The sequence below is a fragment of the Podarcis gaigeae genome (genome assembly GCF_964106915.1).
Source record: "Podarcis gaigeae genome assembly, chromosome: 16".
In the NCBI taxonomy this organism is placed as follows: domain Eukaryota; kingdom Metazoa; phylum Chordata; class Lepidosauria; order Squamata; family Lacertidae; genus Podarcis; species Podarcis gaigeae.
In genome coordinates, this window is record NC_139693.1 from 1,343,081 (window position 1) to 1,415,169 (window position 72,089).

Genomic DNA, 72,089 nt, shown 5'->3' on the forward strand with positions numbered 1-72,089 from the left:
GGAGAAGATGTGAAATCCACATCTGCTGTTAAGATCCAGATCTTTGACTTCACTGGAACATCTTCAAATTGCAAGAGTTGGAACAGAATTCTTAAATTCATCATTGCCTGAAAACCACCATGAAAGATCACTGTATTGACTGTACTTTCCATGGCAACATTTATAACCCCAAATGCCTTCTTCATCATTTCAGAGAGTTGATTAGAAAAACCTATATCTGGTAGGATTTTGATGAACTCGAAGCAAATGCCATTCTGAGTAAGGATGGGGAGCATATTCTGTACAAATACCTTGGAACTGTCCACATTGTGGTAAATCATCCCAACCCATGTCCACCTGAAATGCAACAGTAACTGAATCATTCCAACATATTGATGAGCCTCATTTGGGAACACCCAGTGGTAGAAATTGTTTTCAGTTCTGTTATTCATCTCTGGAGCGGATGCGTAGGTGAACTAAATAAAAGAAAGCAAAACAGGAGTAGGTAGGAGATGCTGGATTTAACCTGTGACCTTCGATTTGCAAGGCAGATGCTCTATGACTGAACTATGAACCTTTAATGCACGTAGCGTGTCAGAGCCTGATGGTTATTCTAAAGCATAAAATTGCATACCATACAGAGTATTCACGAATTAGAAGGATTCCTAAGCCACCACAAGCACCTGGACCTGTAAGTAGAAAAGTCTATCAATTGACAGGAAGGCTAGAAACAATGCATGTTTTTTCAAGTGAGCAGGGTTTGAAAGGGCATGAAATATGAACCCAAAACTTCTACTTTGGAATAAAAGTTGAGGAATGAAGCCAAAACTGGAGAGAAAATCAGGACTGAAGAATAAACCACGAGGCAGGATCAAAGAGCATCCAAAAAGCTCTAATACAGAGGTCAGCAAACTTTTTCAGCAGGGGGCTGGTCCACTGTCCCTCAGACCTTGTGGGGGGCCAGACTATATTTTGAAGAAAAATAATAATGAACGAATTCCTATCCCCCAGAAATAACCCAGAGATGCTTTTTAAATAAAAGCACACATTCTACTCATGTAAAAACATGCTGATTCCCGGACAGTCCATGGACCAGATTTAGAAGGCGATTGGGCCGGATCCAGCCCCCGGGCCTTAGGTTGCCTGCCCCTGCTCTAATAGCCACAAACTGGTTTTCTAGCCTGTCTGTTTGAGAAGATTCAGTTGAGGTTCTGAGAGAACTGGCTGATAAAGCAGATGTTGCAAACTTCAGCTCTTCAACTTCCTTGCAGGGGAACTGCCCACAAGCATCTATCTGTTTGGGTTTTAGCAGTTAGATTTTCTTCTCTCAATCCCACACCAAAGCTAGTGTCCAGACTTTTCTTTTGCAAATAAGCAACTAAGGTTCTTTGCAGTTACACTTTCCCCAAAGGAAAACAATTTAAAGCAATGGACCTAGATTTGTCATGTGAACTGTTTACAATGGGTCTACTTTGACTAAACTGTAATGGTGTACAACCTTATTTTGCTGCTGGCTGAGGAAGCTCAATCTATTGTATTGTCCCATTTTTTAAATTGCTGGCAGATTTTGAAGTCCAGCAAAATGTAGGCTGTTCACCATGGCATTCAGGGATGGTTTTGTCATTTCATATCAGAAACTATAAATAGGAGAAAGAAATCATATCCAAACATTAAGCAGCATTCATTGTGTTACCTTTAATTTCAGTCAGATTACTTTCTGCTTCCGAACGCAAAACCTTCATCTTAAAAATAATTCCTATGAACAAAATTTACCTGCGGAATCTTGTAGGTGCCCAGTATGGCTGCAATGTGCCCAACTATGTTGGAACTGGGTCCCCCAATGACTGCTACCAGATGGTTCTGAACATCACATTTGTAATTAGGGATGAATTGATTGTGTGTGGAGAGAACTTTCAACGTTGCCTGGCATGTGAACCGTGGATGGAAGTAATTGTTATATACGTCAAAACCAAGAGTGATGTTGGGTAGGATTTTGGAGTTGTCGTTGATCTCCTTCACTGCAAATACCAGGGCCAAGATGTGCTGGTAATTCTGCGCCAGTAATCTGCAACAAGAGTAACATGTGGCATCAAGAGTGTAGCAACTGCAAGAGATATTTGCTACATTTCTGTTCAATATGTTGTGATGGAAAGCTCAGCTGGACCAGAGTCTGGTGATTCCAAAAGGGGACTGGAGCCTCTTCTTGATTGGCTGCAGATTACCGCTAGCTGGAGTCAGCAATTGGGAGAGTTGAGAGTTGTGCTCTTGGTGTTAAGCCTCTGAGCTTAGATCAAATGACAGTGAGGGGTGTATTTTAAGTGTTTCAGGCAAGAGAAAGCTTGGAAGCTGAATTGGGGACAGGAGAAGTAGTTGTGTGAAGATACATTCTACTTGGATCTCATTTCAGTCAGAAGGGGGGTGATCTTCTGAAAAGAGAAGAATTCAATAAAGCGAGATGAGCGTCGCAACCCCAGAGTTGTCTGCGACTGGACCTAATGGTCAGGGGTCCCTTTACCTTTACCTATGCAATATAATTTAGTTATTCATACTTTTTATTTATTTTTAAAATTGCTGAAGTTTTGTATATTATTTATGATTGTTTTATGTTAATTTATGTTAACTGCATAGAGCTTTATTTCATTAAGCAATTTATTTTCCTGACATATAAAAATATATCAATAAATAACCCAACCCTACTAAAGCAAACATCAGTCTGCACCACCTGGAAATATTAGTCAGGCAGAAGTATGGCATGGTGAACATTCTCAGCTGCTTACATGAACTCCCCAATCAGCTCCTGATATGGATGCCCTTGGAATTTGATCGGGTCATACAAGATGTAGGTCTGAGAAATTATACCAGCAACCATCAGCTCTCCTGACCGATAATATCTGTGAAGAATAGGAACAGGCTTACTCACTGTACATTTAGCAGCAGGAATCCTGCTCACTGTTGTAGGCAGGAGCAGTAATCCCAACACTATAAATAACGACATACTGTACAGCAGCATTATTTCTTGAAATCTTCACCTGTTCCACATTATCCACCAAATGTCCTTGAATACAAAACAGGTTAACTTGAATGATCAAACATTCAGTGTGATTTTTCATGGTTAGAAACTGAGATGAAGTGACAGTCATCAGATTTATATTGTGCTGTGTCTAGAATCAAGTCTCAAGTCTGAATAGATCTGGATGTGCTAATGACATCCTTCTGTCTTGTTCACCATTCTACCAGGACCCCTCTGGGACACGAGTAAGAAGTCAAATCAATTATGGTTAATTTGGAATAATTACAGAGAAGATAACTGCAGGTGCAGAGTCAGGCACTGGAGGAAACGTAGCAGGAAACAATATGTTGACAACATGTCTGTAGAAAGTGCCACCGATTCACTGCAGTGGAATAGCAAGAGACACAAAAGTTTGTAGTGGGCCATAAACAATGCTGGGGGGGGGGAGGGAGAGATGCAAGATAAAATACCAGAAAAGATGTGGCAGGTTGAAATAGCCTGGTGTTGAAATTGTGTAGTATTTTGCACAAGGTACAAACTGCTGGGGCTGTGCACAGGATTCAGCCGCAGCCTGAACCACAAACCAAACCATGCCAATTTGGGTGGAATCTGGCTTTGACTAAGTCAGTTGGAGACAACCCCAGATCAACACTGTTTGGTGAACAACCACCTCCTGGAGTGATCTGGAACTGTCAGAGGTGGGGCATCAGGCAGGAAGCAGAGGCAGGCAGTACCAGGATGTTCCCTCTTAGGAAAGACCCAGGGGAAACACGTCCCAGCAGGAATCTTCTCACAAACAGAAGAGCGGCCGATTCAATTATGCCAGGAGCTCCTTTGCAAGTAGCCTCCACCCAGTGAAGATTCTTACAAAGCAGCACCCTGCAGGATTGGATTTGCTTAGAAGTTCTTTTCAGCTCCTTCACAAGCCTTCAGTATTACTTATTTTGGGCCCTATTGATGCCAGACTTCCATCATCAGTAGGACCAGGACCATGAATGATGCTAGAATGACTGGAGCGTTCTTCAGCTCTGAAGTCCATTGCATCCTTTGACCCCAAGACACCTTCCCAGAAGCCATGGAATTGCATTCTAAGTTGCAATATATTGATATCACAATAGAGAAAATCTTGAATAGAAATAAAATCAGATAAATACATAAATGAACCATTGAAATATTCACAGCAATTCTATTCAGTCAAAACCCATAATGTTTTTTCATGCATGACCCCATAAAATAAGCACAGGGATGGCCTAAGGTCTTTTGCTTTGAAAAATGGAAAACTGCTATATCTTCCTTTTGGCTAAACAGCACATCAACAACACATTAAATGAGCAAGAATGTTCTGAGTTGCTATTTTTCTCACTTCACTTTTTAATATCGGTGGTTGGTTGAATTCACACTAGAGTACTCAATATGAATTTCATATCACCAGATTAGAAAACTGATCTATCAAAAATGTAAGGAGTTATCTGTTTCCAGAAAATGTGCATAGTAGAGGTAAGCAGATATAGGTATTTGGTGCTCTCTGTGGGTTTCTGATGTGCTTCTATGGCAAGTCTGATATTGTAATAATTAATGACATGATGTCAGGGAATGGTCTGAAGACGAGGACTGGGGAATGCATTCTATGGCACACCAGCTTCTCTCCGATGGAGAGTTGGAGGGGGAAGAGTCACTCCCCCTGTCCACAGAGTGTTCAGAAGCAGAGAGAGAGACAGAAGCTGAACAGCTTAGGAAGGAGTTACCCAGTTATGAGATAATGACAAGAGAGCCAGAAGGGAGGGGGCAGCTAGTTGATGTCAGGAGACCTGGCTGCCCTCTTGATAACACAGCACACAAATTGTAATTAGCTCAAAGATTTATTGCAATACAAACAATTAGCCTCGGACGTCTAACCAAGTGTCCGTGGCTTACGAGTCAGTTGACCTTTCTAAGGAGTGCTTCCTGGTTCTGCAGAATATCCTGAACCTATGACCCTTACATTTCGTGTTTTGTTTCAAATGCTTGTTAATTCTTATCTGTGAAGTTACTGAAGGGAGAGGAGGACTCTCCACCTGGCACACTGCTTTTGTATCTAACCCCCCCCCCCCATATACAATAGGGATGTATCAGCCATCTTGAGTAAGCCCAATAACTGCAACATTATTATTAGTAGAATTAGTATTAGTATTATTATAAAGTAAGTCTCACGTAGGAGAACAAACTAAAGCAGTCCAGTGAGCATGCATGCAGACTTACTGATTGACTGATTTGTTAACTTCCCCTTACTGCAAGGTATTTTATTAATAAGTAAAACAAAACAATGGCAACCAAAAAGCAATAAAAATGTACAGAAACAATTACAATTTCCTGTGTTGTTGGTTTTAAAAAAATAGTTCCATGCACAAAAACAATTAAAGCAGTTAAATAAAATTTACAGGTACAGATACAGACTGGAATAATATAGTGGTACCTCAGGTTACATACACTTCAGGTTACAGACTCCGCTAACCCAGAAATATTACCTCAGGTTAAGAACTTTGCTTCAGGATGAGAACAGAAATAGTGCTCCGGTGGTGCAGCAGGAGGCCCCATTAGCTAAAGTGGTGCTTCAGGTTAAGAACAGTTTCAGGTTAAGAATGGACCTCCAGAATGAATTAAGTACTTAACCCGAGGTACCACTGTAAGGATATCCACTTAAAAAGCTGGCTGGAAGAGGAAGCTCTGTAGTTAAGGACCCAAAAGACAGTAGATATGGTGCCTGTCTAATATTTAATGGTAGCAAACTCCAAAGGGCAGGTACCACCATGCTATGGGAACTGGTTATAAGAAATTATTTTCAAGAGGTCCTCTCCTGCTACACCGTCCTGTATGGATGTTTTGACCACACCCTGTACCCACCTGTCCATACACCTGGAGCTTTAATAAGCTGTAATAAGCCAACAGTTCACAGTGGGCTTTCCATTTCCTGGACTCAAGGTTACCAAGACTAGGAGCAGATGTTGACAATACAAAAAAGCTCAACTGGACAGTTGGATGCAATAGAGGAACAAAAATGGCCCTTACTGACAGTTGAGGGGGTCATGAAAAACTGGGTATGGAGTGGGGGGTTCTGAATAGCAGCAGAACCCATTGCAAGTTTCCCTTGCTGTTATAACAGCTTGATAAGCCACGCTTCTCCCAGGAACATGCATATTTAAGAGGTGTCCTGGTTTCCAGCATCATTTACAACAAACTATAGTGTGGGGAGAAGCTTCCTTCTGTTACCTTTGTCTAAAGCACCGGTGTGCAGTCCCTAGACTAGTGCATGGGTAGGCAAACTAAGACCCAGGGGCCGGATCCAGCCCAATCACCTTCTCAATCCAGCCTGCGGACAGTCCAGAGATCAGCATGTTTTTACATGAGTAGAATGTGTCCTTTTATTTAAAATACATCTCTGGGTTGTTTGTGGGGCATAGGAATTCGTTCATATTTTTCTTCTTCAAAATATAGTCTGGCCCCCCACAAGGTCTGAGGGACTGTGGACCAGCCCCCTGCTGAAAAAAGTTTGCTGAACCCTGGGTCACTGGTGAAACTAGCCTAGTCTCCTAAATCAGGCATGTCCAATGTGTCAATCACAATCGACCGGTCGATCATAGGATTGATTTTGGTCAATCAAGAGAGAGAGACAGAAGCCCAGTGTGCTCCGACTGGCTCCTGAGAGAGAGAAAGGACTGGTTTATGGAGAGGGAGAGACAGTTTATTAGTTTATAACAGGCTTCCTCAACCTCAGCCCTCCAGATGTTTTTTGTCCTACAACTCCCATGATCCCTAAATAGCAGGACCAGTGGTCAGGGAAGATGGGAATTGTAGTCTCAAAATATCTGGAGGGCCGAGGTTGAGGAAGCCTGGTTTATAAACTAATATAAAAATATAGTTTGACTTTTCTCACTTTTTTAGTTACTTGTCCATCTAGTAAGTATTTGGATCTGCCATGATGATATCCAAACATAACTACTGTACCTGTGAAATTAAGATTTATTGTTTGTTTGTTTGTTTGTTTGTTTGTTTGTTTCATAAACTTAAATCAGACTTCCTCAAACTCGGGCCTCCAGATGTTTTTGGTCTACAACTCCCATGATCCCTAGCTAACAGGACCAGTGGTTGAATTGACTCCCAGTTCATTGTTCATTTATGGACCAATATTGCACACTTGATTCGTGATTTTGCATTGGTACAAATTGGGTTGCCAATCTCAAAACATGAAAGGACTCAGTGAAGGAGGTCACCCCAGAAAAGAAAAGAAATAGAAATATTTATCCTGTCTTTCATATAAAGCCATCAGTGTCCTCTGAGTAGTTGCAAATATGCACCTAATCAGCGATATCGCCCTCAGGATTTGGCCCTCAGCTTCTTTACTTTTATTATAAAACTGACCTGCAAAGCCTTCCTAATAAAATCCTAGAAGCCTCCGTTGCTTATATGTTAATCTGAAACAATGATTTGTTTTGGACTGCACAGTGGGAACTTAGGAGCAAGCATAGAGTGAGGAATCATTTAGGTTACACATCACAGAGATAGCTGTAATTCACTTTAAAGTTAGTGGAGAAGAGGAGGCAAATTGTACCATTGCCATTTCTAGTACAAACAATAAATTGTGGCAGACTAATTCCATCAGCAAAGTCACTATAGGTCATCCTCAACTCACTGCTCAGCTGCTGTCCCACTAGGGCTGAGTGACATTTCCACAACTATTTTTGCATCAGCCGGCCTGCTATGGATGATGCCACCCACCACACAAATATTTTGTTATACTGATTATCTCCTCTGCAATTATCCAAATTACTATGTTTGATTCAGCTGGCCAAAGCTCTGTGGTTTTCCAGAAGACAACAGGCAACCCCCCTTGAAAAAAGAACTCATATTGATATGATTTTATAACCACACTGTGCCATTGCCAGATACAGTTAGGGACTTGAGACATGTGAAATTGAAGGCAGATAGTTCCACATTTGAGTTGTGTAGGTCAGGTTCCCAACTGGCATACAAGACATGCTTTGTTCACCTGCTAAATATTAAATATAAGCTGGACATAGGTCAAACGATATATCCTTTCAGAGCAGGCAGCCATCTAAGTCATCTTGTTCAAGCTAGGCTTGCAAGGTTAACCATGCTGTAGAGCGTGTGGAGGAAATTACATTTGGCACTCTATCAGGAAGATGAGCATTGTGGTGTTACTGTTGCTGTTGCTACCTCGTGTGACCTGCAAAGTATTAGATTGTCAATGCAAAGGAAATAATCCTGGGCACATTTCACAGGAATGGTATCAACCAAGCAAAATAATCATTGGCGGAATAATGTCTCATCTCATCTTCCTTTTATCTGAACTTTCTTTCCAGGTGCACCCTTCAGACGAAGAGATTAATGCCCATCTGTAAGAAATCATTTTTCCCATGCACCCTTGAAGAGAGGTTGGCTTTTATTTTGGCTTTTATTTACGTTTTTATGTCTATGAATGATTAATTAGGTAGATTTCTGACTCATCTTTTACTCTAAAGATCCAAGGCAGGTTGCATTTTTTTTAAAAAAATAAAATATATTAAACAGATTAAAATAAATTACAGTCACAAGAATCTCTGTTTCAGTTGTCAAAGGCCAGGGTAAATAGGTGTGTCTTAAAATTTTGATTCAAATAAAATAGAAAGGTATTAATAAATGCATTTGCTGTTGGTACCTGACATTTTTTTTCATTCAAAATTTATATACTGTTTGATTTTAATAAAATACAGAAAATGAACATTAAAATCGTATTTAAAATCACTTAAAACAGATATTTAAAAACATTCAAAGCTAAGTAAAGTAAGCAATAAGATAAAACAGTTTTTAAGAAATGTATCTTTTGGATTAGGCTTTCCAAAACAACCAACCAACAAACCAACCAAAAATGTTCTAAGAATGCAATGCAACGAATAAAGTGAAGGTGCCCTTTATCAGATTTGAAGCAAGAACTGTCAATGAACAAACACCACCTTCTCACTTTCTTCCAAACTTCACAGGATATTTTCAGGGGAAAGGGAGTAGATGTTGGAGATTGCAAAACTGTGTGCTTATAGATTTCATGTATTTTGCTACTGTCTCCAAATTAAGTTTCTTTCAAATCAATGAAGTACCTTTGAGTCGTTAAATTTCTAAAAGACAATTTCACTCTTCTCCGGTTATGTCATATAAGCTAAATCATATATGGGATGGCTATGATACCTATTAATTTATTTGCTTCCAGATTTGTTTCATTCATTTTAAAATTACAGCTTCTTCAGGAAGATCTGTTGAAATAAAGTAAAAACAGAGGGGAAACATTTCAGCAGATTTGTGTTTCTTGTGCTTATTTTTTAAAAGTTGCCCATGCATTTTGCAACTACATGCACACAACTTTTCAGAATGAAATTTCATCATGAAGCTTGAGGTTTTCTACAGTTGTAAGAATGGACTTGTATATCATTGATTCCCCCCCCCCCCTGCATTTTTCTGCTGGACCAGCTCTGATGAAGAGTGTTGGTTTCCTTTCTTCTTCAAACTTTTCAATAACAAAAATCTATGATGAAAATGAAAATACTCTCTGGGTTGAGAATGTTGAATTGTAGGGGGGCGTTGCCTCAACGATTTCTGGTATGTGTCACACACACCCTCCAACAAAAATGGTTCCATTTGGGCAATCTGGCTCCTGGACCAAAGCAATTTGCCAGCTCTCATGAACAGGTACACCCCCACCCCACCCCACTTTGTATTGATGGCAAGAGAATGTATCATTTGTGAAACTATATTTGATGGATCTCACCTTCATGTTATAGTATCTGCAGCTCAGCACCGGCGAGTTAGAGTTGAACACTACATGGATAACATGTTGATTTCTCCCTTTAATGATGAGCATGTATATCTCTATTTTGTAGGATGGTCCCAAAGTTTTATCAGCACATCCTGGCCTTGGCATTCGCCATAAAAGAGATCAACGAGTTTCCCAATATCTTGCACAACACCACTATTGGGTTGCACATTGATGATAGCTATTACAATGCAAGGATGACCTACCGTACCACTCTGGAGCTGCTCTTCAAATCACCCCATTTTCTCCCAAATTACAAATGTGGCAGCAGAACACACCTAATGGGGGTCATTGGTGGACTTCGGTCTGATACCTCCTCACAGATGGCAGATGTCTTGGGACGTTACAAGATTCCGCAGGTATGGAGTTCATGGGGAAGTATTTCCAAAATGATGAATACTGGGAGACCAGTGTGGTGTAGTGGTTAAGAGCGATAGTCTCGTAATCTGGTGAACCGGGTTCGCGTCTCCGCTCCTCCACATGCAGCTGCTGGGTGACCTTGGGCCAGTCACACTTCTTTGAAGTCTCTCAGCCCCACTCACCTCACAGAGTGTTTGTTGTGGGGGAGGAAGGGAAAGGAGAATGTGAGCCGCTTTGAGACTCCTTAAAGGGAGTGAAAGGCGGGATATCAGATCCAAACTCCTCCTCCTATTATTATTATTATTATTATTATTATTATTATTATTAGATTTATATTCAATTTTTTCCACAGTCCATGCAATGGTTTATAATAAAACTAGTAAATAAAGGGGCAGATGGGGATTGTCAACCTGGGAAGGTAGCCCATATTCAAAACAAATAAACAAACAAAAACACCTTGCTCTGCTTTCCTTTGGACCACAACAGCATGGCCAAGAGGGGGGGGGGCTTGTCATCTAGGCAGCCCACGACCTCCATATACACTGCCCAGGCTTGCACCCTGGGGAGGTCACTTTGGTGTTGCTAACACAGTGGTTTGGCTTCAACCCATTGTCTCTCAAGGAAGATGGACGCCAACAAGTAAACCAGAATCTATCAGGAGCACAATCCGTAAACAACAATCACTAATAACAAATGCCCTCAGAAAATGTGTGTTGTGAGTAAGAGGATGGATTGAGGTCAATAAATACATGAAATCATGGAAGATGGGGAAGGTGGTAGGGTAGTTAAACTGATCATGGAGCTGGAGGACAGTCTTATTAGATAAGCCTGGCTGCCTCACCTTGGACATAATATGGCAAGAAGTCTGATTCTGAATGCCCAGGTGGTATTCCACCCCACCCCCCCAAAAAAAACTCTCTAGCTCTCTTGGCTGCTTGACTAATGATTAGCTAGCCACTCTCCTTCATGCTTTCATAATTTCCTGAGTAGATTATTGCAATACAATCTGTATGGGACTGCTATTGAACAAATATACAGAACCCACAGGCTGGACACCAGTCTGATGTTTGTTTAGAGGTGCACACTACGTAGAACGGAACATTTGTTTCTGGGTGCAATTCCAACTACTGACTCTGGCCTTGGAAATAATAAAAAATATGCATCTAGAATTTACTGCAAGAATAAAACCAGGAAATGATAAGTGTTGGATAGCAGTGATTCCTTACAGAGTCTTCAGATAAATACCTGTCCGTTACTTTTTTATATTTTAGTTTTCTTATGGCTCATTTCATCCAGCAGTGAATGATCACATTGGGTTCCCCTCCTTTTACCGCATGGTTCCCAACGAATCTCTTCAGTACCAAGGGATTGTCCAGTTACTTCTGCATTTCAAATGGAAATGGATTGGTTTGATGAGTTTTGATGATGATGGGGGACAGCATTTCCTGCAGACTATAGAAGCCATGCTTTCCGAGAATGGCATCTGTTCAGCCTTCACAAACAAAGTTCCAGCTAATATCCGTATATTGGAAATGGGCGATATGAACAAATACATATTGGAAAGTATTCCTATTTTTAGGGACAGTAAAGCCAATGCAATTGTTATATATGGGAAAACGTCAAACCTCAGGTGGTTGGCTGCCATTATCTTTGGGATCAAAGAGTCTCTTGCTGGTAATCTTTACTACAATGCAAAGGCACCTTTTGGGAAAGTATGGATTACGACAGCCCAGATTGATTTGGCACTCTTTCTATTCCAAAGAAACTGGGATATCCAGGTGTTCCACGGAGCCATCTCCTTCACAATTCCTTCAAAAGACATTCCAGGTTTCCAAACATTTGTTCAGAGTATGAGTCCTACCCAATCAAAAGGGGATGGCTTTATCAAAGATTTCTGGGAGCAAGCATTTGACTGCTTTGTTACAAATTCTGGTGGCTCTACAGATATTGATGGAGCATGTACTGGTGAGGAGAGGCTGGAGGACCTTCCTGCGCAATTTTTTCAGTTGAAGATGACAGGCCATAGCTATAGCATCTATAATGCTGTTTATGCTGTGGTCCATGCCTTACGTGTCAAATACTCAGCTAGCTCCAACCACAGAAAAATTGAAAGGAGAGGCAAGCAGCATTCTTGGCAAGTGGAGCCCTGGCAGGTAAATGCCTCCACACTCACAAACATCTATGACTTGGGTTAGAGCATTATAGTGGCACATAGAATAGTATGCATGGATTTTGTTTTTAGCTCTCTTCAAAAAATAGGTCCAAGCAGCTAGTCAGACTCATCACATCAATTTCCTTTCTGTAGTTTCCATATATTGTTTAGACCAGTGGTGTCCAAACTTTTTTCAAAGATGGTCAGATTTGATGAAGTGAAGGGCTGTGGGGGCCAACCAAAGGGCCAACCAAAGATGTTGGCCTTTGGGGGGGGGGTTGGAGTTGTCAAGCTTCTTTTAGGATTGAAATTGTTAAGGGTTTTTTTTTAGGATTTTACCCCAGGAAATAAACTGCCACAGGGGTCAGATTAAACTGGCTGGTGGGCCGGATTAGGCCCCCAAAATGGACTTTGGACATGCTTGGTTTAGACAAACCTGCTCAGGTGCTTAGAAAGTTAAGGTAATTTGAATCTGTTTCAGTATTTTAACTTTAGTGTGTTTTAAAGTTGGGCAGTAATTTTTCCTTGATTTCCTTGTCTCATCTTTTTGTAAACTGCTTTGTGTATGCCCACTTTTGCCACCTAGCTCTCCTGCCACTGGCAACATATCCCCAGGAAGGTGTTCCCACACAGCTCTCAGAGCAGGGAAAATCCAACTATTGTGTATTACTTTGTTCTTACCTAAGGAAATTGAATTCGCCCCAGTTAATTTACTAGGATATATTTCTGAGCAGATATGCTTAGCATGAGCTGGAAATGGTTTGTGTATATCCTGCTGAGAATATTCTGTCTCTTATGGGGCTCTCTGTTCTATTTCTCTCCTCATGTAGCTCCATTCATTGCTTAGGAACAACCCACTCAACAACACTGCTGGAGACGAAATTATGTTCAATGAACATGGGGAATTTGTAGCTGGATTTGATGTTACAAACATAGTCACCTTCCCAAACAATTCCTATGTCAGAATCAAAGTGGGAAGGCTGGATCCTCAGGCTGCTCCGAACAAAGCACTCACCATCAACGAGGAAAAACTTGAGTGGCACAGAGACTTGTCTCAGGTGCAGAGCATTGGCAGAGCATCTCGTATGATATCATTGACATCCATCCATGGGCTGGCATCTGTTTAAAATAAATGGCTACAAATTTTGTTTCATACAATCAATGACATTCATTGGCTTGGCATAATATTAGCACATTACTCCAATTAATAAATCACAACGTATCTTCAATAAGGGTGGTAATTTGTTGGTTTGTTTTTGAACTTAGAGTAATTTTGCATGCTGTCCATCACCTTACTGGGTTTTTTTTAATAGAAAAAGGCACCCTACAATTACACACACACACACACACACACACACACACACACACACACACAAATATATAATGATATAATGAGCAATATCATTACTAGAGAAATGCCGCCCTAAGGAATAAATTCATTGTGAAAACTTTTTAATTATTTATTAAAATGCTTGTACAGTGGTACCTCGGGTTACAGACGCTTCAGGTTACAGACTCCGCTAACCCAGAAATAGTACCTCGGGTTAAGAACTTTGCTTCAGGATGAGAACAGAAACCGTGCTCCGGCGGCACGGCGGCAGCAGGAGGCCCCATTAGCTAAAGTGGTACCTCAGGTTAAGAACAGTTTCAGGTTAAGAACAGCCCTCCAGAACGAATTAAGTTCTTAACCTAAGGTACCACTGTATACCTCAATTTCATTGAAAAGAACTGAAGTTTATATATACAGAATTATATATACAGAATTAAAACCATCATGCCATCACCACCATCAGATCAGAAACCATTACAGAAAGCGTCCGAATAAATGTTTTCAGTATGCATTTAAAGGTCAATATAGAAGCTGCATTCTGAATCTCCATTGGAAGAGTGTTCTACAAGGCTGGGCCAATGGCACTCAATTTCTTGTCAGTGTCAACTGAATCAATGTGGGGGACAACCAGTGACACTGTCAGGAATGCACCAGCTCCTAGTGGAACGTTACAGCCTGCTGTAGAACAGAGAGGCTCAGATTTGTCTCCTCCGAGCATTGGAATGCTGGTTGCCAAGTGAACAACTGGGAACGGGCTGGAGCGCAGCCAAAGCTCTCAGGAAATTCAAGCAGGAGGGAATAGAGACATGGGTAGCCTGTCAGAAAAGGAAGAGGCTGGAGCTAATCCAATAAGTGTGGAGAATCGGCGAAGGGGTGGCCTGTTAGACAGGAAGCAAAACAAGAGACGTAAGGTTCATAAGTTCAATATCTTCTAACATCAAAGGAAGGATTCTTCAGGATTCTTCAGAAGGGTCATTTTGAGTAAAGATGACGGAGGCTTTGTTAGAGCCATCTGGAGCTATCTGTTTGTTTTTGCAATAAATCCTCCTTTTTAATTACCTATGCTGACTGTGTTACCAAGCTGAGAACTGGGACTTCTGACAGACACTGAGCTGGAATATATTTGTTCAGGAAGTCCCTAGACCTGGATTTTGAGCCTGGCTTCGTAGCAAACAGGAAGCCACTGCAGAAGATTGGTGCTGGTGGCTAAGAGACTGCAGATATTTTAGCCCATCTTGTCTTGCTATTTCTAATTTCATTTTATTTTTTGGTATTTTCTAGTTATTGAAAAAGTATAGTACAGGGTTTGACATAGACAGAGATTTGTTTATGATGTTTTCCTCTTATTCCAATAGTAAGCATTGCCCACACTCTCTGCACTGTCTCTGTAGTCACATATATGAATGTTTAAAATTAATCAACCCTTCTTTGTAAAATAAAAACAATTCCATGGAAAATTATCCCTTCATCAATGTATAGGTGCCTCCATTCTCCTTATGTAACGATAAATGCTATCCTGGGTACAGCAGAAAAAAGAAGGAGGGGATGAAATTTTGTTGCTACGATTGTTATCCATGCCCAGAAGAAATGATCTCAACACAGGAAGGTAGGAGACATGTTTAAATATTTCTAATGAAAAGTATAGACAGTTCTTGGAGGCGGATGCATGAGATTTAGCCTGTAGATTATTTTCAATGGTGTTTTTCTGGATGGGAAGGAGATGGAAAGGGTGCTTCAGCAAAAAAAAAAACAAAAAAAACAGCATATTGTATGGCCCTTTAATAATGTTTGAAACAACTGAAATCTTGGAACTCCACGAAAAAGGGGGGGGAAGGGGAGAAAATCATAGATCTGCACAATAGAAAGCTGGATCACTTTGGCTGATTTAGTGCAAAGGAGCCAGGCAAGGGGTCTAGTGAGCTTTTGACGCTGCCTAAAGCACTGACAAAGATGGGCAATAGTAATACTTATATGTCTATATATATATATATATATATATATATATTTGCTTGCAGGTTTTGGTGTCCTCGGGTGTCTTCCCGTGTAAAAGTTGGGGTGTCTAGGCGACGTTTCGACGAGGTCTCACTCGTCATCTTCAGGCTGGTGCTTTCGGCTTCTTGTTACTGGAACAGAGCGGGATCTCAATGTTTGAGTTCCTATAAATACTGTAGAGGGGGTGTGGTGTCTAGCCTCCAATGTTCTGGGCAGAGAGGAAGTTCCCAGGCTAGTGTGCCTTTTCTTCTTTTGTTCCTTAATTACTTGAGAGATACCTTGAGTGATTTCTTGAGTGATATCCTGAGTACCACTTAGGTGGGTCATTAGGTGTGGATTAGTTGCTAAAGTCTTTGTGTCTTGACCTCTTGAACTTTGTGAAGAGTTTTCCTGAGAAGATGGCTGTATTGCACTTAGTTGTGCTTTGGCTTGGCTTCGTGTATAGGGGCGAGCTGTGGTTTTGTGGCTTGTGTCAGCCAGATCTGTGTAGGGATTGCAGGGGGGTGCAGCATCCGGAGGTGCCACCATGGATTGGCTACTGGATGGTGTCAGTAATTCATCTGTGGAGAGGGTCTGGGTTTGGGTCTGGTGTGGTTGATTGGTGTTGGCGTTCTGTGTGCCTCTGGATCTGGTGTCAGTTTTTGTGGGGAGGGCTAATTTCCAGATGTCTGGCAAGCGGGATGTGTCGTCACGCTTGTTCATGTTGTGAGGGTGTTTCTCTATCTCGATGGCTTCCATGATTATTCTCTTGTGGTGATGTTCCGTGTTAAAGAGCAATTTGGAATCTGCAAAATTAATTTCGTGTCCTGTTTCTTTCATGTGTTGGAAAAGAGAGGAAGTTTTTTCTTCTTTTTTGACGGCATTCTTGTGTTCTGCGATACGTGCATTTATTCGTCTGTTTGTTTGTCCAATGTACGTGGCTGGGCAGACTTTGCAGGGTATTTCATAGATCCCTTGGTTTTCCAACTGGATTTTATCCTTGGGGTTTCTGAGGATATTGGCTATTTTTTGGTTGGTGCAAAAGGCTGTTTTGATATTGTGTTTATGGAGGATTTTGCTAATTTTATCTGTAGTGCCCTTGATATAAGGAAGGAGGGCCATGCCATTGTTTTCTTCTGTGTCTTGGTTTTTGGGGGGTGTTTCCTTTTGGATTAGCTTCGTAATCCTGTTTTGCTGGTATCCATTGGCAATTAACACATTTGAGAGATTCTGTAACTCAGTTGTCAAGTGGTCTTTGTCAGCCAGGCGTTTGGTTCTGGAGATGAGAGTCTTGGCTACGGAGTTTATTTGTGCAGGGTGGTGGTGTGATTGTGCATGTAAGTAGCGGTTGGTGTGTGTTTTTTTCTGGTAGATAGTGTGTCCTAGGGAGCCATCAGGTTTTTTGTAGATTAGGACGTCAAGGAAGGGAAGTTGGTTGTTGGCTTCTATTTCCATAGTGAATTGTATTTTGGGGTGTAAGTTGTTGAGATGTGTGAGGAAGCTATCCAGTTTTTCCTTCCCGTGTGGCCAAATTACAAAGGTGTCGTCAACATATCTGAGCCAAAGTTTGGGTTTGTGTTCTGACTTGTCTAAAGCATTGGTTTCAAAGTGTTCCATGTACAGGTTTGCGATGACCGGTGAGAGGGGTGATCCCATAGGTGCTCCTTCTATCTGTTTGTATCTTTGTCCATTGTGGATGAAGTACGTGTTGGTTAGGCAGTGGTTGGTCAGGTCCAAGATGTATTCGGGGGGATTGTATTTGTTTTGAATAGCTGTCAAGGCTTCATTAATGGGCACTTGTGTGAAGAGAGATACAACATCGAAGCTCACAAGTAGGTCATTAGGATGTAGGTTTTGCTTCTTTATTGTTTCTATGAACTGGAAGGAGTTTGGTACGTGTGAAGAGATGGATTCTGCATAGGGCTGAAGTTGCTTGGCGAGAAATTTAGCGAGATTTTGTAGAGGTGAGCCTATGGAGCTGACTATAGGTCTGAGTGGTGTTCCTTCTTTGTGTATCTTGGGGAGGCCGTAGAGTTTGGGGCATCTGGATGATTTTTCTCTGGGGATGATTCTTAGCTGGATTTCTTCACTGATAGGAGAGGCTTTTATTTTGGATTTGGTGGTTTTTTCCAGATAGGTGGTGGGATCTGTTTTTATAGGTTTGTAGGCAGGATCTTGGAGTAGCTTTGATAGTTTTGCTTGGTAGTCCGATGTGTTCATCACCACTGTGGCATTACCTTTGTCTGCTGGGAGAATGATTATGTTGTTGTCTTTCCTCAGGTTGGTGAGTGCTTTCTGTTCTTCTTTGTGTAAATTGCTTCTGGGTGGTTTGCTGGAGCAGAGGATGTTGGTGACTTCAAGTCTGATTTTATTGGCTTCATCTGGGTTGAATTTGGTTAGGCTAGCTTCGACTCCGCATATGATGTTTTCCGTGGGGATGCGTCTCGGGGCGACTGCAAAGTTGAAACCTTTGGAGAGTACTTTGGTTTCAGTTGTGGTGAGGATCCTGTCTGATATGTTATGTACTGTTTGTTTCATGGGTTGCTGTGGAGGGTGGCCGGGCTTCTGGCGTTTCTCTAGTTTGTGGAGTTTGTTGGTGTGTGTGTCTGTCTTATGTGAGGTCTCCGTTTCAGCTCTCCAGACGGCTAGTTGTTTGCATTTGTCCCAGAGTGCAGGGTGGATTTTGTTACAGAGTTTGAGGTGAAGAGTGAGTAGATCTTTGTTGGTTTGGTCTAGTAGGTATCTTTTCTTGTGTAGTTCGTTTCTGATTAGGGATAGTTCAGTTCGTTTCAGGATCCTTTCGGTGGCTGGGGTTTTAGAATGGAATTTAAGTTGGAAGCATGTGGGAATTAATTTGTTGTCTCGGCAGTTGCGTAGGAACAAGAGATCACATAAGATGGTGGCTCTTCGGACTTCTATCTCTCAAATGTGTTAATTGCCAATGGATACCAGCAAAACAGGATTACGAAGCTAATCCAAAAGGAAACACCCCCCAAAAACCAAGACACAGAAGAAAACAATGGCATGGCCCTCCTTCCTTATATCAAGGGCACTACAGATAAAATTAGCAAAATCCTCCATAAACACAATATCAAAACAGCCTTTTGCACCAACCAAAAAATAGCCAATATCCTCAGAAACCCCAAGGATAAAATCCAGTTGGAAAACCAAGGGATCTATGAAATACCCTGCAAAGTCTGCCCAGCCACGTACATTGGACAAACAAACAGACGAATAAATGCACGTATCGCAGAACACAAGAATGCCGTCAAAAAAGAAGAAAAAACTTCCTCTCTTTTCCAACACATGAAAGAAACAGGACACGAAATTAATTTTGCAGATTCCAAATTGCTCTTTAACACGGAACATCACCACAAGAGAATAATCATGGAAGCCATCGAGATAGAGAAACACCCTCACAACATGAACAAGCGTGACGACACATCCCGCTTGCCAGACATCTGGAAATTAGCCCTCCCCACAAAAACTGACACCAGATCCAGAGGCACACAGAACGCCAACACCAATCAACCACACCAGACCCAAACCCAGACCCTCTCCACAGATGAATTACTGACACCATCCAGTAGCCAATCCATGGTGGCACCTCCGGATGCTGCACCCCCCTGCAATCCCTACACAGATCTGGCTGACACAAGCCACAAAACCACAGCTCGCCCCTATACACGAAGCCAAGCCAAAGCACAACTAAGTGCAATACAGCCATCTTCTCAGGAAAACTCTTCACAAAGTTCAAGAGGTCAAGACACAAAGACTTTAGCAACTAATCCACACCTAATGACCCACCTAAGTGGTACTCAGGATATCACTCAAGAAATCACTCAAGGTATCTCTCAAGTAATTAAGGAACAAAAGAAGAAAAGGCACACTAGCCTGGGAACTTCCTCTCTGCCCAGAACATTGGAGGCTAGACACCACACCCCCTCTACAGTATTTATAGGAACTCAAACATTGAGATCCCGCTCTGTTCCAGTAACAAGAAGCCGAAAGCACCAGCCTGAAGATGACGAGTGAGACCTCGTCGAAACGTCGCCTAGACACCCCAACTTTTACACGGGAAGACACCCGAGGACACCAAAACCTGCATTCCTGTACCCGTGAAAATCTACGAAAGCAAATATATTTGCTTTCGTATATATATATATATATATATACTGTATGTTATATACTGTAAAAAGGAAGGGAAGGCTCATGAAATCTCAATTGAAATCAACCCCTTTTCCCTATCTCCAAATAGCCTGCCACACCACAAGTCTTTCTTTACTCAATAGGGTTAAAGAACCCTGGCAAACCGCATGTTTCTTATGCAGAATGAATGATAATTAATCCCTGGAAGCAATTACCAAGACTGCAAATACTGATTTAGGCGGACTCATAGAAACTTGTTTCTGATTACTGATGTTATCTTTAATACACACACACACACACACACACACATCTTTTTCTTTCAGATTTGACGTTATTTCTTTGACGTTAGAAGCTGCATCTGTAACATTTCTCAAAAAGGAGTTGTTCCAACCCTCTGATCATTTTACTTGCCTCTTTCACAAACTTTTCTAGCACCACACTATAGATTTATATAATGACGCTAACTGGTTTCCCCTCAATAATTTCCCTAACACTCCTTAACACATACTAGGTTAGATTCTACATCAAGCTATCCTCCAAAATTTAAAGATCTCACTACTAGTCAATAACCACCAGATTCAACTGAATTTATGAATATGTGAAATTATGATTTTTGCTGCAGTTTACACCTGCTAATGCTGAATTTCATTTGCCATTTTGATGTCCATTCACTCAATAGATTTATTTTCTCACTTCAGTGCTGGATAAAGGTTACTAGTGGACAATGCTGAATCCAGAAGATTTAAACACTGGATTTAGGTGGATTTTTAGAAAAGTGGCTTTTATAAGAGAGAACAATTATAGACATCTTTACCGTATGCATATTATATTTCTCTTACAGACGTGGATTACTGTACCAGATGCCCCGAAGATCACTTCCCTAATAATCGTAGAGATCACTGCAACCCCAAGATTCAAAGTTTTCTTTCTTTTGAAGATACTTTGGGCATTACTTTGACTTCTCTGGCTCTTCTCTTTGCCCTGATCACAGCTCTGGTGCTTGCAGTCTTCATCAAGCAGAGGGACACTCCCATCGTCAAAGCCAACAATCGGAGCCTCACCTACCTTCTCCTTGCCTCTCTCCTCCTCTGCTTCCTCTGCGCTTTGCTATTCATCGGACAACCCAAGAAGATCACCTGCCTCCTCAGACAAACAGCTTTTGGCATCATCTTTTCGATTGCTGTCTCTTCCGTTTTGGCTAAGACTATTACAGTGGTTGTGGCTTTCATGGCCTCCAAGCCAGGAAACATTTTCCGGAAATGGGTGGGGAAAAGATTGGCACATTCTGTCGTATTGTGTTGCTCCCTCGTTCAAGTTGCCGTTTGTGCTCTTTGGTTGGGTTTTTCTCCCCCATTCCCAGATTTGGACAGTCACTCAGTGTATGGAGAAATCATAATTGAATGTAATGAAGGGTCAGTCACCATGTTCTACTGTGTCCTGGGTTATATGGGCTTTCTAGCCACTGTCAGCTTCACGGTGGCTTTCCTTGCTAGGAAGCTGCCAGACAGTTTCAATGAAGCCAAGTTCATCACTTTCAGCATGTTGGTCTTCTGCAGTGTGTGGCTGTCCTTTGTTCCAACTTACCTGAGCACCAAGGGGAAATACATGGTGGCTGTGGAGGTCTTCTCCATCCTGTCATCTAGCTCAGGTTTACTGAGCTGCATCTTTACTCCTAAATGCTACATTATTGTTTTTAGGCCTGATCTGAACAAAAAGGAGCAGCTAATAAGGAGAAAACATTAACGTTTCAAATATTCAAATCATTTTCTTCATTTTAATTTGTTTTCTGTGAAAGTCAGCTTCCCTGTGCAATGTCTGATTTCGGACCATTCTTTTGAAATATTTGAAGCATTCTTCTCACATACAGAAAACAAACAGCCAGTGAAATTTATGTAGAATGAAACCTTCATATGCCTTTTTGAGTAATGCCTTCCTCAGTATTGAATTTTGTTCCTGTTTGCTTAGTGAAGTATAGTAAATTGTAGAATTTGGAAGTAAAATGTTGAACAGCCTAATCCATTCCTATTTTTTGTGTATATGATACAATGGTTGCTATTTTGTTACTTGTGCTCATATACATTCTCCAAATCGTAGCTCCCTTGACTCATAGCTTATAGCTCACATTTCATTTTATAAGTACAAAGTCTACTAATAAAAGCCTAGAGGACTCAAGTGATCATATATCACTCCAAAATACATACTATTTTGATATGAGGAATTATCTTGTGATAACCAGTGGTAATTGAGGACAAGGAACAGGGCAGGGAGTGTGGGAAATGACACATCACCAAGGGGGCTTTGTTATTTGCCATAATGCCATTGGAGAGCAGGAGTTCAACTGTAACTTTAACAAATCTAATAGAAATATCCCTGTATCCAGACCTTTTCTATCCTTGTGGTCACTGTAGGTCACTTTCAAGTCACCACTCAGCTGAAGACCAACTAGAGAGCTGAAGAAGTTTGATTTGACATCTCACAAACATGTTTGAATCAGCAAGTAGTGATGTCACCTTGTAATTACCCAAATTACTGTATTTTATTCAGCTGGCCAACTCTGCAGGGACTTTTCAGTGGGGTGGTGGTGCAGAAAATAAGCATGCCTGAAAGGACTTTATATCACCTCACTGTAAAATTGCCAGCTACAGGCAGGGGGATTGGAGAGAGGCAAGGCTTGAGATCTAACAGGTCAAGAGGCAGATTATTGTCTTGCAATTGATATGAAGGGACATTCACCCTCTTGATGGTAAATGCAAGGTAGATACGAGATACAGTTCCCTAAAAGTGTATTTTCGAAAGAGACCAGCAGCAGAGCTAATTTTTTCAATCCAAGCTAGCAATAATAACTATACCCTAGAGCATCAGAAAGGAATCTCAGTTCAGAGCTTCCTATGGCCATCAGGACGAGGTTTGAGATGTTGTTCTTGCTGTTGCTACCACATACGGCTTCCAAAGTAGAAAATTTCAACTGCACTGGGAATGATCCAGTACATATTCCGCATGAATGGTACCAGTCAAGTGAAATCCACATTGGAGGAATAATGTCTCATATCTACTTCCTTTTAACTGATGTTGATTTCCTGAAACACCCTTTGGAGGAGGAGATTGGTGTCCAACTGTAAGAAATTATTTTTCCCACACACCATAAAAGTGAGCTTTGCTTTTATTTTGGTGTTTATATCCTTTTAGAATCACCAAAGGTTGGTTTATATTGAACAGTATCTATTGTTGTGACTGAGTGAATGTTCCTAAGGACCAGAAGACATTAACTAGATATATCATTGTTTTAGAAACCCATTTGAATCATTAAAATATTTTGAGATGATTTCACTCAGCTGAGATGATAGACTTGCCTGCTGAGGCTTCCCATTTCACCAAAGAAGAAGCATTTTCTCTCTCTTCTTATTGGCTTGTTTCTCTCTCTTTTTAAAATTTATACAAAACAGGTCAATGATCAAAGATGTGCTGCTTTTTAAGAGATCTCCATTTTCCCCCACCTGGAAATATCTCAGTAAATATATGAAGTGCTTTAAAAATCAGTTTGTAACTTTTGTTAAGTTCTTCTATCAGTTTCCCTCTGAGCAAACATACACTGAATTGCCACAACCCTTCCCTTTACTGAAATTGCTGGTGGAGAAGAAGAGCATAGCTGCTGATTGGCTGCAACAACTTGACTTTATGGTGCCCTTCAGGACCACTTGAGTGTGAGGCTGATGTTTGTGTCAGCTTTCCAGGGCAGGCGCACCCATGAGGCAAGGTGAGGTAACCTCCTCAGATGGCAGGATCCACAGTGGCAGAAGATCCTGATGTAGATATTTATTCCCCACTTGTTCCTGGTGCAGATCTTCACTCATCCCTTCTTCTCCGGCAGGGAAGGTGTGTGTGCCATTTTATGGTTCACCTAGATGCCAAAAACTCTTGAGCCAGCTCTGTCACTACCCGTGCTGATTGGTTATTTATCAGGAGCTGGGATTGAGTGGGTGAAAGTAGTATTATAGCTTCCCTCCTCCAGGTGACAGCCTGCTCTGAACTGACCCTTTCTCAGGTGAAAGATGGGAGAGATGTATTAAATGGTCCAGCGACTGTGGGGCAATGAACCCATTAGAGCTTCAGGGATGTGGAGATGGTCTTATATGTATATGCTTGGTAGCCATTCTTTGTAAGTTCTAATATTGTTCAGTATGTGTTCAGTATTGTTCAGTAGTGTTCAGTATTGTTCAGTATATTTATGACTGCTTTGGTTACAAAGATAATGTATAAATATATAAATTTTAAAAATAAAAAAGTTGTCCAGTAGCACCTTAGAGACCAATTAAGTTTGTTCTTGGTATGAGCTTTCGTGTGCATGCACACTTCTTCAGATACACTGAAACAGAAGTCACCAGACCCTTATATATGGTGAGAGGGTGGGGAGGCGTATTACTCAGAAGGGTGGTAGGAATGGGTGATTGGCTGAAGTACCACTGTACCTGTTTTGTTATTTTGCATATTTCTTGTAGGACTGATGTCCAAAAGGATTGAATTTGGTGGCAATCCCACCACATCTGTAGGTATGTTCCTGTAGTGGTTCAACCTCCCCTGCATTTAGGTGAAGTTCCTGGGTGTGTCAGCACCTGCATCCAAAGTGTTAGGTACCATCTATGAAGTAGTAGCAAAACGAGTTTCCTACTTTTGGCTGAGATGGACTTAAAGGGTGGTTTAGACCACAGTTTAGATCATTCGGTAGGATTTATTTCGTAACCTATATCAGGTTCCCATTGGTCTTTAATTGTGGTGAGGGATTTTGTAGGGTCTTGGAGTCCCCTTTTGAATAGTGTGGATACAATCCTCTTGCTGTGTCCCTCTGTTGTCAGGAGAAGTTTTTTAAAGGTTGTCAGCTGCTGCTATGATTGGTGGATTATTTAAGAAGTCGTGTAGTTGTTGTTGGGTCAGCTAGGGTATTTGGGTGTCTGCTAGTTTGTTTTGTATTTCTTGTGTCGGCATGGGTTTGTCATTTTTGTAGAAGTCTGTTAGGCAGTGTAAGCCTTTGGCTTGCCATCTTTTTGTTTGGAAGCTTTGGGCTACATGGAGGAATAGTGGGTGATTAAAAAAAAAACACTTCAAGATCTTCAGAGGGTAAGTGTTCTATTAAAGTAAATGATAAAGAAAACAATCCAGTAAAAGTGAGCCGATGTGAATTTCATTTTCTGTCCAACGAAAAGTATTTACCACAACCACCTTCTGGGAATTGTAGCTTTTCCTTTTCACTGGACCGCTAAATTATCTTAAAACCACAGTGGAACCATATTTTAATGTACTGTTGATTTTTCTCATAAGAAGTGCTTGTAAATCTGTTTCCAGGATGGTGCCAAAATTCTACCAGCACATCCTGGCCTTGGCATTTGCTGCACATGAGATCAACGAGAATTCCAACATCTTGCCCAATGTCACTCTTGGGTTCCACATCTATGATAGCTACTATGATGCAAGGATGACCTACCGCACCACACTGGATCTTATTTTCAAATTCCATCAGTTTTTCCCCAACTACAAATGTGACACTCAGACACATCTAATGGGCATCATTGGTGGACTTAGATCTGATACATCCTCACAGATGGCAGATATTTTAGGACTTTACAAGATTCCACAGGTAGGATCAATGTGTTGCATTCATAGGGGATAATAAAATCTTCTTCTTTTCCTGGAAGGAATCTAAGGGCACACCCATACTTCTGTTTGTGCCTCGATTTCTCGGCAGAGGACTGTGACTTCCAGGAACAGATCCAATTAAATATCGTCCAGGTTTTAGATCTAGTGTTGGGATGGATATTGTCTTGCTTCTTTGGACCAATAGTTTGCTTTGGAAAAGAGGCAGAGGGAAAATACAACCTGGCTCATTCTTCAGGATGCTATTACAGTTAAAATCTGTTTCTTTCTTTGTTCTAGTTTTCATATGGCTCATTTCAACCAGCAATGAATGATCAAGCAGCTTTCCCTTCCTTTTACCGCATGGTCCCCAATGAAGCCCTCCAGTACCAAGGAATTGTTGAGCTACTAGTGCATTTTAGATGGAAATGGGTTGGGCTGATGACTTTTGATGATGCTGGTGGAGAACATTTCTTGCAGGTCATGGAAGCAATTTTTTCCAAGAATGGAATCTGTTCAGCCTTCACAAATAAAGTTCCAATTTATATGAGAATATTGGAAATGGGTGAAATGAATAAATACATTATGAAGAGCGTGCCAGTTTTCAAGAACAGCAAAGCCAATGTGATTGTTCTATATGGAGAAACTGCAAATATTAGATGGTTGGCAGCCATTATCTTGGGGGTAAAGAAGTCTCTAGCAGCTGAGTCTCAGTACAATGAGACTGCATCTTTTGGGAAAGTATGGATTACAACAGCCCAGATTGATTTTGCACTCTTTATATTACAAAAAACCTGGGATATCCAAATGTTCCATGGTGCTATTTCCTTCACAATTCCTTCAAATGAGGTTCAAGGATTCCAAAAATATATTCATACTTTAAAACCTACTCAAGCTAAAGGAGATGGTTTTATCAAAGATTTCTGGGAACAAGCATTTGACTGCTTTGTTCCAAGTTCTGATGGCTTCACAGATATTGATGGAGCATGTAGTGGTGAGGAGAAGCTGGAGAGCCTTCCTGGGCAATTTTTTCAGTTGGAGATGACAGGTCACAGCTACAGTATCTATAATGCTGTCTATGCTGTGGCACATGCTTTACAGATCATGCATTCATACAGATTAAATTACAGACAAATGGAAAATAGAGGCAAGCTGCATCCTTGGAAAGTGGAACCCTGGAAGGTAGTGCCTTTGAAATCCATTTAGAACATGTGTCTAAACCCCTGGTCCCGCTCAACAATTTCAATCCTCCCTAGAAATATTTAGGGTAGGTTTTAGTTTTGTTTTGTTTTTATAAAAAAATAAATAAATATCTATTTTCAGGGAGAGTGGAGTTTGGGGGGAGGGTGATGGAAGATTTTGCCACTTTTTGTGAAGTGACATGGGTTCACATGTTGCACTTCACACTTGATACCATAAGTGAGATGCTATCCCTTACCATAACCCTTTAACTGAAAAATAGTTGCATACATATAACTGTATGGTGGAACAATGTGGTATGAAGTACAGAATAATAGAACACTTTTTATCATGAAAGTTATGTACTACATAGGCCCAAACAGCATCAAAAACCTGCTATGATGGGTTAATGTCCAACACCATTCATTCCTGGAAGGAACCCAATGTAGACTTCCAGTTTCAAGTTTGACTGCAGCTAACAGCAGAGTTAGCAGCTCCTTCTAAACAAGGGTGAAATTTAGATCACTTTTAACAGCCAAGTGCAGGGCTACAGACCGGCTTGTTATTGAAGAAATATTCATGAATATAGTCAATAAGTTGTTCATTTTTCACACTCCCACCACACATGAAGGAAAGTGTCCTTGTGACTGCAAGCTCTCCAGTACAGTGGTGGGGTGTCCCAGAATAACATTTTTGAAAATAATCAACGTCTTGGTATTTTCTCATGCCAGTGTGGTGTAGTGGTTAAGAGCGATAGACTTGTAATCTGGTGAACCAGATTCGTTTTCCCGCTCCTCCACATGCAGCTGCTGGGTGACTTGGGCCAGTCACACTTCTCTGAAGTCTCTCAGCCTCATTCAGCTCACAGAGTGTTTGGTGTGGGGGAGGAAGGGAAAGGAGAATGTGGGCCGCTTTGAGACTTCTTTGGGTAGTGATGAAGCAGGATATCAAATCCAAACCCTTCTTCTTCTTCTCAGTTCTTTTTCTTCTCTCCCCATACAGAGTCATTCATTTTTTAGAGACATTCTGTTCAACAACAGTGCTGGTGATGAAATTATGTTTAATGAAAACAGAGAAATAGTAGCTGGATTTGACATTACCAGCTTGGTCACTTCCCCAAATAACTCTTATGTCAAAGTCAAAGTGGGAAGGCTGGATCCTCAGGCTCCCCCTGGTGAAGTGCTCACTATTAATGAAGAGAGACTTGAATGGCATAGAGAATTGTCTCAGGTGTGGAAAATTCTCCCTTTATGATAACTTTCATAGTAACTGGGTGGCTGAGGCGGCATCAGATTTCCTCCTTCATTGTGGTAGAGTAGACCCACCTCCACCTTAAGACTTGGTACAGCATTCCTTACACTTAACTCGCCGTTTGTGCAATCACAGATGTTAATATTTCATTTCATCAGCCCTTTGTTTATCGCTTATTATTTGAAAGAGAAAGGAAATCCAAACAATTAATGCTAAAACCTTCCTTTGTTCAAGAATAGGTACCTCCATTCTCTTTATGTAATGATCAGTGCTATCCTGGGTACAGCAGGAAAAAAAAAGAGGGAAAGAAATTTTGTTGCTATGACTGTTCTCCATGTCCAGAAGATATGATTTCGAACCAGGAGGGTAGGAGAAATATTTATAAGAAATACATTTGTCATGAAAAGTATGGATTGTAGTAGAACATATATGTGTAAACAAGCATCATTTTTGAGTTCTTCAGATTTAGCTGCTGCCACTTGCAGAATATTCTCGTTTGTGGTTAGAGTAATAACGTCTAGTTTGGGAGGGAGTAAACAATAGCCTGGAGCATGCAAGAACATTGATTATTAATTAGAAATTCTCAACAAGATAGATTTTATTTATTTCTCTGTACAATTCTTTCAATGGGTTGCATAGCTGTAGAGTATTTATCTTTAACAATCCTTGACCCTGTTTTATGTTTTGTACTCAATTAAATAATTTATTTATTTTTATTTCCACCTTCAAAAAATTGATTAAAAAATTACACACACAAACCCCCAAACTCAACAATAATAATATAACTACCTGCAAAGAAACCTAACAGGTATCTTCCTGTTAGGTTCCAAATCTTCACACCATGCATAATCCAAACACTCTAGTGTACACCTTCCCATGCCTTTATTTCTTTGACGTTAGAAGCTGCATCTGTAACATTTCTCAAAAAGGAGTTGTTCCAACCCTCTGATCATTTTACTTGCCTCTTTCACAAACTTTTCTAGCACCACACTATAGATTTATATAATGACGCTAACTGGTTTCCCCTCAATAATTTCCCTAACACTCCTTAACACATACTAGGTTAGATTCTACATCAAGCTATCCTCCAAAATTTAAAGATCTCACTACTAGTCAATAACCACCAGATTCAACTGAATTTATGAATATGTGAAATTATGATTTTTGCTGCAGTTTACACCTGCTAATGCTGAATTTCATTTGCCATTTTGATGTCCATTCACTCAATAGATTTATTTTCTCACTTCAGTGCTGGATAAAGGTTACTAGTGGACAATGCTGAATCCAGAAGATTTAAACACTGGATTTAGGTGGATTTTTAGAAAAGTGGCTTTTATAAGAGAGAACAATTATAGACATCTTTACCGTATGCATATTATATTTCTCTTACAGACGTGGATTACTGTACCAGATGCCCCGAAGATCACTTCCCTAATAATCGTAGAGATCACTGCAACCCCAAGATTCAAAGTTTTCTTTCTTTTGAAGATACTTTGGGCATTACTTTGACTTCTCTGGCTCTTCTCTTTGCCCTGATCACAGCTCTGGTGCTTGCAGTCTTCATCAAGCAGAGGGACACTCCCATCGTCAAAGCCAACAATCGGAGCCTCACCTACCTTCTCCTTGCCTCTCTCCTCCTCTGCTTCCTCTGTGCTTTGCTATTCATCGGACAACCCAAGAAGATCACCTGCCTCCTCAGACAAACAGCTTTTGGCATCATCTTTTCGATTGCTGTCTCTTCCGTTTTGGCTAAGACTATTACAGTGGTTGTGGCTTTCATGGCCTCCAAGCCAGGAAACATTTTCCGGAAATGGGTGGGGAAAAGATTGGCACATTCTGTCGTATTGTGTTGCTCCCTCGTTCAAGTTGCCGTTTGTGCTCTTTGGTTGGGTTTTTCTCCCCCATTCCCAGATTTGGACAGTCACTCAGTGTATGGAGAAATCATAATTGAATGTAATGAAGGGTCAGTCACCATGTTCTACTGTGTCCTGGGTTATATGGGCTTTCTAGCCACTGTCAGCTTCACGGTGGCTTTCCTTGCTAGGAAGCTGCCAGACAGTTTCAATGAAGCCAAGTTCATCACTTTCAGCATGTTGGTCTTCTGCAGTGTGTGGCTGTCCTTTGTTCCAACTTACCTGAGCACCAAGGGGAAATACATGGTGGCTGTGGAGGTCTTCTCCATCCTGTCATCTAGCTCAGGTTTACTGAGCTGCATCTTTACTCCTAAATGCTACATTATTGTTTTTAGGTCTGATCTGAACAAAAAGGAGCAGTTAATACGGAGAAAACATTAATGTTTCAAATATTCAACCTATTTCCTTCATTTCTAGTTTTGTTTCCTCTAAAATATCAGATAAACTCATACGTGGCTTTATACAAAGCATGATTCTGTTCTATCCTGTTGAAACCTTTGATCTACTGTCCTCACATGCATCAAAGAAAGAAAGAGTTGAAATGGCAATTTAAAATGCTTACCATGCCACAAAACTTTCCTTACAACAAAACACTTGTAGGGTGGAATTTATTGTACCTTTATTGAGATTATTAAGTGGTGTACAATGTAAAAAAAACCACCCCTATATCACTAGGGGAAATTTATAACTAATAATAAAACTGCATATAAAAACAGATCTATAATTGTATCCTTTTTCATGTGATCTATGCTAAGCACCTCATGACAGAGCTAGCTGAGATACAATCTCACTTAATCATTAGACTTGCAGAGTTCAACTCTGTGCTCAGTTTGTAGGGCATGAGACATAATTTCAGGGTCATGGGTTCAGCCCCACGTTGGGCATAAGATTCCTGCATTGCAGTGGTTGGACTAGCTGATCCTCGTGGTCTTTTGCAACTTTATGATTCTATGATTCTGTGGGAACAAGATTTCCTACAGATGAGACAGGGTTTCATCTTATGGATCAGGGAAAGCCTGCACAAAATCACAGGGTTGTTGCTGCTGCTGTGTGTTTTTTACAAGATTTCAGTACATTCATCATAGCCCCAAACACCCTAACAGAGACATATAGAAGAAGAGGAGGAGGAGGAGGAGGAGTTGTTGTTTGGATTTGATACCCCGTTTTATCCCTAGCCAAAGGAGTCTCAAAGCGGCTAACATTCTCCTTTCCCTTCCTCCCCCACAACAAGGCTGAGAGACTTCAGAGAAGTGGGACTAGCCCAAGGTCACCCAGCAGCTGCATGTGGAGGAGCAGGGAATCAAACCCAGTTCACCAGATTATGTGTCCACTGCTCTTAACCACTACACCAAACTGGCTCTATATAGAGCACATAGACAATATAAGGACAGAAAAACCTTATAACTATTAAAATACAGGGTTGGGTTTTTTTTGGCTGCTCATAGATCTGCATTGCTGTGCTACAGAGACATGACTGAAAACTTAGTGTGATAAAAGCCCAAGGTTTCAGAACTGACGCTGGTCTGGCCTAGGCTGAGTGTTTCGATGTAGAGATTAAAATAAAAGCCAACAGCAAAACCACAAATATAGTTGACTAGGAAGTTGAAGTACAGTTTTATCAGGGTATAATTTTACTCTTGAAGGATCACATTGCTGTACAGATTGATAGTCAAGTGACCTCCCGGGAATCAAAAGGTTTGTGTCTCTTTTTTGGGAAATATATACTTGTGTAGCAAGGCATCCCCCCCCATCTGTTCTCCCCAATTCCAAGAATAAGAGACATGACAACCAATATTTTTATGAAATCAGACCGTAACTTTATTGACAACAGATGTAAGAGGTTTGCCCTAAGCACTGGGCAGACCCCACCCCTTCCAGCCTGCCTGCCAGAAGAACTTGAATGTTGGAGTGAACTGGAGATGAGGGAGTCCTTGACCTCCATCAAGGGGTAACTCCCCCACTGGATTGCACCTGGGGACTGCTGTGGCCACTCTCCCCTGCCTGGCTGTTCAAACAAAAGCATATCCCCTGGATCCCTTTTACTGGATACGCCAATTCTCCTCTGACCAAGACTATGCTATTCCAATGCCTAAACCACTAAAGTTGTGACTATTGCTATGAAGAAGGCGAAAACAAGAGGGCTGGAGCCAATTTGCCAACTGGGAAAATTCCAACTGGCCCTGAATGTGGCGACCCGCTATGCCATACCAAGTTTGGGGAGAACAACATGCAAGAGCAATATATAAAGTGTGGGAAGGTGGGGAATCCGACAAAAAGTGGCTGCAGAGCAAGCCATGTGCTTATGCAATCTACTGGTGGCCCATGTCCACTCATGATTCATTGATTAGGTGAGTAGGTGGGACCCACTACCCAGGCAGCAAGCTCGGCCCAGAGGTTTCATTTGTTGCTTGGGAAACTTCCCACATCGGATCCCAGCATGTGGGGGAATGCCAGCCCACAATGGTGCCCACCAGAGAGGGTAAGCAGACTTTTTTGTGCATTCTGCAATTTCCATTTTTAACAGCAGACTGCTTTTTCCAGAGTCCCTGGTTAAGCGGTAAACTCCTCTCCCTCACAGTTCAAAGTAACAAAGTGTTTATTTTCTCCAGACTTAAAACAAAGCTACACACTACTATTTACTATGTTCAGTTATTTATTAAATCTGTTTGAACTACATCTGATGTTCCAAATGAATTGAGGGACTCCACTACATAATATTCTATATCAAGGGTTTAAGGATTTACTTGTCTGTATTTTATGTAGCATCTTATGTATTGCTGTGTCCTTTCGACTATCCGGCTAAACCTGGTGAGGGGAGCCAATGGGTCTCAAACCATTGGTGAGTTAGGGACTCCCCCTGCATGCAAAGACAGGCTCTAGCAGATTGAGCAGACTAGACCAAGAGTGGATCCAATGGTGAATAATTCAGTTTCTGCATGTGCTGCAGAGAGAAGTGAGGGGCAGATAGGGTTCATCAACCTGCAAAGGTACCCTATGTAGGAGAAGGAAAACTCTGATACTAAATCTCCACTGCCTTCTTTGGCAGAAGAAAATGCCAAGGAGTAAACATTACACAAATCCAGAGTGGAGTCCCTAAGGTGGTTGGCTGGCATCTTGTACTCCTCCTTTTTGCAACAACTGCAGGCAAACTGGTGCCAAATGTATTGCTTTCCTTTCCTTTGGATCACACATGTGAGGCTGAAAGAGGTTTTTTGTTGCCTGGGCAGCCCAGGACCTCCATGTCAGAGCTGTGAGCATCTCACCTCACCACAGATGCCACAGGAGCCTCTTGAAGTTTCTATAGTCTTTATTTACAATATATACAACAGGTCATTAGCACATTGTTCATCCATCAGAGTCACTCCGTTCAGATCTCTGCTGAGGCCTGCATTTGCCTCTCCAACAGCTCATAAAATGGCGAAGTTTCCCACCCTGTAGTTCTGCCCTCCTCTTTACCACATGCCTTTTGAGGGCAGTCGCAAATATCCCCCCCCCCCAATTCTGAGCCTGAGCTTAACCCCTGTGTTCCCTGAGAACTTTCTGTCTCTCCAGCCCTTCCTGGGCTTATTCCAATCTCTCTCTCTTCCTTGCCTCCCTCCCCCTCAGTCACCTCGTCCACATCTCCTGCTCCCAGGCTTCCCCCTCCCTCTGGGGAACTTGAGACCTCTGGTTTGTCCCTGACACTCCATGCACACCATTCAGATTCATGCCCCAGGTAAGTTGTTTTGGTGCTGCTAACGCAGTGGTTTGATTTCACCTCCGGATGCACTCCCTATTGTCTCTCAAACACATGGATGCCAACCAACCTTTATCCCACCCTGTCATCAATGGATGAAAGGTGGACAAAGTCACCAAATTAAGTAAGTAAGTAAGTAAGAAAACTTAGCTCCCAGTGCAATTAAAATTAATCATGATTTTCAGTGGAAATAACTGAATCAACAATAAAGTGCCATTTACTACAAGGGAATTCACCATTTCAAGCTATGTTTACATGCATTGAAAATAGACTTGAATCGTAAATTTGATTCAAAGAGCTGGCTTGAGACTATTTGGGCTTAAAATTCTTTACTTTTTTCCTCACGAGCTGTTCTTTGTTGTTCAGTTCTGGTCTTATCAAAATGATGTAACATTTTGGGGGAAAGATGCAACCCAGTAGCCCCAAACTGGAGGCTAAGATGGAGAAGATCTCCACAGCCACCATGTACTTCCCCTTGGTGCTCAGGTAGGTTGGAATAAAAGACAACCAAACACTGCAGAAGACCATCATGCTGAAGGTGATGAACTTGGCTTCATTGAAGCTGTCAGGCAACTTTCTGGCTAGGAAGGCCACAGCAAAGCTGACAATGGCCAGGAAGCCCATAAAGCCCAGGACTGAGTAGAACATGATAGTGGAACCTTCATTACACTCTAGTATAATTTCTTTAGTCATGGAGTGCAGGTCCATATCTGGGAATGGAGGAGAAGTTACCAGCCACACTGTGCAAATGGTGGCTTGAATAAAGGAGAAGCCTAGAACAATGGAGCTGGCCAGATCTTTCCCCATCCATGTCCTCATATTGGATCCTGGCTTGGTGGCCATGAAAGCGAGAATCACAATGACAGTTTTGGCCAAGATGCAAGAAATTGACACTGAGAAGACGATGCCAAATGCAGCTTGTCTAAGGAGGCATGTCAGCTTTCCAGGTTGGCCAATAAATAGGAAAGCACAAAGGAAAGAGAGAATGAGGGAGATGAGGAGAGTGTAGGTGAGGTTCCGGTTGTTGGCTCTGACGATGGGAGTGTTTCGGTGCTTAACAAATATCCAAAGCACCCAAACTGTGGTGGAAGAAAAAGAGAGGGCAGAAATGGCGATGCTGTAGCCTAAAGATTCTTCATAGGACAAGAAAGTTATGTATTTTGGAATGCAAAAAGTTTTGTTATTATTTGGATAATGATCTTCTTGACACTGAAAGCAGTCGTTCATGTCTGAAAAAGTAAAACAAAGCCAGTGAATGTTCTTCTGTCTCTTCAGGCCTTCAAATACAAATGATGACATTTGTTTCATAATTAGAGTTGATTTCCTAACATGCAATGTCTACTTACAGATGTCGTTATGGGCTTAAAATATGTAGGGGACTGGTCATGAATGCACTGGTCCCATCTCCCATATCCCTGTGCATGTTGACCATGCCCAGTCACTGTTACATCAAATATTGAAACAGCAAAGGGGTATTCCAGGTGCATTTGACTCAATGTGCTTCAGTGGCATAGCAGGGGCTGCCAACACCCAGGGCAGCGTGGAGGGGGTGGGAGGAAGGGAGGGAAATGGAGTACACATGCACATTCAACTACCTTGGGCTTTGAACACCTATAATGTGTATGCATATAGATAGACTGTAGATACAATTCCTAAACACAATAAGGATCTCCCAAAAATATTTAAACCACCAGGAAGACCCAAGTATGTAAAATGTATATTCTCCTTGCCGTAACAATATAGCATACATAAATAGATAACCAAAAATAAGTCCACTTTGACTTTAGACCTTAAAAAGTCTGCATGCAGTTTAAAAAGATTCTTACCAGCACATCCAGACATTGTTATATGTAATCATCATTATATACTCTTTATAGTCACCACACACAGAAACACACACACAGAGAGATGGCTGATATGAGCATTTTGGTCAACCTTACTACACACAAAAATAATTCCCAAATTATGGGTATCCATTTTTGTGTGTCATCCCTGGCCATTCTGAAACAACCATATTTTCTGTATGGCCTCTAATAATTTTCCCACTTTGAATGATTTTTTAGACCTGAGTGAAATGAATTTCTAATACAACTGTATGCCCAAATACTTGACATGTTACATTAAAAACACACACCATTTCTTACCTATCTGGTTTGATACCTTTCCTTCTGGACAGGGAAGACAATTATAGCAACAAGGTGGCTTTCCCTCTCTCTTCTTTCTACTGTAACCCAAAGAGCATTTGTCATTGCACAGAGAAAGAGGTTGGGCCTGTTGATAAATGAAAGAGGGGCTTGTTTTAACAGTTACGGGAAAATAGTGTTTTGAAAGCTTTGTGATGTTTTCTTAAGAAGTGGGTGACTGAAGAAGAAGGGGTTACCATTTATATGTGCCTACCAACGTATTTTGTGAAAAATTAGTCTAGTGACTGCTGGCTGGACAGAGTTTCGGAAGCTACTGTGATGAGTTTATCAATTAAATTTCTCAAATATCCCCTTTCCTAGATCCTGTAAGTCCCCAACATTTTCACAATTTGAGAATGCGGTCATAAATCTTGTTTGGGGGGTGGGAGGAGTAGCACTAAGTGATGCAGCTAAATAAGAAAGTGGATGATGAAAGTGTGTGTGGGGGGTTGCTTTTCCAGCTTCACTTTCAGAGCACTTGACGTGCAGAATTTGGCAGCATCACTGGACTAGGCAATGAACTGTTTTTGCTTTGTTTTGAGAGGTTTTTTAAATGCAGAAATTAAGTGCATACATGTAGAAGTGTGTACAGGCCCTAGCCACTGGTGGACGAAGGTGGGGGCAGGTGGTGACATCCAGAGGGTGACATCGCGGCTGCCCCGCTCCCCGAGATGCTCACAGCACAGCCCCCATGATGCGTGCTGTAGCATTCGCACGCGCTATCCACCCCCCTTCACCAGTCTTCCAACTCCAGCAAGACCTGGTAGGGAGAGGGATAGGGACGTGAAAGGGTTTGCAGAAAACAAGTCAAACAATACTATGCTGCCACCACCTCCTATTCAGGATCAGTCCCCCAAAAGGAATCCAGGAGGAGGATCACCTTTCAGTATTTACCGGACTGCCCCACTCTATGTCACTTTACCGTGACACAGCCAGAAATCCAACAGGTACTCTGGTAGGCATCTGAGTGGATTAGGCACTGGTTCAGCTTCCCCGGTAATAGGCACAGAATACAAGAAGGCAAAAGTCCTTTTCCAAATTTATTTAAAAAAGGATCATTTCAGAAAATAAAAGCATGCACATTTCTTACAGGTTTCAAACAGAAAATAAAAACATTATAGAATATCACTGACTAGGCATATACTCACAGCAGGAACAGAAATTCAAACCTTAGCCCAGGACAGGCTGCTCTGCATAGTAAAGGCTTTGCATGACAAGATGGTAAGCCTGGCAAGATGGTCTGCGATTTGCAACTTAATTTCTTGAAGTTTTATCCCTTAGGATCCGGGGGGGGGGGGGTACACAACTTAGGAGCCAATCACTTCTTTAGATTAATTAGCAATTCGCCAAACAATAACTCAGCTTGTTAGGAGACTTGACAGCTGAAGTCTATTTATTCATAAGGACCTTGAGAATCAAAGTGTCCTCCTCTCATCCCCAGAGACACACCAGATTCCTTTTAGTTGTAAATTTAGCCTGATAGCCTTTTCATACTGAATCTACATCCGAGACCCCAGGTGTCAAAACTACAAATCAAATAGAAGCTCTCTCTCTGCAGATGAAGGAGATAATCCGGTTCACACTTCTAAAGACAGAAAGTCTGCAATTAAACCCAGATACACATTCCCAGCATTCTACAGTTTTTTGGTTCTCCCATAATTCTCTTCTTCTGCATGAGCCAAAGTTTTCTTCTACTAAGATTTCCCAATATCACTACACATGCCATGCCCCCTGGGACGTGCGTCAGCCTTTCCCCCTGATGTACGCCACTCCCAGTGTTGGAGCAGGTAGCGTCGCCACTGGCCCTACCTGGTTAAATCTGTCAGGCCATATGATGATACCATCTGAAATAGCGAACGCTTTGTCTGTGGGAGCATTAGGGTCTATCTTTCCCACCTTTACTCTAATGAAAGACTGGTTGGGGAAAGTAACCCAGTTGATAATATCAAGTCCACCTAACAATTCCCCATTTTGGTCAAAGGAAATCGTATCCCCGGCACTGTTGTTAAATGTAGCACTTCTCAGAAAGTGGACCATCTAAACAGAGGGGAGAAACACATTTACACCGTAAAAATCCCGATGATCAAATTAGAGGCAATATAGAAGAGGAAATAAAAGAGGTGCTGTCATTGTAGATTTTTTCCCTGATCCAATCATTGGGCTTATGTAAGGATGAACTAATAAAAAGGTTAAGACTTGGAGGAGAAGAGGAGGGTATGTACTCATTGTCTGCTTATCCTCTTCTGTGCTAAACCAAAACTCTTCATTTGTATGTCTCCATTCATTTACCCCAGGGTTTCCCAAACTCGGGTCTCCAGCTGTTGTTGGATTACAACTCCCATCATCCCTGGCTAGCAGGACCAGTGGTCAGGTATGATAGGAACTGTAGTCCAAAAACAGCTGGAGACCCAAGTTTGGGAAACCCTGATTTACCCTATGCTGACTTTCCCAACTGTGCGAACATTCCAATAAGCTCTGCCTCCAAAAACTCCACTTATTAGGCAAAATTATAGTGTGGGAGCTGTGGACATACAGTCAAATATCATTTGGAAAACTTTCATGATTAGGGCTCCCAGTTGCACAGAGAAGCCTTCACCTGTAAAGCTTCATATATCTTCAAAGAATAGAGAGGTGCCTGGGGTATGAAGCCAATGGCAATGATCACTTGTAGTGGTGGTAAAGCCAACGCACGTAGTACCACTCCACTTTTCATGTATGCTTTGAATGCATGGAGAAAACCATGTCAAGGGAACATGTCAAGGATGCATTCTTAAGGGGAAAAAATCAATATACATATACAATAATAGATGAAAGCTGACTTTCATCCCAGTGACACTGAAGGACAGTTACAGGCCCACTTGTAAAGAGTGCATTGGGCATATTTGCTTCCAAGACTCTCAAGACAGACTTGTACAATTAAGGAAGAAGAAGAAGAGTTTGGATTTGATATCCCACCTTTCACTCCCCTTCAGGAGTCTCAAAGCGGCTAACAATCTCCTTTCCCTTCCTCCCCCACAACAAACACTCTGTGAGGTGAGTGGGGCTGAGAGACTTCAGAGAAGTGTGACTGGCCCAAGGTCACCCAGCAGCTGCAGGTGGAGGAGCAGGGAAGCGAACCCGGTTCCCCAGATTACGAGACTACCGCTCTTAACCACTACACCATTCTGGCTCTCAGGAAGTTAAAGAAAATGAGCAGAATGCTTAAAACAGGCATAGGCAAACTCTGCCCCTCAAGATGTTGTGAGACTACAATTCCCATCATCCCTGACCACTGGTCCTGTTAGCTAGGGATGATGGGAATTGTAGTTCCAAAACAACTGGAGGGTCAGAGTTTGCCTATGCCTGGCTTAAAAGGTCCACAGGCCACCTCATATTGGAGCAAATTTTAATTCTAATATAATTATGAAATACAACTTCTGTGTGAGTTTATAATATCAGATTCTGAGGAAATTGCAAATTAAGGCAGAGCCAGATTGCCCACCACTAATTTCTAAACAATCAAGGATGGTTTGTTTCTTCACCCATGGATAGGGTGAGATCTATAATAGTTTTAAGTTCAGAACTTTACCTGCCATGGATGTAGATTAAGAAACTTCCATTTTCCTTCATCCGCTGTTGCTCTGCCCTTGAATCTGGATGACAGCATGGCATTCAAAGCATGAGCGATAGCATAGACTGCATTGTGGGCACCGTAGCTGTGACTAGTCATGCTCATTTCAAAAACAGACGCAGGAAGAGTTTCCAGCCTCTCCTCTCCAGTGCAGATTTCATCAACCTTCGTGTCAACCATGGATATGGGGAAAAAGCATTCAAATGCCTTTTCCCAGAAGACCCTGATGAAGCCATCTTCTTTTTCTAAAGCAGGATTTCTCATCTGAAGAAATTTATGGAACCCCAGCACCTCTTTTGAGTGAACAGCAAAGGATAGTGCGCCATGCAGGATGTCTACATTCCATCTTCTTTGAAGAGGAAGGGACGTGAAAGCCATCTCAGCTGTCATAAGCCATATTTTACCTTGGGTGTTCACCGATATATCATAAAACTCTAAATACTGAATACAATTTCTAAAAACTATCATAGTATGAGTCTCACCATGGAAGACCACCACATTGGCTTTGCTTCCCATGATGACCCTAAATGTTCCAATCACCTTCTGCAAGGTTTTTTCAATCTCACTGGAAAAATCTGTTTGGGGAAATTTCTCTATGAAGTCAAAGCAGATACCGTTCTGGGAAAACATGGGAAGCATGTTCTGTACAAATATATCTGTACTTACGACACTGAAATAAAGCACTCCAATCCATGTCCACCCAAAATGCAGCAGTAATTGGAGAAGACCCTTGTGTTGACTGGATGCACTTGGAAACATCCAGTACTCGAAAGCAGCTTGGGGGTTGCTGGTGGTTTCTGGAGCGGAGCTATAGGTGAGCTAAAGAAAATCAAGAAAAACGAGAAGAGTGGAAAAGGTATTTAAAAATAAAATTGAAAGATGATTTTGCAACTTTCTTTTTCCGGCTATGTACACATTAGTGGTTTGAAAAAGCAGCAAAGTCAGTTCTCCTTGTTGTGTTTTGAGCTGCATTTTTATGTTGCTATACAGATAAAAGAGGGGGGGGGGTGTCTTCCCCTGATGTCTATTACCTGATTTCCCACACCAAATATATTGATAAATTTGCCAAAATGTAATGCTTTTATCCCAATCATCCACTGAGGTAATAAACAGATCTAGTTTAAGATGGCTAGTTATTAAGCAGAAGGATTCCTCCCCCCCCCCTTGAGAGGACCTGGACATTATCAAAATACAGTTATTCTTTCTCTCATCTATCCCTGTAGGAAGAGAAAACTACTTTGCAGGGTTTTCCTCAAAATATTTATTTTTTTACCATCCTCTTCTCCTGTTCCCAACACCATTGCAAATCCCTGGAACAATGCTGGATTCAGGGCATTGTGCATATTGTAAAATGGTGATCAAGCTGGCAACTCAGCTGCTGGGTCCAAGAGGCCTCTCTTTCTCACCCCACCCCAATTCCTATGACTGCGTTACTGTGTCTAAGGGACTTTCTCTTAAAAAATAAAATAAATGTTGCTGCAGAGGTCCACCTCCATGGATTGGCAGTAAAGGTAAAGGTAAAAGTAAAGGGACCCCTGACAATTAAGTCCAGGCGCAAACAACTCTGGGGTTGCAGTGCTCATCTCACTTTACTGGACGAGGGAGCTGGTGTTTGTCCACAGACAGTTTTTCTTGGTCATATGGCCAGCATGACTAAGCCACTTCTGGCAAAACCAGAGCAGCGCACGGAAACGCCATTTACCTTCCCGCCGAAGCGGTACCTATTTATCTACTTGCACTTTGAGGTGCTTTTGAACTGCTAGGTTGGCAGTAAAGATTCCACAGTTATGTTTGACCTACACTCCTGCCTGACTCTCCAGCACTGCTTCTTCATTTCTCAATCATCTGAGGTCTTTAAGGAGAGCTGGATGTCCACTTGCTAGGAATGTTGTGGGTTCTTACAGTGAATCGGGAGTTGGACTAATAGAGGTCATAAAAGGAGTATTAACATAAACATAACATAAAAGAACATAAAAGGAAGGGGAGGAGGAGGAGGAGGAGGAGGAGGAGTTTGGACTTGAAATCCTACCTTTCACTCCCCTTAAGGAGTCTCAAAGCGGCTAACAGTCTCCTTTCCCTTCCTCCCCCACAACAAACACTCTGTGAGGTGAGTGAGGCTGAGAGACTTCAGAGAAATGCGACTAGCCCAAGGTCACCCAGCAGCTGCAGGTGGAGGAGCGGGGAAGCAAACACTGGGAGTTTGGAACTGCACATGAAGCCAGTTTAAGGATTATTTTTCCTTGGTGTATATTTGTTCCTTAAGCAGCATGCAGCATGACTATCTAAGACACTCCTCTTCCTGCCTCCGCCCCAGATTTATAAACTTCCAGTTCCTTGGGTAGCCAACTTACACGTGGAATCTTATAGTTGTTCAAAATGACTGTCATGTGGAGACAGACATTAGAGTCAGGTCCCCCAATGACTGCTGCCAAACTGTTCTGGGGTTCACATTTGTAGTTATGGATAAATCTTTCCCGTGTGCAGAGGACTTCCATAGAGGCTTGAAGTGTAGATATTGGATGGAAATAATTCTCATAGATGTTGAAGCCCAGGGTGACATTGGGTAAGATATAAGTGTTGCAATTTATCTCCCTAACAGCAAATACAAAGGCCAGGATGTTCTGGTAATTTTGAGTCAGAAACCTACAATGGAAGTTTGATTATTTTTTCGGACTGCTTTCCCCTTCTATGATAAATATCAAGGCGGTCACATCATGAAAATACAAGACAATATCTAGTAAATATATGGGGCGAGAGACAATGCTGATCATATTCAGAACGGATCCATTGGAAGAAACAGATACTTATTTCAAAGGGTGTACTCTCAGCATGATTTAGTTGGCTGTCACCTATAATCAAGAAAATCCAGCTGTTGTTGGGTTCTTTAAAAATCAGGTCAAAAGATACCTCAAGATCACATGATCAACAACAGGAACTGATAATTGTGGTCATACTTATTTACAAAAATATTGTAAATTGTATGAATGTTAAGAAGGATGCTAGAGTATAAACAACTTGGCACCATTGAGCTTAAGGAAGTGAATTATGAAGATAAGATAAATTTAAGAAATGATAAAAATTTTGGAATACGTTGGTTATGTCTAAACTTTTTAAGATTTGAATAAGATGATAGTCAAAATTAGAGATATAACATTGGAAAATTAGTTATGAAGATTAAAAATAAGGGGATAAATTTGCTGAATAAAATTATAACCAGGAACGCAGGAGCGGGAGATGTGAGGGAGTCCAAAGAAGTGAAAAGATCTTTGTTAAGAGATGCGATATTGTATTGTTTTATTGGCATTGTGATTTAAACAAAAAATCGTTAATAAAAAATATTTTTTTTAAAAAAAGATAATTGTGGTCATGAAAACTAAGAAATAAGTGCATTTCTAACCTCATGTGGAAGCCATCCAGAGTCAATGGCAGCCCATCTGCCTTCTAAATATGACAGGGGGGTAGCACATGTTTTGAAAACAGTCTCTCAGCAGTGTGCAGCAAGTTCAAGAAATTCAACAGAGATAAAATCTATTAAAAGCTTACTATAATGTAAATCTGAGAAATAATGCCAGCAACAGTGAAGTCTCAGGACTGATCATACTTACAAATAATAGGATTGGGCTTAGCAATTGTACACTCAGCTTCAGAAATTGTCCACATGGTTACTGAGAGAAGTAATGTCACAGAATATCTGCATTAATTACTACTATTAATACTAATATTATCATCTACAACAGCACAGCAAATAAGAATATACCAAAAGGTAGTGGTAGAGGCAGAATGCCTTTCTGATAAGGAAGTAAGGAATGAGCTCAGGTCATCCCCCTAACTATTGAAGCTAAAGCTCATCTTCATAGAACCATCCGGAGAATATTATCTGAAAAGATTATTATTATTATTGTCATCATCATCATCATCATCATTAAAACCTAGCTCCGTACATGAGCTCATCACCTACGTCCTGAGAGGGATGTTTTGTGAATGTTATCTGGTAAGAAGAAATGTAGATCTGTGAAATAATGCACCCAATGATGAGATCACCTGGCTGATAATAGTTGTGAAGACTAGGAGTATGCTCATCCCTGCAAGATTTAAGAACAGGGAGTCTGCAACCAGCTTGAGGGAGCCACACTAATGCCAGTATTCCAAATAGAATAATCTTGGATGAAAACCATCCACTGAGAAACCATTTTATCACTTCCCACATTATCATTTGAGTGCCTGTTAGTTTCATCATCTGAGCAGAATAATCAATCAGTCAGCTGAGCTCAAAAGCCGGGACTTTCAAGAGTGCAGTTTATTAGCACTCAGACTGACGGCACAGAGGATGTTAATATCTAGCTTGAGTTAGAATTTACTATTTTGCCAGTGACCAATAGAATTTCCCATGATATTTTCAGAAGCGATTGTAATCACAGTTGATTTGATAATTACTGGGGAGTTAATCACATGTTTAGCATTTACTGTGCAGGTGCAGAAGAATATCTCCCCCCCCCCCGACATATCAGCAGAACTCAGTAGGCTTCACAGCCCTCCCTGGTGTGGCAACAATAAGCTCCAAAGCATCTATAAGGCCTCCAGAAAAGAAAGACATCAAGAAACAAACAACGACTAACACAATGTTGTGTTGGCCTTTCAGCCCTATGAAATGGCACTACTGTGGTCAGATTCCAGGAACAATTCTATCACTAATTCAGGATGATGGTAGTGATGATGATTTTATTGAATTTACATACCACCCTATACCTGGGGGTCTCAGAGCTGTTCACAGAATATCAGGGCGGTTCACAGAATAATCTGGCATCAAATGGTAATGGTACCTTAAAAAAGGTATTCATTTCCTAATCTCAGTCCATGGGGCCATCAGTTAATAGGAACCATGGCATTTTCTCTGGTATTCAGGGCCCAAGAAAAGGAGATAGATACATAGTCCAACCATTAAATTATGTTAAATTAATCCTGCTGTTGATTTTTTAAAAATATATATATATTCAGAATATAGTAACGTTCACCTCACCATCACTATTTCTTTTAAGACAAATGTTTTTAAAACGTTTAAAAGCTTCTTCTTCTTTGCGGGGGAGAACAATTCTGCTTTTCTTTCATGACACTAGACTTATTCCGGTGGTTGTAAAAATTACGTTATGACAGACCCAATCTTGAGATATCAAAACACCAGGCCTGGTACAAAGGCAGTTTTCTAATTTAGCTGGGGTGTTTGGATGGCTCCAGCCAAAGATCTGGTGAGCCTTCTTGCCCTAGTCCAATCAAGACATTATCTTTTTTCACCAATCATTTTTCTCCACTCAAATGTGGATGAACACAAGGCACGCCAAGCACGCTGTCCTGAACTGCAGGCCCAAAGGAGGGCTTGAGCAAAAACATGAGAATGGCCAGATCCAATCCTTTATTAAAGGAAGGTGTAAACTAACAACAAAGCGTGCAGAGTTGCACATTTCTTAAAGACACGGGACAAGAATTATGGAATATTATTCCAATATGTGATCACAAGTGGAGAGACTTGTGGACACAAATGCGAGAATTTACTACTACTCAGTCTGGAGAAATGGTGGAGGGAATTAATGGATTAAAATTGATAATTAAGAATAAAAAACCATTTCTGACATTTACCAATAATAATAATAATTTGGGAACTCCTCTTGGACTTTTCATGGGGAAAAGAAATGAATGACTTTGAGACACTTTGACTTAAAATAAATATTATTTAACAGAAAGTAGATAAGATGGTGTTATCCTGACTAAATGTCTTAATCCCCCTCCTCCACTTTTTCTGTAACCAACAGATGGTAAATCATTAAGTCCTTCCCCCCCCTTAATTGTTACTTTTCTTTTCTCAATCATTTCTCTTCTTTCTTTCCTGTCTTCTTTGTGCTTCTATCTCTTTCTCTTCTTCTGTCCTCTTTTTCTTTTTTCTTTTTTGTTGTCTCTCTCTTTCATTTTCTTCTCATGATTGGGGCTGCAATAGTGGTGTAGCTTAGCTGAGGATAAGTATATTTGGTTGGAATTGCATTGTGAGTTTCATGGATGACAAGGTAGATATTTAGCTATGACTAAATTTCCATTGCTTACAATGCGGTTAAATGATGAATAACGTTAGTTGGGTTGAGTACCACATTACAATGTTGGCTTTTTCCTCTGTATTAGCTGCTCTCTGTTGTTCAGCTCAGGCCTCACCATAATTATATAGCTTTTCGGGGAAAAGATACAAACCAGTAAGCCTGCGCTGGAGGACAAGATGGAGAAGATCTCCACAGCCACCATGTATTTCCCCTTAGTACTCAGGTAGGTGGGAAAAAAGGACAACCACACACTGCAAAAAACCAGCATGCTGAAGGTGATAAACTTGGCTTCATTAAAACTGTCAGGCAACTTCCTGGCTAGGAAAGCCACACTGAAGCTGACAATGGCTAGGAAGCCCAAGAAGCCCAGCACAGTGTACAACATAAGAGGTGAACCTTCACTACATTGTAGCAGAATTGCATCACGCATTGTGTGCATGTCCAAATATGGGAATGGAGGAGAGATTGACAACCCCACAGTACAAATAATGGCTTGAATGAGGCAGCAGGAAAGAACAATTGAGGTGGCCAGGTGTTTCCCCACCCATTTTCTCATTTTAGACCCTGGCTTGGTGGCCCGGAAAGCTAAGACAACAATGATGGTTTTAGCCAGTACACTTGATACAGCCACAGTAAAGATGAAGCCAAAAGCCAGTTGTTGGAGGAGGCAGGTGGCCTTCTCAGGTTGGCCAATGAAGAGCAAAGCACAAAGGAAGGAGAGCATGAGGGAGATGAGGAGAGTATAGGTGAGGCTCCGGTTGTTGGCTTTGACGATGGGAGTGTCCCTGTGCATAATGAAGATTCCCAGCACCAAAGCTGTGATGAACGACAAGGAAAGAGCAAGAAGAGCCAAACTGAGGCCCAATGTTTCCTCATAGGACAAGAAGGTTATATATTTAGGAATACATGAATCCTGGTCATTGTTTGGATATTGTCCATCTGGACATTGGAAGCAGGCATCCAGGTCTGAAAAAAGAAAATGTAGTTTTCAAAACACGTTTCATTTTGTTGTACACGCTCTGATATTGGAAAATCCCAAATGAAGGCAAATTGGTCAAAACATGATACAAATATTGCACCCAAATGCTAAGAGATCAGTGGTACAGGGAAATACCACTGCTGCTTGTTGTCCATGATAAAATGGGAGGAATGCCTCTGCTGCCATCTTGCCTGGATGTATATATCAAAATATTTATTTTGTTTTAGTCAAGTGGCATAATATACAGCTGTATATTACATACATCAGTTTGTATTCTCTTAACCATCACCATCAAACTGAAATGATTTATGGAGGAAAGGATCACTCCGTTTGGTTGTCATACAGATTTGTTAAGTATAATTGGTTTAATTCACACTGGAATGGGACTGCCTGTTTGTTTTGGTGAAAGGGCTTAACTTGAAGATTCCATTGAAGCCAAAGAACAGCAAGAAAAGCTCTCTTTGGGTTATAACTGAGTTGATAACTGGTTGTTGTTCTCTAGAAGCTAACTTGTGAGTGATTAACATTAGATCAGGTGACAAAGGCTTTTGGTTGCAAATCTCCATTTTGAAGGGAGTTGCTTTTGGGTTTCTTTGTTCTCAAACTCTGTGGAGTAAGGGTGTAAATGAAGCTCTCCAGAGTGATATTTGTTGGCTTTGATTCTAAATTAAAGTTATTTCTAAGTTGGACACAACAAGGTATTGTACTGATATTTTTGACATATATTTGATGTTTTTGAAGACAAGTAAGTAAACTTGTGAAGACCTATGGGCCTTGACTATAGTTTATTCCAAAAGAACTTTGTTTTCATGTATCCATTCACTTCAAACTGATGAATAATAGCATCTCCAATAAAAATTGCCTATTCATTCTTCCTGAAATAAAGCAAGTACTGAAAACACTGTTAACCTTCAGAATTCACTTTTTTCTGAGTTTTGTTATAGAGTTCTATTCCAAAAATCTGTAGGAAAATATATGGAAAACTGAACTACAAACGTTTTTGAGAATCATTAGATAAATGAGTGTCAGCCCGACATGCATCCAGTGGACTACATGCAATACTTTTGAGAACTTGATACATTATCATGCTTACCCTTCTTGTTGGAGACCTTTCCTTCTGGACATGGAAGGCAATCATAGCAGCAAGATGGCTTCCCCTCCTTCTTGCCCTTTCTATAACCTGGACGACAATTGTCATTGCACAGAGAAATGGGAAGCGACTGTCCATAAAAGAAATCACAGAATATTTTAACATTCAAAAAATAGCTTTACAGTGGTGCCTCGCTAGACGAAATTAATCCATTCCGCGATTCTCTTCGTCTAGCGGTTTCTTCGTCTTGCGAAGCAAGCCCATTGACAGCTTAGCGGATTAGCGCTAGAGCTGTCAAGCGGCTTCCAGCGATCAGCTGTTAAGCGACTTATCAGCGGAACAGCTGATAAGCGGCTTAGCAGCTTAGGAAAAGGGCAAAAAAGCAAAAAAAAAACCACCGGGGGACGCAAGATTTTTTCGCCTTGTGAAGCAAGCCCATAGGGAAATTCGTTTTGCGAAGCGCCTCCAAAACGGAAAAACCCTTTCGTCTAGCGGGTTTTTCGTCTTGCGAGGCGTTCGTCTTGCGGGGCACCACTGTAGATAGTTTGTATGATATAGTAAAAGCTATGGTTTTCCCAGTAGTGAGGTATGGAAGTGAGAGCTGGACCATAAAGAAGGCTGATCTCCGAAGAATTGATGCTTCTGAATTCTGGTGCTGGAGGAGACTCTTGAGAGTCCCATGGACTGCAAGAAGATCAAACCATTCCATTCTGAAGGAAATCAGCTCTGAGTGTTCACTGGAAGGACAGATCGTGAAGCTGAGGCTCCAATACTTTGGCCACCTCATGAGAAGAGAAGACTCCCTGGGAAAGACCCTGATGTTGTTAAAGATGGAGGGCACAAGGAGAAGGGGACGACAGAGGCCGAGATGGTTGGACAGTGTTCTTGAAGCTACAAACATGAGTTTGATCAAACTGTGGGAGGCAGTGGAAGACAGGAGTGCCTGGCGTGCTCTGGTCCATGGGGTCACAAAGAGTCGGACATGACTAAGCAACTAAACAACAACAAATGATATAGTTTAATCTACAGCTGAGAACGAGATTGATGTTGGCATGGCATAATAAATCTGCCTGAGTCTTAGGAGTTACTTTCTATGCAGTAGGACTGATTGAACTTCCTCCTTGGTTGTGCTTAAGATAAACGAGCCTCATCTAGCTGACATGAGAAAGAGAAGAAGAAGAAGAGTTTGGATTTGATATCCCGCTTTATCACTATCCGAAGGAGTCTCAAAGCGGCTAACATTCTCCTTCCCTTCCTCCACCACAACAAACACTTTGTGAGGTGAGTGGGGCTGAGAGACTTCAAGAAGTGTGAATAGCCCAAGGTCACCCAGCAGCTGCATGTGGAGGTGTGGGGAAGCAAACCCGGTTCACCAGATTACGAGTCCACCACTCTTAACCACTACACCACACTGGCTCTCAAAGAGGCAAAGTTGGTTCCAATTCAGAAGAACAAACCGCTTTCTAAACTTTGGGGAAATAATGGGAACCATCTGAAATGTTTCGTGGATCCTTACCTGGTAAAAGATATTAGGCCATACAATGGCATCCTCATCAATAGTGAATGCTTGGGGATCATCTGGGTCTATGCTTCCAACTTTGACTCGAAGAAAAGATTGATTTGGGAATGTGACCCAATTTATAATATCAAATCCAGATTGTAAGGCCCCATTTTGATCAAATGAAACCTTTTCCCTAGCACTGTTGTTAAATGAAACATTTCGTAGAAATCGTTGGAGCTAAAGGGAAGAGTTAAAGAGAGAGAGAGAGAGAGAGAGAGAGAGAGAGAGAGAGAGAGATCTTAAGAGAGAAGCAAGGCAATAATGGTTCCAAATTACAAGAAAAAAGATTCCACCTAAACATTAGGAAGAACTTCCTGACAGTAAGAGCTGTTTGACAGTGGAATTTGCTGCCAAGGAGTGTGGTGGAGTCTCCTTCTTTGGAGGTCTTTAAGCAGAGGCTTGACAACCATATGTCAGGAGTGCTCTGATGGTGTTTCCTGCTTGGCAGGGGGTTGGACTCAATGGCCCTGGTGGTCTCTTCCAACTCTATGATTCTATGATTCTATGATTCTATTCTATAATACAACACACTTCAAACTAGGATCAATGGGCTCTTTAAATGATCAGTACAAGATGTTGCAGTCCATTGTTCCAAGCAGGAAGTCACTGATGTTCTCGTCTATGGTACTATGGGCTCAAGCAGGGAAAACCCCCTTGTTCCACCATGTTCTTTGTCTTATGGAGGCTACTCCATATAATTATTGTTACTGAGCATGTTTTGGTGTGTGTGGGGTTGCTTTCTTATACTATTAGAAATATGTGCTTTTTCTGTGTATTGTGGAGTTCACCAACATGAAAAACAAACTTTAGCCACAGTGACATTAACCAAACAGTATGAAGGTGCAAAGACCAGCTTGCTCAATGGGCGCTTATGACCCTCAATATTGTCTCCTGGAACACGGCAGGCTGGTTCACCTACGTGCCCAGAAGTCTGGATAACTATTTCATCAAGCATTTGACTTTATCATGTTCCAAGAAACTTGGATGGCCAAATATCTAGTAAAAGGGAGATACTGTGCATTCAAATTAGAGGCCACTGCAGGTCTTGGTCCTGAAAGAAAGAAGGCTGGCTCTGAAAGGCAGGTCCTCAAGTATTAGGTATTTCCAAACTAACCAGTGTTTAATGTGTTTACTGTGAGCAAGAAACACCAGAAAACAAGTTGAAAAATGGATTAGTGAGAAACCAAGTTTGCAGCTGCCCCAAACCCAGACTTGGCAGAGAGAGGGACCCCTCTTCTTTTCTTCATTTTACCTGCCATTGCACTTTGATGAGAAACTTCTTTCTCTGTCCTCCTGCAATTGCTTTCTTTTTGAAATTGGAGAAATCCATGGACTGCAGGGCATGAACTATAGCAAAAACAGCCAGGTAGATGTTGTAACTGTGAGCAGTTGCACTCATTTCAAAAACTGATGCTGGAAGAGTGTCTAGCTTCTCGTTTCCTGTGCAGAATTCCTCATTTGCCATGTCTACTTTGGTGTCAGGGAGAAGACAGGTAAATGTATGTTCCCAGAATACTCTAAGAAATTTGTCTTCTTTTTCTGAAATGGGGTTCCTGTTCTGAATAAATTTATGGAATCCTAACACCCCTTTAGAGTGAACTGCAAAAGACAGAGCACCATGGATGAAGTCTATATCCCACTGTCTTTGCAAATGAAATGAGGTGAAATCCATTTGAGCTGTCATCACCAGGAGTTTTGCATTCTTTAGGCCATGACTGAATTCGCAAAACTGGATCAATGTCCTCAAGACAAGCATGGTCTCAATTTCACCATGCACAACCACCACACTGGCAGTGCTCGCCATGATTCCCTCAGTCATGTTGATCCCCTTGCCCACAATTTCACCATAAGCACTAGAATATCCTTGTCTTGGTAAACTTTCTATGAAGGCAAAGCAGATGCCTCTTTGGGAGAAGATGGGAAGCACATTCTGCACAAACCTCTCTCCGTTGTCATCATCCAGATAAACCACCCCAATCCATGTCCACCTGAAATGAAGAAGTAACTGGAGAATCCCCATATATTGGTGAGTCCCATATGGGAACATCTGTTGGATGAAAGCACCTTGTTTTTCAGTATCCAGGACCGGTGCGGAACCATATGCAAGCTGAAGAAACATTAAAATAAAACAGTACGTTCTCATATTATCATGATCATGTAGGTATATGTGTGTATCTCTGGCAATACAGCCACTGTACTACCAAATCATAATTCTTCTCACAAAATATCACCTAAGAAGCATCAACATTTTCTTTTGAACCTTCTGCCAATCTAACCTCATCTTAAACTCTGATGGTAGCATTAAAAGGTAAAGGTAAAGAGACCCCTGACCATTAGGTCCAGTCGTGTCCGAATCTGGGGTTGCGGCGCTCATCTCGCTTTATTGGCTGAGGGAGCCAGCGTACAACTTCCGAGTCATGTGGCCAGCATGACTAAGCCGCTTCTGGCGAACCAGAGCAGCACACGGAAACACCATTTACCTTCCTGCCGGAGTGGTACCTATTGATCTACTTGCACTTTGACGTGCTTTCAAACTGCTAGGTTGGCAGGAGCTGGGACTGAACAACGGCAGCTCACCCCGTCCGTGTGGGGATTTGAACCGCTGAACTTCTGATTGGCAAGTCCTAGGCTCTGTGGTTTAACCCACAGCGCCACCTGCGTCCCTGATGGTAGCATTAATCAATGCCAAATAGAGATTTCTATTTCAGAGCCTATATACACTGTACCTTTATCTTAAAAATTTATAAAAAAATAATCCCAGTCTTCAGACGGCACTGAGTGTCTTTACCTTTGGGTCACTACAAACAATAGCACTTCCCCCCACCATACGTTGGTGACACAGCTGTGTATGTTCCAAGAGGTGTCAGGTCTGATCACAAACATGTCTTAGATGCAAGGCTGGTGGATCCCCTCCTATTTCAGAAGCACACTCAGGTGGATTGTGAGAGGGCCTTTTTTGCACAACCCAAGGGGCATGCTGGAGACTACACAGAGGACAAGATAGACAAGAAGTCCTGTTTCATGAGCAGCAAACCCCTTTATGCCAAATGGATCTGAGATAATGTAGACATTCTCCCCATAGTCAGGTTTTCCTGCAAGGCTTCCTGTGTGATTTCAGCCACATCCATTTTAACCTCCAAACCACATCTATAAAGCAAGAGAAGCACCCCGTGGTTTGCTCATATTTCCTGCTCATGAGCAAAGCTTACCTGTGGCATCTTGTAGTTGCTCAAGATGGTTGCCATATGGAGGCAGATGTTGGAATTAGGTCCCCCGATGACTGCTACTGGATTGCTCCAGGTGTCACACTTGTAGTTTGGGATTAATCTTTCCTGAGTCGAGAGAAGTTCCATTGAAGCTTGATAGGTTGTGCTTGCACTGAACTGGCTATTGAAGATCTGGAAGCCCAGAGTGATGTTGGGTAAGAGTTGGGGGTTTAAATTGATTTCCCTTACAGCAAATGCCAAGGCCACGATGTGCTGGTAGAGCTGGGTCAGTACCCTGTAAGGAGAGTTACATGCCACAGAATGGTGCATCTGCTGCAGATTATATGGGCCACATTTCAATACAATGTGGCATTTCATCAAGCTATGTATTACAGCTCATATACAGGAAAGAGTCAGTTGACTGTGGTCATGCATCCACTGGCATTTTATCCCCTTTACTCTTCTCAATATGCATCTAATAATGACACTTAGTAGAGGCTAAAGAAGGCCAAGTTAGAATAGAAATTTGGGAGGCTTTGTATTGCTTAAATCAGATCTATTCCGATTTTTGAAATCATCAGATACCATATATTTAACAAAAGAAGATACACTGAAAGTACCAGGATGATAATCCCGGATGGTAATAATTGCCTGTAAATTGTTATCCAATCCAGAATATCTAATAGACAATGCAGTTCAAAATATCATTCCCCTACAGTTTAATAGGCTGTTCCAGGCAGTTAGGTCAGAAGTGCAAATATAGGACTGACCCAATTCTTGAGTAGGACAGTTATTGCACCTTATATGATATAGAAGAAGTTATAGCAGATAAGGAAATAGATTACCCCACAGCAGACAATTCGAAAGAAGATTATGGTGAATGTAAATGCTTATCCATCCACAAAACCATTCTTGCAATAATATTATCATAACAGGTACATTTTATCAACTCCTTACATGATATCACCGAAGAGCTCAGGAGAGGGAGGTTTTTCAAATGTCATTGGACTTGAAAACACAAGGTTTTGCGAAGAAATGCCAGCGATATTGAGATCTCCAGGCTGATAATACTTGTGGAGAATGGGAAGAGGGTCCCTGATACTACATTTAGCATTTGGAAGCTTGCACACTGCTTGAGGCAATAGCACAAATATTAACACAACTAACACCGTCATTTTCTATTAAAATCTGATTTCTAGAAAGAATTTCACCTATTCCAGCATTGCTGTTCAAGGAGCTGTGAATCCTGGAATTAGAGTCAAATGGCTACTTATTCAGCAGATGTGACAATTTGCATTTCAGAATGATGGATTTATTCCTGTCTCTTTCTCTTTTCTGAATGGAGCAAAGGGTTTATTGAGTGCCAAACAATTGTTTTGCTCATGGCCATGGGCACTCCCCAGGAACTTTGAAAACAAGGGGAAATAATCATAGTTAATTTGATAATTACAGAGGAGATAATAAACTTATTCAGAACTGCAGCTTCTCCATGAAAATGTTCAGTTGATCATGCCTAATTGAATACAGTGCCTACTAAATTGAAAGGGACTTAAATTATTACTAGTTTGTCACCTTGATTTCTGTGGGACCTAATTTCAACTCACTTGGTATGGAACTGATTCAAGCAAATATTATGCAGTGCGAAGTTGCAGTAAACAGACTGATGAAGTTGTGTCTGTTTCTAGCCTTAGTTCTAAGTGGCACAGGAAATAATACAAACCTATATGTCACTGTTGGTTTGTAATTTTGCTAGTGCCCACTACAGGTCAACAGGGGATTGGAGAAAATGTAATCACAGTTAACCTGGTAATTAGAGGGGAAATAATCACTACTCAGACTTCTAGGTTCTCTGAGACATGAGAAAGAAAACATGTTTAACTCAGCATAATTTTCTCATCTACAAGAAAAATGAGCTATTCAAAAAGGAGTCTTTCAAATAAAAATCATTGTGCAATATATTTATATGTAGAACTGTGTTAAAACCTTTTTTTAAAAGCAGTTGTCCAACATAAAGCAGTCTCCTTTCTGTTTTCATCTAAAATGGGGCATACACCTCCCCAAACTCATGATATTTCATACGTGTGATCACTATGTCTGCCCAAATGAAACATTTTTACCAAGTTTCCCATATGATGGGAGCGGAACTTGCTGGTGTAGTTTTGTGATTTACAGGCCAAGCTCCTTATCTTTTTTAAAATCATCATTATTGAATTAAAATACAAATATATATACATACATAAAGATAAAAAAAGAAAAGATTAAGAGAAGAAAAGAAAAGAAAAGAAAAGAAAGGGGGGACGTACAAAACATGAATTTGCATTATTATACAATCGTTAATTGAATTTCTAAATAAAAGACTTCCAATTCTTCTCATTGTACTTGTATTGTTGTATTGTTATTTATGGTTAAAGCACAGCCTTTTATTACCCTAACAAATTAACATTTGCACATTGTATTTTACAAGGATCAGTTTAATTCCGCAAGGAGATTGTTATTTGGACAATAAGTTTTAAGGTAGTCTTTGAATATTTTCCATTCTTTGAATACTTTCTGGTTTGAGAGCCCTCTTTCCCCGTCATCTTTGCCAGTTCGAGGTATTCAATCGTAAGAGTCTCCCATTCTATTATCATGGGTGGTGTTTCATTTTTCCAATTTCTTGCCACTAATATTCTGGCTGCTGTAGTTCCGTACATAAACAATGGTCTTATATCTTTTCTGATTTCCGCTGACATTATTCCTGGGCGGAAGGCTTCTGGTCCTTTTCTGAATGAAAATCTCAATAGCTTTTTGAATTCATTATATAATTTGTCTCAAAATTCCCTGATGGCTGTGCAATTCCACCACATGTGTAAGTATGTCCCTGTCTCTTTTTTTGCACCTCCAGCAGGCTGGTGATCTACCTTTATAATAATAATAATAATAATAATAATAATAATAATAATAATAATTTATTATTTATACCCCGCCCATCTGGCTGGGCCTCCCCAGCCACTCTGGGCGGCTTCCATAAAAACCAAAAATACAATAAAATATCACACGTTAAAAACTTCCCTGAACAGGGCTGCCTTAAGATGTCTTCTGAATGTCAGGTAGTTGTTTATCACTTTGACATCTGCTGGAAGGGCGTTCCACAGGGTGGGCGTCACTACCGAGAAGGCCCTCTGCCTGGTTCCCTGTAGCTTTGCTTCTCACAATGAGGGAACCACCAGAAGGCCCTCGGCGCTGGACCTCAGCGTCCGGGCAGAATGATGGGGGTGGAGACGCTCCTTCAGGTATACTGGACCGAGGCCGTTTAGGGCTTTAAAGGTCAGCACCAACACTTTGAATTGTGCTCGAAAACATACTGGGAGCCAATATAGGTCTTTCAAGACCGGTGTTATATGGTCTCGGCGGCCGCTCCCAGTCACCAGTCTAGCTGCCGCATTCTGGATTAGTTGTAGTTTCCGAGTCACCTTCAAAGGTAGCCCCACGTAGAGTGCATTGCAGTAGTCCAAGCGGGAGATAACCAGAGCATGCACCACTCTGGCGAGACAGTCCGCAGGCAGATAGGGTCTCAGCCTACCTACCAGATGGAGCTGGTAAACAGCTGCCCTGGACACAGATTTGACCTGTGCCTCCATGGACAGCTGTGAGTCTAAAATGACTCCCAGGCTGCGCACCTGGTCCTTCAGCGGCACAGTTACCCCATTCAGGACCAGGGAATCCTCCACACCTGCCCGCCTCCTGTCCCCCAGAAACAGTACTTCTGTCTTGTCAGGATTCAACCTCAATCTGTTAGCCGCCATCCATCCTCCAACCGCCTCCAGACACTCACACAGGAGTTTATACTTTTTGGCAAGTTTTGCTGGAGTGTGATGCCATCTATAAAGCATTTTCATTATGTGCTCCCTAAGATTATAGCATGCAGTGAATTTTATATTCTTCCTCTATAATCTTTCCCATTGTTCCATATAGATATTATATTCAAGATCTTGTGCCCATCTCACAATTACAACTTGAACTTGCTCTTCTTTCACTTCCCATTCTAATAAATGGTTGTATATTCCTGAGATATGCCAGCAAATTTGGAAGGCTCAGCAGTGGCCAGAGGATTGGAGAAGATCAGTCTACATCCCAGTCCCAAAGAAGGGCAGTGCCAAAGAATGCTCCAACTACTGCACAATTGCACCCATTTCACATGCTAGCAAGGTTATGCTTAAAATTCTGCAAGGCAGGCGTAAGCAGTATATGGACCAAGAACTCCCAGAAGTGCAAGCTGGATTTTGAAGGGGCAGAGGGACCAGAGACCAAATTGCAAACATGCACTGGATTATGGAGAAAGCTAGAGAGTTCCAGAAAGACATCTACTTCTGCTTCATTGACTATGCAAAAGCCTTTGACTGTGTCGACCACAGCAACCTATGGCAAGTTCTTAAAGAAATGGGAGTGCCTGATCACCTCATCTGTCTCCTGAGAAATCTCTATGTGGGACAAGAAGCTACAGTTAGAACTGGATATGGAACAACTGATTGGTTCAAAATTGGGAAAGGAATACGACAAGGCTGTATATTGTCTATCTGCTTATTAAACTTATATGCAGAATTCATCATGCGAAAGGCTGGGCTTGATGAATCCCTAGCCGGAAGGACAGATCGTGAAGCTGAGGCCCCAAGACTTTGGCCACCTCATGAGAAGAGAAGACTCCCTGGGAAAGACCCTGATGCTGGGAAAGATAGAGGGCACAAGGGAAAGGGGACGACAGTGTTCTCGAAGCTACGAACATGAGTTTGATCAAACTGCAGGAGGCAGTGGAAGACAGGGGTGCCTGGCGTGCTCTGGTCCAGGGGGTCACAAAGAGTCGGACACGACTAAATGACTAAACAACAACGACATATTCCTGAGATATGTTTTCCTTTATTGTGAGTTAGCTCTTTTTCAAACTTGGATGTTTCTTTTGACAGACCATCTCTCTTGTCTAAACTCAGTCTTTGTTTTTTTGAAATTATTGGAGCCAGTCTGTCAAGTGGCTTTTAATTTCATCTTATTTTTTTAGCATTGGCTCCCCGGTGTGGCAACAATAAATTCCAAAGCATCTATAAGGCCACCAAAAAAGAGAGGCATCCAGAAAAAAACAAGGACTAACACAAAGTTGTGTTGGCCTTTCAGCCCTATGAAATGGCACTACTGTGGACAGATTCCAGGATCAATCATATCACTAATTCAGGATGATGGTAGTGATGATGATTTTATTGAATTTACATACCATCCTATACCTGGGGGTCTCAGAGCTGTTCACAGAATATCAGGGCGGTTCAAAGAATAATCTGGCATCAAATGGTAATGGTACCTTAAAAAAGGTATTCATTTCCTAATCTCAGCCCATGGGGCCATCAGATAATAGGAACCATTGCATTTTCTCTGGTATTCAGGGCCCAAGAAAAGGAGACTTATTCCATAGATACATAGGCCAACCATTAAATTATGTTAGTGACTAAATCCTGCTGTTGATTTTTTAAAAAATATATATTCAGAGTATAGTAACATTCACCTCACTATTTCCTTTAAGACAAATGTTTTAAAAACGTTTAAAAGCTTTTTTTGAGGGGGAGAACAATCCTACTTTTCTTTCATGACACTCGACTTATTCTGGTGGTTGTAAAAATCACACTATGACAGACCCAATCCTGAGATATCAAAACACCAGGCCTGGTACAAAGGCAGTTTTCTAATTTAGCTGGGGTGTTTGGATGGCTCCAGCCAAAGATCTGGTGAGCCTTCTTGCCCTAGTCCAATCAAGACATTCTCTTTTTTCACCAATCATTTTTCTCCACTCAAATGTGGATGAACACAAGGCACGCCAAGCACGCTGTCCTGAACTGCAGGCCCAAAGAAGGGTTTGAGCAAAAACATGAGAATGGCCAGATCCAATCCTTTATTAAAGGAAGGTGTAAACGAACAACAAAGCGTGCAGAGTCGCACATTTCTTAAAGACACGGGACAAGAATTATGGAATATTATTCCAATATGTGATCACAAGTGGAGAGACTTGTGGACACAGATGGGAGAATTTGCTATTACTCAGTCTGGAGAAATGGTGGAGGGAATTAATGTACTAAAATTGATAATTAAGAATAAAACACGGCTGACATTTACCAATAATAATAATAATAATAATAATAATAATTTGGGAACTCCTCTTGGACTTTTCATGGGGAAAAGAAATGAATGACTTTGAGACACTTTGACTTAAAAGAAATATTATTTAACAGAAAGTAGATAAGATGGTGTTATCCTGACTAAATGTCTTAATCCCCCTCCTCCACTTTTTCTGTAACCAACAGATGGAAAATCATTAAGTCCTTTCCCCCCCCTTAATTGTTTCTTTTCTTTTCTCAATCAATTCTCTTCTTTCTTTCTTGTCTTCTTAGCACTTCTATCTCTTTCTCTTCTTCTGTCCTCTCTTTTTTTTTCTTTTTTTCCTCTCTGTCTATTTCATTTTCTTCTCATGATTGGGGCTGGAATAATAGTGCAACTTAGCTGAGGATAACTATATTTGGTTGGAAATGCATTGTGAGTTTCATGGATGACAAAGTAGATATTTAGCTATGACTAAATTTCCATTGCTTACAATGCGGTTAAATGATGAATAACGTTAGTTGGGTTCAGTACCACATTACAATGATGACTTTTTCCTCTGTATTAGCTGCTCTCTGTTGTTCAGCTCAGGCCTCACCATAATTATATAGCTTTTTGGGAAAAAGATACAAACCAGTAAGCCTGCACTGGAGGACAAGATGGAGAAGATCTCCACTGCCACCATGTATTTCCCCTTAGTACTCAGGTAGGTGGGAACAAAGGACAACCACACACTGCAAAAAACCAGCATGCTGAAGGTGATAAACTTGGCTTCATTAAAACTGTCAGGCAACTTCCTGGCTAGGAAAGCCACACTGAAGCTGACAATGGCTAGGAAGCCCAAGAAGCCCAGCACAGAGTACAACATGAGAGGTGAACCTTCACTACATTGCAGTACAATGGCATCACGCATTGTGTGCATGTCCAAATATGGGAATGGAGGAGAGATTGACAACCCCACAGTACAAATAATGGCTTGAATGAGGCAGCAGGAAAGAACAACTGAGGTGGCCAGGTGTTTCCCCACCCATTTTCTCATTTTAGACCCTGGCTTGGTGGCCCGGAAAGCTATGACAACAATGATGGTTTTAGCCAGCACACTTGATACAGCCACAGTAAAGATGAAGGCAAAAGCCAGTTGTTGGAGGAGGCAGGTTGCCTTCTCAGGTTGGCCAATGAAGAGCAAAGCACAAAGGAAGGAGAGCATGAGGGAGATGAGGAGAGTATAGGTGAGGCTCCGGTTGTTGGCTTTGACGATGGGAGTGTCCCTGTACATCATGAAGATTCCCAGCACCAAAGCTGTGACGAACGACAAGGAGAGAGCAAGGAAAGCCAAACTGAGGCCCAATGTTTCCTCATAGGACAAGAAGGTTATATATTTTGGAATACATGAATCCTGGTCATTGTTTGGATATTGTCCATCTGGACATTGAAAGCAGGCATCCAGGTCTGAAAAAAGAAAATGTAGTTTTCAAAACACGTTTCATTTTGTTGTACATGCTCTGATATTGGAAAAACCCCAATGAAGGCAAATAGGTCAAAACACGATACAAAATATTGCACCCAAATGCTAAGAGCTCAGTGGCACAGGAAAATACCACTGCTGCTTTTTGTCCATGATAAAATGGGAGTAATGTCTCTGCTGCCATCTTGCCTGGATGTATATATCAAAACATTTATTTTGTTTTAGTCAAGTGGCATAAAATGCAGCTGTAATACTACTGCTACTAATTTATTATTTGTACCCCATCCATCTGGCTAGGCTCCCCAGCCACTCGGGGTGGCTTCCAACAAAGATCAAAAATACACTAAAATGTCACACATTAAAAACTTCCCGGAACAGGGCTGCCTTCAGGGCTGCCTACATTACAGATATCAGTCTGTATTCTCTTAACCATCACCATCCAACTGAAATCATTTATGGACGAAAGGGTCATTCCGTTTGAGTTGTAATACAGATTTGGTTTAATTCACACTGAAATGGGACTGCCTGTTTGTTTTGGTGAAAGGGCTTAAGTTAAAAATTCAGTTGAGGCAAAAACAGCAAGAAGAGCTTTCTCTGAGCTTTAACTGGGTTGATAATTAACTGGTTGTTGTTCTCTAGCAGCTCACGTGTGAGTGGTTAACATTAGATCAGGTGACAAGGGTTTTGGGTTGCAAATCTCCGTTTTGAAGGGAGCTGCCTTTGGGACTGAAATGGGACTGCCTTTTTGCATTGGTGAAAGGGCTTAACTCAAAGATTCCATTGAAGCCAAAGAACAGTAAGAAGAGTTCTCTCTGAGCTTTAACTGAGTTGATAATTAACTGGTTGTTGTTCTCTAGCAGCTAACATGTGAGTGATTAACATGAGATCACATGACAAAGGCTTTTGGTTGCAAATCTCCATTTTGAAGGGAGTTGCCTTTGGGTTTCTTTGTTCTCAAACTCTGTAGAGTAAGGGTGTAAATGAAGCTCTCCAGAGTGATATTTGTCTGCTTTGATTATAAATTAAAGTTATTTCTAAGTTGGACACAACAAGGTATTGTACTGATATTTTTGACATATATTTGATGTCACGTAAACTTGTGAATTAGACCTATGGCCCTTGACAAGAGTTTATTCCAAAAGAACTTTGTTTTCATGTATCCATTCACATCAAACTGATCAATAATAGCATCTCCAATAAAAATTGCCTATTCATTCTTCCTGAAATAAAGCAAGTACTGAAAACACTGTTAACCTTCAGAATTCACTTTTTTCTGAGCTTTGTTATAGAGTTCTAATCCAAAAATCTGTAGGAAAATATATGGAAAACTGAACTACAAACGTTTTTTACAATCATTAGATAAATGAGTGTCAGCCCGACATGCATCCAGTGGACTACATGCAATACTTCTGAGAACTTGATACATTATCATGCTTACCCTTCTTGTTGGAGACCTTTCCTTCTGGACATGGAAGGCAATCATAGCAGCAAGATGGCTTCCCCTCCTTCTTGCCCTTTCTATAACCTGGACGACAATTGTCATTGCACAGAGAAATGGGAAGCGACTGTCCATAAAAGACAGCACAGAATATTTTAACATTCAAAAAATAGCTTTAGATAGTTTGTATCATATAGTAAAAGCTATGGTTTTCCCAGTAGTGATGTATGGAAGTGAGGGCTGGGAGATAAAAAAGGCTGATCGCCGAAGAATTGATGCTTTTGAATTCTGGTGCTGGAGGAGACTCTTGAGAGTCCCATGGACTGCAAGAAGATCTAACCTCTGCATTCGGAAGGAAATCAGCCCTGAGTGCTCCCTGGAAGGACAGATCCTGAAGCTGAGGCTCCAAGACTTTGGCCACCTCATGAGAAGAGAAGACTCCCTGGAAAAGACCCTGATGCTGGGAAAGATGGAGGGCACAAGGAGAAGGGGACAACAGAGGACGAGATGGTGGGACAGTGTTCTTGAAGCTACCAGCATGAGTTTGACCAAACTGTGGGAGGCAGTGGAAGACAGCAGGGCCTGGCGTGCTCTGGTCCAGGGGGTCAAGAAGAGTCGGACACGACTAAACGACTAAACGACAACAAATGATATAGTTTAATCTACTGCTGAGAATGAAATTGATGTTGGCATGGCATAATAAATCTGCCTGAGTCTTAGGAGTTACTTTCTATGCAGTAGGACTGATTGAACTTCCACCTTGGTTGTGCTTACACACGAGCAACCCCTAGAACCACTACAACCACTACACCACACTGGCTCTCAAAGAGGCAATGTTGGTTCCAATTCTGAAGAATTAACCACTTTTTAAACTTTGGGGAAATAATGGGAACCATCTGAAAAGTTTCATGGATCCTTACCTGGTGAAAGATATTAGGCCATACAATGGCATCCTCATCAATAGTTAATGCTTGGGGATCATCTGGGTCTATGCTTCCAACTCTGACTCTAAGAAAAGATTGATTAGGGAATGTGACCCAATTTATAATATCAAATCCAGATTGTAAGGCCCCATGTTGATCAAATGAAACCTTTTCCCCAGCACTGTTGTTAAATGAAACATTTCGTAGAAAACGTTGGAGCTAAAGGGAAGAGTTAAAGAGAGAGAGAGAGAGAGAGAGAGAGAGAGAGAGAGAGAGAGAGATCTTAAGAGAGAAGCAAGGCAATAATACAACACACTTCAAACTAGAATCACTGGGCTCTTTAAATGATCAGTGCAGGATGTAGCAGTTAATTAGTCCGAGCAGGAAGCCACTGATGTTCTCCTCTATGGTACTATGGGCTCAAGCAGGGCAAATCCCCTTGTTCCACCATGTTCCTTGTCTTCTGGAGACTACGCCATATAATTATTATTACTGAGCATGCTTCGGTGTGTGTGGGGTTGCTTTCTTATACTATGAGAAATATGTGCTTTTTCTGCGTATTGTGGAGTTCACCAACATGAAAAACAAACTTTAGCCACAGTGACATTAACCAAACAGTATGAAGGTGCAAAGACCACCTTGCTCATTGGGCACTTATGACCCTCAAAATTGTCTCCTGGAACACGGCAGGCTGGTTCACCTACGTGCCCAGAAGTCTGGATCAAGCATTTGACTTTATCATGCTCCAAGAAACTTGGATGGCCAAATATCTAGTAAAAGGGAGATACTGTGCATTCAAATTAGAGGCCACTGCACGTCTTGGTCCTGAAAGAAAGAAGGCTGGCTCTGAAAGGCAGGTCCTCAAGTATTAGGTATTTCCAAACTAACCAGTGTTTAATGTGTTTACTGTGAGCAAGAAACACCAGATAACAAGTTGAAAAATGGATTACTGAGAAACCAAGTTTGCAGCTGCCCCAAACCCAGACTTGGCAGAGAGAGGGATCCCTCTTCTTTTGCTCATTTTACCTGCCATTGCAGTTTGATGAGAAATATCTTTCTCTGTCCTCCTGCAATTGCTTTCTTTTTGAAATTGGACAAATCCATGGACCGCAGGGCATGAACTATAGCAAAAACAGCCAGGTAGATGTTGTAACTGTGAGCAGTTGCTCTCATTTCAAAAACTGATGCTGGAAGAGTGTCTAGCTTCTCGTTTCCTGTGCAGAATTCCTCATTTGCCATGTCTACTTTGGTGTCAGGGAGAAGACAGGTAAATGTATGTTCCCAGAATACTCTAAGAAATTTGTCTTCTTTTTCTGAAATGGGGTTCCTGTTCTGAATAAATTTATGGAATCCTAACACCCCTTTAGAGTGAACTGCAAAAGACAGAGCACCATGGATGAAGTCTATATCCCACTGTCTTTGCAAATGAAATGAGGTGAAATCCATTTGAGCTGTCATCACCAGGAGTTTTGCATTCTTTAAGCCATGACTGAATTCCCAAAACTGGATCAATGTCCTCAAGACAAGCATGGTCTGAATTTCACCATGCACAACCACCACGCTGGCAGTGCTCGCCATGATTCCCACAGTCATGTTGATCCCCTTGCCCACAATTTCACCATAAGCACTGGAATATCCTTGTCTTGGTAAACTTTCTATGAAGGCAAAGCAGATGCCTCTTTGGGAGAAGATGGGAAGCACATTCTGCACAAACCTCTCTCCGTTGTCATCATCCAGATAAAGCACCCCAATCCATATCCACCTGAAATGAAGAAGTAACTGGAGAATCCCCATATATTGGTGAGTCCCATTTGGGAACATCTGTTGGATGAAAGCACCTTGGTTTTCAGTATCCAGGACTGGTGCAGAACCATATGCAAGCTGAAGAAACATTAAAATAAAACAGTACGTTCTCATATTATCATGATCATGTAGGTAGGTGTGTGTATCTCTGGCAATACAGCCACTGTACTACCAAATCATAATTCTTCCCACAAAATATCACCTAAGAAGCATCAACATTTTCTTTTGAACCTCTGCCAGTCTAACCTCATCTTTAACTCTTATGGTAGCATTGATCAATCCTAAAGGGGTTTGGTGCTCATGCAACAGGACTTCTTGTCTATCTTGTCCTCTGTGTAGCCTCCAGCATGCCCCTTGGGTTGTGCAAAAAAGGCCCTCTCACAATCCACCTAGGTGTGCTTCAGAAATAGAAGGGATCCACCCCAATGTGGTTGTCACCCATGGAAGCAAAGGCTCTGAAAAGACTCAATATGGAGGCCAAATGGCCGAAGTATTGGGAGATATTAGAACAGGAAGGAGACAAAATGAATTTGCAGAGTTTTGAGAAGTTAAAAGACAAAGTGCGAGATTGGCTTCATTATTATCAAATAAGAGAGGCCTATAATTTGGATAAAAAATTGGGCTTCCAGGTGGAAAAATCGAAACTGGAGACAGAACTGTTAGAACCTAAAACTAAGATCCTTTCAAGAATGTATAACTTGCTGTTGAAATGGAACACTCAGGATGAAACAGTCAAATCAGCCATGATTAAATGGGCACAGGACATAGGTCATAACATTTTGTTTGCTGACTGGGAAAAGTTGTGGACCACCGGTATGAAATTTACGGCATGTAATGCCCTAAGAGAGAATATTATGAAAATGATTTATAGGTGGTACATGACCCCAGTCAAGCTTGCTAAAATTTATCACCTGCCTGATAACAAATGTTGGAAATGTAAAGAAACTGAGGGTACTTTCTTTCACCTTTGGTGGACGTGCCCGAAGATTAAGGCTTTCTGGGAAATGATATATAATGAACTAAAAAAGGTATTTAAATATACCTTCTTTAAGAAACCAGAGGCCTTTCTCTTGGGTATAGTCAGCCAATTGGTGTTAAAGACAGATAGAACGTTTTTTATGTATGCGACAACAGCAGCAAGAATACTTATCGCAAAGTATTGGAAGACACAAGATTTGCCCACCTTGGAAGAATGGCAGATGCAAGTAATAGACTACATGGAATTGGCAGAAATGACTGGCAAAATCCGAGACCTGGGAGAAGAAGTGGTGGAAGAGGATTGGAAGAAGTTTAAGGACTATCTGCAGAAACACTGCAAAGTTTATGAAAGCTAAAATGATGTTGGATATAAAAATAATATAGCATTAGTGATACAGTGTTAAAAAGTATGCAAAAATGTAATAGAAAAAGGGTGAAAGACTAAAGTTATATTATGTCAAAAGTAAACAATATGCTAAAGGTGTTTAAACATAAGGAGGAAATATCGGAGACATAATAGAATTGATTTTAATAATTAGAAATGAGTTTCAAAAGAGGGTAAGGATTTGCTGTATCTTATTTGGACAAAGAAGAACACAAAAAAGGGAGGCGCGAGGAAGTCAAGAAAGAAAGTGTTGTAAACATGAATTTAAAAATTGAAGTTTTTATTTTTTATTTTTTATTTTTTTTGATGGATGGAATTTTTTTCTTTCTGTATTTTGCTCTGTTTGTCTGTTTTGTGTGTATTTGTGATTGTTTTTATTGTTCTGTGTTTTTCTGATGTTTCCTCTTTTTCTGTAAAAACAAATAAATATATTATTTTTTTTTAAAAATAGAAGGGATCCATCAGTCTTGCAGCTAAGGCATGTCTGTGACGAGACCTGACACCTCTTGGAACATACACAGCTGTCCCACCAACCTACAGTGCTGTTGCTTGTAGTGGCCCAAAGGTACAGACTCTCACCACTGTCTGAAGACTGGGAATATTTTTTTTAAAAAAATTAAGATAAAGGTATATAGAGGGTCTAAAATTGAAATCTCTATTTATGCCAAATGGACCTGAGATAATGTAGACATTCTCCCCATAGTCAAGATTTCCTTCAAGGCTTCCAGTGTGATTTCAGCCACATCCACTTTAACCTCCAAACCACAACCATAAAGCAAGAGAAGCACTCCGTGGTTTGCTCATATATCCTGCTCATGAGCAAAGCTTACCTGTGGCATCTTGTAGTTGCTCAAGATGGTTGCCATATGGAGGCAGATGTTGGAGTTAGGTCCCCCGATGACTGCTACTGGATTGCTCCGGGTGTCACACTTGTAGTTTGGGATTAATCTTTCCTGAGTCGAGAGAAGTTCCATTGAAGCTTGATAGGTTGCGCTTGCACTGAACTGGCTATTATAGACCTGGAAGCCCAGAGTGATGTTGGGTAAGAGTTGAGGGTTTAAATTGATTTCCCTTACAGCAAATGCCAAGGCCACGATGTGCTGGTAGAACTGGGTCAGTACCCTGTAAGGAGAGTTACATGCCACAGAATGGTGCATCTGCTGCAGATTATATGGGCCACATTTCAATACAATGTGGCATTTCATCAAGCTATGTATTACAGCTCATATACAGGAAAGAGTCAGTTGAATGTGGTCATGCATCCACTGGCATTTTATCCCCTTTACTCTTCTCAATATGCATCTAATAATGGCTCTTGGTAGAGGCTAAAGAAGGACAAGGTAGAATAGAAATTTGGGAGGCTTTGTATTGCTTAAATCAGGTCTATTCCAATTTTTGAAATCATCAGATACCATATATTTAGCAAAAGAAGATATACTGAAAGTACCAGGATGAAAATCCAGGATGGTAATAATTGCCTGTAAATTGTTATCCAATCCAAAATATCTAATAGACAATGCAGTTCAAAATATCATTCCCCTACAATTTAATAGGCTGTTCCAGGCAGTTAGTTCAGAAGTGCAAATATAGGACTGACCCAATTCTTGAGTAGGAAAGCACAGAGTAGAACATGAGAGGTGAACCTTCACTACATTGCAGTACAATGGCATCACGCATTGTGTGCATGTCCAAATATGGGAATGGAGGAGAGATTGACAACCCCACAGTACAAATAATGGCTTGAATGAGGCAGCAGGAAAGAACAACTGAGGTGGCCAGGTGTTTCCCCACCCATTTTCTCATTTTAGACCCTGGCCTGGTGGCCCAGAAAGCTATGACAACAATGATGGTTTTAGGCAGCACACTTGATACAGCCACAGATGAAGGCAAAAGCCAGTTGTTGGAGGAGGCAGGTTGCCTTCTCAGGTTGGCCAATGAAGAGCAAAGCACAAAGGAAGGAGAGCATGAGGGAGATGAGGAGAGTGTATGTGAGGCTCCAGTTGTTGGCTTTGACGATGGGAGTGTCCCTGTGCATCATGAAGATTCCCAGAACAAAGCTGGATAATTCGAAAGAAGATTATGGTGAATGTACCGTAAATGCTTATCCACAAAACCATGCTTGCAATAATTTTATCAGAACAGGTACATTTTATCAACTCCTTACATGATATCACCAAAGAGCTCAGGAGAGGGAGGTATTTCAAATGTCATTGGACTTGAAAACACAAAGTTTTGCGAAGAAATGGCAGCGATATTGAGATCTCCAGGCTGATAATACTTGTGGAGAATAGGAAGAGGGTCCCTGATACTACATTTAGCATTTGGAAGCTTGCACACTGCTTGAGGCAATAGCACAAATACTAGCACAACTAACACCATCATTTTTTATTAAAATCTGATTTCTAGAAAGAATTTCACCTATTCCAGCATTGCTGTTCAAGGAGCTGTGAATCCTGGAATTAGAGTCAAATGGCTGCTTATTCAGCAGATGTGACGATTTGCATTTCAGAATGACGGATTTCTTCCTGTCTCTTTCTCTTTTCTGAATGGAGCAAAGGGTTTATTGAGTGCCAAACAATTGTTTTGCTCATGGCCATGGGCACTCCCCAGGAACTTTGAAAACAAGGGGAAATAATCATAGTTAATTTGATAATTACAGAGGAGATAATAAACTTATTCAGAACTGCAACTTCTCCATGAAAATGTTCAGTTGATCGTGTCTAATTGAATATAGTGCCTACTAAATTGAAAGGGACTTAAATTATTACTAGTTTGTCACCTTGATTTCCATGGGACTTAATTTCAACTCCCTTGGTATGGAACTGATTCAAGCAAATATTATGCAGTGTGAAGTTGCAGGAAACAGACTGATGAAAAATGAGCTATTCAAAAAAGAGTCTTTCAAATAAAAATCACTGTGCAATATATTTATATGTAGAGATGTGTTAAAACCTTTTTCTTAAAAGCAGTTGTCCAACATAAAGCAGTCTCCCTTCTGTTTTCATCTAAAAGGGGGCACACACCTCCCCAAACTCATGATATTTCATATGTGTGATCACTATGTCTGCCAAAATGAAACATTTTTACCAAGTTTCCCATATGATGGGAGCGGAACTTGCAGGTGTAGTTTTGTGATTTACTGGCCAAGCTCCTTATCTTTTTTAAAATCATCTTTATTGAATTAAAATACAAATATATATACATACATAAAGATAAAAAAAGAAAAGATTAAGACAAGAAAAGAAAAGAAAGGGGGAACGTACAAAACATGAATTTGTATTATTATACAATCGTTAATTGAATTTCTAAATAAAAGACTTCCAATTCTTCTCATTGTACTTGTATTGTTATTTACGGTTCATAGAATCATAGAATCATAGAGTTGGAAGAGACCACAAGGGCCATCGAGTCCAACCCCCTGCCAAGCAGGAAACACCATCAGAGCACTCCTGATATATGGTTGTCAAGCCTCTGCTTAAAGACCTCCAAAGAAGGAGACTCCACCACACACCTTGGCAGCAAATTCCACTGGTTAAAGCACAGCCTTTTGTTACCCTAACAAATTAACATTTCCACATTGTATTTTACAAGGATCAGTTTAATTCCGCAAGGAGATTGTTATTTGGACAATAGGTTTTTAGGTAGTCTTTGAATATTTTCCATTCTTTGAATACTTTCTGGTTTGAGAGCCCTCTTTCCCCGTCATCTTTGCCAGTTCGAGGTATTCAATCATAAGAGTCTCCCATTCTATTATCGTGGGTGGTGTTTCATTTTTCCAATTTCTTGCCACTAATATTCTGGCTGCTGTTGTTCCATACATAAACAATGGTCTTATATCTTTTCTGATTTCCGCTGACATTATTCCTGGGCAGAAGGCTTCTGGTCCTTTTCTGAATGAAAATCTCAATAGCTTTTTGAATTCATTATATAATTTGTCTCAAAATTCCCTGATGGCTGTGCAATTCCACCACATGTGTAAGTATGTCCCTGTCTCTTTTTTTGCACCTCCAGCAGGCTGGTGAACTGCCTTTATACATTTTAGCAAGTTTTGCTGGAGTGTGATGCCATCTATAAAGAATTTTCATTATGTACTCCCTAAGATTACAGCATGCAGTGAATTTTATATTCTTCCTCTATAATCTTTCCCATAGCTCCATATAGATATTATATCCAAGATCTTGTGCCCATCTCACAATTACAACTTGAACTTGCTCTTCTTTCACTTCCCATTCTAATAAATGGTTGTATATTCCTGAGATATGCCAGCAAATTTGGAAGGTTCAGCAGTGGCCATAGGATTGGAGAAGACCAGTCTACATCCCAGTCCCAAAGAAGGGCAGTGCCAAACAATGCTCCATCTACTGCACAATTGCACTCATTTCACACGCTAGCAAGGTTATGCTTAAAATTCTACAAGGCAGGCTTAAGCAGTATGTGGACCAAGAACTCCCAGAAGTGCAAGCTGGATTTTGAAGGGGCAGAGGAACCAGAGACCAAATTGCAAACATGTGCTGGATTATGGAGAAAGCTAGAGAGTTCCAGAAAGACATCTATTTCTGCTTCATTGACTATGCCAAAGCCTTTGACTGTGTCGACCACAGCAACCTATGGCAAGTTCTTAAAGAAATGGGAGTGCCAGATCACCTCATCTGTCTCCTGAGAAATCTCTATGTGGGACAAGAAGCTACAGTTAGAACTGGATATGGAACAACTGATTGGTTCAAAATTGGGAAAGGAGTACGACAAGGCTGTATATTGTCTATCTGCTTATTAAACTTTTGTGCAGAATTCATCATGCAAAAGGCTGGGCTGGATGAATCCCTATCCAGAATTAAGATTGCCGGAAGAAATATCAACAACCTCAGATATGCAGATGCCACAACCTTGATGGCAGAAAGTGAGGAGGAATAAAAGAACCTTTTAATGAGGGTGAAAGAGGAGAGCACAAAATATGGTCTGAAGATCAACATAAAAAAACCGAAGATCATGGCCACTGGGCCCATCACCTCCTGGCAAATAGAAGGGGAAGAAATGGAGGCAGTGAGAGATTTTACTTTCTTGGGCTCCATGATCACTGCAGATGGTGACAGCAGTCACAAAATTAAAAGACGCCTGCTCCTTGGGAGAAAGGCGATGGCAAACCTAGACAGCATCTTAAAAAGCAGAGACATCACCTTGCCAACAAAGCTCCGTATAGTTAAACCATGGTTATCCAGTAGTGATGTATGGAAGTGAGAGCTGGACCATAAAGAAGGCTGATTGCTGAAGAATGGATGCTTTTGAATTATGGTGCTGGAGGAGACTCTTGAGAGTCCCATGGACTGCAAGAAGATCAAACCGATCCATTCTGAAGGAAATCAGCCCTGAGCGCTCACTGGAAGGACAGATCCTGAAGCTGAGGCTCCAAGACTTTGGCCACCTCATGAGAAGAGAAGACTCCCTGGAAAAGACCCTGATGTTGGGAAAGATTGAGGGCACAAGGAGAAGGGGACGACAGAGGCTGAGATGGTTGGACAGTGTTCTTGAAGCTACAAACATGAGTTTGATCAAACTGCCGGAGGCAGTGGAAGACAGGAGTGCCTGGCGTGCTCTGGTCCAGGGGGTCACAAAGAGTCGGGCATGACTAAATGACTAAACAACAACAACGACATATTCCTGAGATATGTTTTCCTTTATTGTGAGTTAGCTCTTTTTCAAACTTGGATGTTTCTTTTGACAGACCATCTCTCTTGTCTAAACTCTATCTTTGGTTTATTTGAACGTATTGGAGCCAGTCTGTCAAGTGGCTTTTAATTTTATCTCATTTTTTTAGCATTGGCTCCCCGGTGTGGCAACAATAAGCTCCAAAGGCCACCAAAAAAGAGAGGCATCAAGAAACAAACAACGACTAACACAATGTTGTGTTGGCCTTTCAGCCCTATGAAATGGCACAATTGTGGTGAGATTCCAGGAACAATCCTATCACTAATTCAGGATGATGGTAGTGATGATGATTTTATTGAATTTACATACCACCCTATACCTGGGGGTCTCAGAGCTGTTCACAGAATATCAGGGCGGTTCAAAGAATAATCTGGCATCAAATGGTAATGGTACCTTAAAAAAGGTATTCATTTCCTAATCTCAGCCCATGGGGCCATCAGATAATAGGAACCATTGCATTTTCTCTGGTATTCAGGGCCCAAGAAAAGGAGACTTATTCCATAGATACATAGGCCAACCATTAAATTATGTTAGTGACTAAATCCTGCTGTTGATTTTTAAAAAAATATATATTCAGAGTATAGTAACATTCACCTCACTATTTCCTTTAAGACAAATGTTTTAAAAACGTTTAAAAGCTTTTTTTGAGGGGGAGAACAATCCTACTTTTCTTTCATGACACTCGACTTATTCTGGTGGTTGTAAAAATCACACTATGACAGACCCAATCCTGAGATATCAAAACACCAGGCCTGGTACAAAGGCAGTTTTCTAATTTAGCTGGGGTGTTTGGATGGCTCCAGCCAAAGATCTGGTGAGCCTTCTTGCCCTAGTCCAATCAAGACATTCTCTTTTTTCACCAATCATTTTTCTCCACTCAAATGTGGATGAACACAAGGCACGCCAAGCACGCTGTCCTGAACTGCAGGCCCAAAGAAGGGTTTGAGCAAAAACATGAGAATGGCCAGATCCAATCCTTTATTAAAGGAAGGTGTAAACGAACAACAAAGCGTGCAGAGTCGCACATTTCTTAAAGACACGGGACAAGAATTATGGAATATTATTCCAATATGTGATC

The 72,089-nt window shown here is 41.2% G+C and overlaps 3 protein-coding genes across 3 annotated transcripts; 2 read left to right on the forward strand and 1 right to left on the reverse strand.

Moving 5' to 3' along the window:
* Nucleotides 1-8,304: 8,304 nt before the first annotated feature.
* LOC310834419 (vomeronasal type-2 receptor 26-like) lies at nt 8,305-21,532 on the forward strand (the record flags this gene model as incomplete). The annotated part of the gene is made up of 6 exons (XM_083717910.1): nt 8,305-8,381; nt 9,895-10,186; nt 11,459-12,340; nt 13,170-13,397; nt 15,149-15,275; nt 20,631-21,532. 6 exons carry the CDS (start codon nt 8,305-8,307, stop codon nt 21,530-21,532), a joined length of 2,508 nt encoding a protein of 835 aa, XP_083574036.1.
* A 3,595-nt stretch (nt 21,533-25,127) lies between these two features.
* LOC310834420 (vomeronasal type-2 receptor 26-like) lies at nt 25,128-30,138 on the forward strand (the record flags this gene model as incomplete). Its single annotated transcript, XM_083717911.1, has 5 exons — nt 25,128-25,418; nt 25,715-26,596; nt 27,596-27,823; nt 28,084-28,210; nt 29,237-30,138. 5 exons carry the CDS (start codon nt 25,128-25,130, stop codon nt 30,136-30,138), a joined length of 2,430 nt encoding a protein of 809 aa, XP_083574037.1.
* A 3,664-nt stretch (nt 30,139-33,802) lies between these two features.
* LOC310834421 (vomeronasal type-2 receptor 26-like) lies at nt 33,803-34,720 on the reverse strand (the record flags this gene model as incomplete). The annotated part of the gene is made up of 1 exon (XM_083717912.1): nt 33,803-34,720. One exon carries the CDS (start codon nt 34,718-34,720, stop codon nt 33,803-33,805), a length of 918 nt encoding a protein of 305 aa, XP_083574038.1.
* Nucleotides 34,721-72,089: the final 37,369 nt, after the last annotated feature.